Source organism: Miscanthus floridulus, chromosome 9, assembly GCF_019320115.1.
Source record: "Miscanthus floridulus cultivar M001 chromosome 9, ASM1932011v1, whole genome shotgun sequence".
Taxonomy (NCBI): domain Eukaryota; kingdom Viridiplantae; phylum Streptophyta; class Magnoliopsida; order Poales; family Poaceae; genus Miscanthus; species Miscanthus floridulus.
In genome coordinates this window covers 8700327-8772144 of record NC_089588.1, presented here as the reverse complement: position 1 = coordinate 8772144, position 71818 = coordinate 8700327, and the positions used below count along the sequence as shown (strand labels likewise).

Below are 71818 nucleotides of genomic sequence, written 5' to 3'. Positions count from 1 at the left end.
TTGCGGTTGAGGCCGTATAAAACCATATCCAGATCCTCCCGCTGTCGCCGGATTTCGTCCAGCCTGCGGCGGTCGTCGTCGGGGATTATTGGCAACTCGTCGTTGACCCAGTAGATCTCGCCATCAACGTGCATCGGATCGGAAGTAGGGATTGTATCAACCATCTGCAGCCAGTCCCGGCTCCTCCTGCGGCGGCCACTGACGGCCGGAAAGGACATGGCGGCGGGCGGAGAGTAGTAAGATGGATGAACACGGGATGGATCGAACGAGATGATCGAGCAAACCTTACCAGGGACAACAGGGTGCTCTGCCTCGGCTTATATCGTCGGGAGTCAGACATCCAAATTGGAGTCGGCTTCCGATTTCGATTTGGATCTGGGAGTCCCGACGCGCGACCAGGCGCCGCCGCTACGTGTGGAACGGGAGAAGTGGAGGAGTCGGAGGAGGGATGAAGAAAGAAGCTAGGGTTCAGGAAGCCGGGACGACCCAGGTTTTGACCGGCTAAGGGTGTGTCCGATCTAATCAGACGGTCAAGAGAGCTACACGGACGAGTGGGCCAAACAGGCCCAGGCAGGGGGAGATGGAGGGCTGAGCTAAATAAGGCCCGGTCAATATATATTTTTTATAAATATTATTTCAAAATATGAGAACTATGGCAGAATTTTTGGATAGCAAATGACTTCAAATGAAAAAGTCATAGACCACAAATTTGTAAAACTCATTAAGATATACAACTTTTATTTTGGTCATTACTCCATCGGACTTTGTTTGAACAATTCAAATTTTGAATTTAAAAAAATAACAACTTCAAACAATATTTTGAAATAGCAAATGATTCCAGCCGAAAAAGTCATCAAGAATAGAGTTGTATAACTCATCGAGATATACAACTTTTATTATGGTCATTTCTTCATCCAACAATGTGCTAGTATACATTGTTCACAAATCCATAAATCTCTCACATAGTTTATGAAACTATACGAGAGATATGTCAATTTATGAACAATTTTACTACCACTTTGTCGGATGAAGCAATGACCAAAATAAAAGTTATAGATCTTGATGAGTTCAACAACTTTTATGTTCATGACTGAAATCATTTACTGTTTCAAAATGTTGTTTGAAGTTGTCATTTTTGGAAATTCAAATTTTGAATTGATAAAACAAAGTCACAAGAAAAGATGACCAAAATAATAGCCGTAAGAACACAATAAATTGATAGAGCATGATTTTAGAAAATTTTAGGGAAAAATCATCAAATTTGGAGTTAGTATGAGGACGAAAGACTAGTTACAAATTTTAGAGAGAGATTAAAAAGAAAAAATACGCTTGTTCACATAAAGTTAGTATGAGGACGCTTGTTCTATTTTTCTGTGTGTTTTGTAGAAACCCACAGAATAATTGTAATTTTTCTGTGTGTATTGGCACACATAAAAAAATCATGCAATTATTATGTGGTTTTCGTATTTTTCTATCAGTTTTTTTGGAACCCATACTTTAATTACTAATTTTTCTGTGAGTATCGAAAAAAAAAACGCATAGAAAAATTCATCACCCATAGGAGTATTCGAGTTTCCAGCAGTGTACCTTCGCCCTTGAAAGGTGCAATTCTAAGTTTGGTCAAAGTCAAACTAACCTAAGTCTAACCAAGTTTATGGAAAACGGTATCAATTTTTAAGACCTTACATAGATATGTATTATGGAAATATATTTCGTGACATGATATTTCTTTAGTGTATGATAAGCATTAACATTTTTTGTATGAACTTAATTAATCAAACTTAAGATAGTTTAACTGAGCATTATTCTAGAATTATATTATTTCTAGACTGAGGGTTGAGGCAGTCTATTCGAAAGCTTACCTAGCTACAAAGAGAAAGTAGTTGCATCGTACTATGCATGTGTGTTCACGACAGATCGTGCAGCAGATCGTGCAGCAGATCGATCGACTGGAAGGTGGCTGTACACATATCACATGGCACAGCTAACCTGGACCACAAATTAAGCGTGTGTACAAGCAAACAACTCGATCGATTGCGAATGTACGCGCTGTGCTCTGGTCGCTGGCTGCAAGCGGAACGATGCCGACGGCGACCATCGTTCCTGCTCCAGCGGCGGCCGTGCAATGCATGCAGACGCAGACACCGGAGTTGACATCACAACCGCTCGTCACTCGATCTGGCAGCTTCTTGCTTGGTCTCCTCGGTCCTCCCGGTCCGCTAGAAGAGATCATCAGTTTCCAGGAGATTTTAGTCCTTGGGCGCGTGCCAAAACTTTATGGGGGGTGTTTAAAGCGTTTGGTTACACTACTTGGCACACCTAAATTAATTTGGTTCATTCCGGCAAGTGTGGGTAGTGTTTGATTTCGGCCACGAGAGTTTAAAGTTTGGGAAAAAAATGCGGTAAAGGTAATTTTTTTAGTAGTGATGTGGCAAATGCTTGGTTTGTAGCTAATAAACTTGGACGCTATTCGGTCAAGTATACTTGTCATCGTTGATTTTGTACGGCCTTACAATAGCATATCTTTGACTACTATTTTTTGGGTCGGTGGATCCATGTTTCGAGTAGCAGCAGCGAGAGCTCGAGCCCACCCGGCCCGCTCCGGTGGTACACCCGCCTTGTCTGAATGTTACTATCTTCCATTAACAATGCAAATCATCTGTGGCCTCGTTTAGATTGAAAGTTTTTTAAACCTGATAAATAGTACCACTTTCGTTTTATTTGGCAAATATTGTTCAATCGTGGACCAACTAGGCTCAAAAGATTCATCTCGTGATTTCCAACTAAACTGTGTAATTAGTTATTTTTTTACCTACATTTAATACTCCATGCAAGCGGCTAAAAATTGATGTGATAGAGAAAGAGTGAAAAAACTTGGAATTTGAAGGTGATCTAAACAAAGCCTGTATAATGCTAGTTGTTTTCGCCATTCCATCATCTTACGTGTCCATCTAATAGTTTTTTATTGGCTTCTTTGATTACTTTGCCTAATTTCTTCTAGAACCCAACCCACTACAACAAAAACTCTCCCGAGAGAGTACCATTGAGATGGCTTATTAACCCATTACTAACCAAAACATTCTTATGAAACCCTTGGATTTAGATACAAATTAAATACGAGAGATTGGCAAAGAAACCGTGTAGCATGAACCGAGATCTGGTTTTAAAATCATAAATTCCAGTTAAACATGCAATAGCATTAGAGTATCCACAAATATATGATTGTTTTAGTAGAACCGATATAGTTAGGTTTATTTCCATACGACCCTAACTTATCTTATACTCCAAGGCAACTCTTTTTATTATTTCTATATATAATCCGCCTAACGCCTACTATCCACTGTTCTACTGATTCTAATCTTCTATAAGGAGCAACCTCTAAAATGGCTTCTTGATGTTTAGAGCGTGTTTAGTTCCAGGAAGTTGGAATTTTTGGGCTACTGTAGCACTTTCGTTTTTATTTGGCAATTAGTGTTCAAACATGGACTAAGTAGGCTCAAAATGTTTGTCTCGTAATTTCCCACCAAACTGTGCAATTAGTTTTTTTCGTCTACATTTAATGCTCCATGCACGGGCCACAAACATTCGATGTGATAGGTACTGTAGCACTTTTTGGGAGTTTGGGTGGAACTAAACACGCGCTTAGCGCAAGCGTATTACTAAGCATATTCAATGAAGGCCCTAGCTATGCTCCTGTACAAGTGAGAAAAACAGAATCTATGTAAGCAAACATTGATTATTTTTTTTGAGTCTATAAACCTTGATTAAATTGATTCGGCTTAAGTTTTGATCTTCGCTCTATTTTTTTCTCTCCTCCATTCACCCCTAAAACGTGCAATGCACAGTGTTTTCGTGGGCTGGCCAGTTGGGCTGTCTCAATGGGCCTGTTCGTTTGAAGGAATTCTGGAGAAATTTGGAGGGTTTAGAAGAATGCTGGAGAAATTTATGAGAAAAAAACACTGTTTTAAATAAAAAAAAGAATCGAGTCGGATTTAAGGTCATGCGAGCGGAGCCATTTTGTGGAAAGTTTCGGACGGTCCATAAACTTGGGCCCGTTCCAGTTGGGCTTAGTTTGGCTCTTCTTTCCCCCGTCCACCGACTTATTAAACAAAAGAAAAGAAAAGAAAAAAAAAACCTCCCGTGGCCTTCTTCTCCCTCGTGCCCTTCTTCTCTCCTGGCGGCGACGGCTCGGCGAGGCGGCGCGACCCGTTCCCAGGTCTTCGCCGGAGGCGAGCATCCACCAGGTACGCCCCTTCCCTTCCCCTTTCCTCGCCGTTCCTTACTTTCCCTTTCCGCTGTCCGAAACCGAGCATCCCAAACCCTTAGTAAGCTATTTCTATCGAATTGGAATCTGACCCAAATACACGCATATACATATACCCAAGTGCTATTGTGGATCCACCCCAGCTCTTGTCTGACATCACGATTTGTGTACTTTGCAGGTCGACCAGAACGCAGGAGTGGGGAATCGGTGAGCAACTGCAGCCATGTCCGTGGCGGCCGGCGTGAGCGACGCGGCCATCGCGGTGCGCGACAAGCTCCGTGGAAAGATTGGTCAGACCAAGGTCAAACGGTACTGGCCGGGAAAGCCGCCTGAGTGGGCTGACGACGCCGATGAGGACCTCGATCTCAGGACGACACGGGTCGACAAGGCGTTCCCCAAGGACGACGACGGCGATGTCCCCGCGAAGGATGACCGACGGCTTCGCCGTCTCGCGGAGACTCGCGCGGAGAACAAGGAGGAGCTGAGGGCCGATCACCGCCGCATACGGCAGGCGGAGATTGTGTCGACCGCGGAGGAGGAGAACGAGAGGCAGGAGGCTGACGTCGACGAGGAGGATGAGGAGGCACAGGAGGAGAGGAGGAGGAGGATAAGGGAGAGGCAGCTGTTGAGGGAGCAGGAAGAGCTGCTTCCTCAGGAAGAGGAGGAACCGGTGGAGGATGAGGAGTCTGAGGAGGAGTCGGAGTATGAGACGGACTCTGAGGATGAGCAGATGGGCATGGCCATGGTGAAGCCTGTGTTCATACCAAAGTCACAGAGAGACACCATTGCGGAGCGTGAACGGCTGGAGGAGGAGGAGCGGCAGCTCGAGGAGCTGGTCAAGAAGAGGCTGGAGGCTAGGAAGATTGAGACTAGACAGATTGTGGTTGAAGAGATTAGAAAGGAGCAGCACATTGAGAAGGCGCTGAATGAAGAGGCCAACATTGAGGATGTCGATACAGACGATGAGTTGAATGAAGCAGAGGAGTATGAGGCATGGAAAAACAGAGAAATAGCAAGAATTAAGAGGGACAGAGAGGAAAGGGATGCGAGGTTGAAGGAGAAGGAGGAGATCGAGAAGGTCAGGAATATGACCGAGGAGGAGCGTCGGGAATGGGAGCGGAAGAATCCGAAGCCACTTCGTCAGACAACGAAACAGAAGTGGAAATTCATGCAGAAGTATTACCACAAAGGTGCTTTCTTCCAGGAAGGTGCTGATGATGTTATCCAGTCAGCTGGTAAAGATGATATCTACAGCCGTGATGTCTCTGAACCCACTGGTGAAGATAAGATGGATAAGAGCATCCTGCCCAAGGTCATGCAAGTTAAACATTTCGGGCGCAGTGGCAGAACAAAATGGACACATCTTGTTAATGAGGACACTACAGATTGGAATGCACCGTAAGTACATATGTCTATTGCATCGTTATTTACTCTCGTGATATTATTCAGTTGGCTTGTTTAGTATTCTTGCAAGTGCTTTCATTTCTAATTTCCTAGTGAAATTTTGATGGGCTGAAAGCTACTTATTTTGGATGCTTTTAATTAGGAAGTCCAATGGAGGCCCCCTGACATAACTATTGTAGCTTTTGAGACAGAATTTGACTGCAGTTCTTTGATCTGCTAATTCGTCAAAACCTCAAAGCTTAGTACATATCTATCAATTGAATTGCTTCGAACATTTGCTGTATGTTGGTCTTTTATAACAGGAAAACATCTGTACTGAGTCTGGACTAATAATTTCTTAATGATTTTTTCAGATGGTCAACAAATGGGCCTCTGCGAGCAAAGTATAATGCAAAAATGGCTGGCATGAATGCGCCTATTGCTAAACCAAAGGGAAGTAAGAAGCTGAAGGACTGGGATACAAAATGAGATGCCAGGTGAGCTGGCATTGTCTAAGCCTTATTGCCATACAAGCACTACTGCCAACAAGTGCAAACAATGCTTATGCAGATGCTTTCTTTTCATTTTGACTGCATAAACCATGTGACCTTATGTGCTATAATCTGTTAAAGTGTCCCACTGGTATGATGTAATGATCCATGAATGATTATTAATATTGCTTTCTTTGATGTTTTATCAGAAGCGTATCCCATGTGTATTTTTCCTCGAACAGCGCTGGAGAGGTGTCTGTCATTTTCATTAAGAAGAAAGAGTACCTTATCTGAACATTGTTAAAAATGCGGTTGTTACAGTGTTTCCAAATTTCCCAAGCGACTGAAAATGATCAAAGTGTTGTGGTGCTCCTTGTACGAACCCTTCATTTCACCATCCTGAGAAGAAATTAACATCCTGTTGTGGTGAGAGAGTATGCAAACCAAATTTCTGAAAAACAGTGAACCACACTGCCCTTGCGAGTTGTGACCACACATGAAATCAGCATATAGTTAATGGTTTCTGGGGCTTATCACAAAGTGGACGTGCTGCCGGGTGTGGTAGTTCCAGCTTTGATAGCCTCTCAGACGTCCAACAGCAATTAAGGACCTCAAACCAAATGAAAATCTTGCACCTTAAGGGGCCCAAGACTGCCAAATCCTCTTCCATGGAGTGAACCTAATGGTCCCAAAAAAGAATTCATTATAGGCAGATTTGCTAGAGTAGGTACCAGAGCTAGTAAGCTTCCAGATACGCCGATCCTGAACATCCGGTTGAAGGTGAATGTTTTCTGAAATTTCCCGTAAGTGGAGATATTCCACCAGGACAGTGACAGAGAGAGGTCCTTTAATATCGCCCACCCAACACCAGATGTCCAAGGTTCCCTGCACTGTTCTCTTGTTGATAATTATTTGAGGGATCATTGCAAGAAGATTAGGTGCAATCTCAGCCATAGTCTTTCCTTGTATCCATTGATCAAACCAGAATTTGATATTGGAACCATTACCCACTTTTTTTTTGGTCATGGCCATGGCAAATAAAAGCGCGTTTTATAACAAAAACTCGGTTGGTCGGGGAAGATCATCCCCATGGCATTTCATTAAGAGGAACTCAGCCTTCACTTAACCGAGAAACCCTCTCAACCCCTGACAGTGCAGACCCAAATTTTGGATTGCAAGCAAGGGGGAATTTTTGCAGCCCAGCCCCAAAATTCATCCCGTGGGGCATCCAACCCAGGTTGCTGGGATGCTACTAAGGAGTGGCGACCAACTGAGTTTGGGTCCCTTTCAAAAATCTCATCTTGGTGAACCTGAATCTGAAAACCTGTGCATGGTTTGGTTGGGTCTGTTTTTTTCTTCTTTCCAGTCATCCGATACGCATCACCCAGCACATGAGAGACAGATCATGGATTCCCAGCCTGCCGTACTGGGTAGGTCTTTGAACCCTTTGCCATGAAACCAAACAATAGCCACCATTATCCTGTTCTTGACCCTTCCAAAGAAACCCTCTTGTTCTCTTGTCCATTAGAAAAATAAAGATCATTGGAGAGAGTGGATTGCCCTGACGGAGGCCACGCTGGTGAATAATCTCCTTTTCCTGTATCCCCATTTACAAGCATGTGCTAAGGAGGTTGCGCCAGTGTCGTCCAAAACCCAATTTGATCAAGACTTTCAGCATAAATGCCCAGGACACTGAATCAAACACCTTGGAAATGTCCAGTTTGACGAAAACATGAGGTTCCTTTTGTCTATGTAAACATTTCACAGTTGTGCTGGAGTGCTGGATGTCTTTCCACTGATTTGGGATAACATACCGAGGATTGGTTAATTCTGGAGATAACACATATGTCCTCACTCTTTTTATTTTTCGTTTACTTGGGGATTCTGGGAGATAACACATGGAGTCTGCTTGGTGCATCTGGAATGAGAGGAGCGCTTTCATCTTCGAGGGCACTGCTCCTAGTTTGAGATCCTGGAAAGCTGCTCACAAATGGGAAATCTTGTTACACTTGTTCAGAATTTGGAAGGAGCTTCATCAAAACATTTTGGTCTGGCTTAGCAGTCTTTAGGTTTTGGTAGTTTTTTTTTGTTCTATCCAGTAGCTAGGTTTTTTTTTGTCTCTTGTTTTCTTCTTTCTCTTGCGTGTGTTTTTGGGGTTGGCCACCTTGTTGGCCTTGTTCTCTTGTTTGTTTGGCTTCAGGTTTCAAGGTTTCAGTTTTTTTTTAAAGAAACAAAATGTAGATTGAAAAAGTATTTCCCAAGGATTCAACTGACGTTTTATCCAAAAATTCTCTGTCTGCAGAGATGGGGGACTTTGCGGACTGCTTCTGACAAGCTTCACCTTGAAGAATTAAAGGGCGTACCTGGTACGGCGTGTCTTGCTGCGTAGGAAGTACGGAGGCGAGATGAGAGGGCGAGGGTCAGGAGCACGACGGCGTCGGACGGGCGCCGTGTTCTCGCGAGGAAGAGGACTCCAAGATGATGACCCACAGACTTAGGCTGGGTGCCCACGGGAGACGTAAGTCTCAATCCCAGGCTAACCTCTTCCTCCATCCAATGTTTGGCCATATAGGCACTTACAAGCATGCGCTAACAAACGCTAACAACTCCAAAAATTACTCCTGTGATCTAACAAACTAACTGACTCAAATAAACTAAACGCTAACAAACTCCACAATTTATTCCTGTGATCTAACAAACTAACTGACCCGAATAAACTACTTGTGACTCAGCCTTCAGCCGACTCAGCCCCCTGGTGCAGCCGCCTCAGCCACTGCTGTGGCGTCTCTTGCGTTCATAGGTCCGGCCGACCATAACATCTCTCCCCTCCTTCTGAAACAGCTCGTCCTCGAGCTGGAATGAAGGGTGGGCCGCCCGAAACTCATCCACCAGCTCCCATGTGGCGTCGGACACCGGCAAGTCCACCCACTGGACTAGCACGTGCCACGCACCGCGGCGAAGGCTGGCGCGTAGCACACGTTCGGGGCGCAGAAGAGGACGTCCATGGCGAAGCGGTGGCAGTGCTGGTACTGTTGATGGGGGCGGACCACGGAGCGGCTTGAGCACACCGACATGAAACACATCATGAATTTGAGCGCCTTCCGGCAGCTGTAGACGGTACGCCACCGTTCCGATGCGCTCGAGCACCTTGAAAGGCCCCGCATACTTGGGGCCAAGCTTGCCACGGCGACCCGGAACGAGGGACTGGGTAGGTCGGTGGAGAAGACGAAGCCACACCCAGTCCCCAACCGAGAACTCCAGCGCGCGGTGTTTGTTGTCGTAGTGGCGGCGCGCGTACTCCTGTGCCTGAAGAACCCGAGCACGCACCTCGGCTAAGAACTCGTCCCGGTTGGCGAGCATGGCGTCTACGACGTCGGTCTGCGCCTGTCCAGGCGCATAGGGCAGGAGCTCCGGTGGTGGACGGCCGTAGACCACCGTGAACGGCGATGTCTGGAGTGCGGTGTGGTAGGCGGTGTTGTAGCAAAACTCCGCCCACGGTAGCCAGTCAAGCCAGTCGCGTGGTCGGTCTCCAGTGAGGCAGCAGAGGTACATGGCGATGGTCTTGTTCACCGCCTCCGACTGGCCGTCCGTCTGCGGATGGAAAGCCGTGCTCATGTGGAGCTGTACCCCGGCCTGTCGGAATAGATCGCGCCAGACGTTGCCGGTGAAGACGGGATCACGGTCGCTGATGATGGAGTCGGGGAAGCCGTGAAGGCGCACTATGTCGTGGAAGAATGCGCGCGCGACGGAGGACGCCGTGTACGGGTGGCCCAGCGGAATGAAGTGGGTGTACTTCGAGAACCTGTCGACAACGGTGAGGATGACGCTCTTGCCATGGACCCTCGGAAGCGCCTCGACGAAGTCCATGGCAATGTCCGCCTAGACCCGGGACGGAACCGGTAGTGGCTGCAGCAGTCCCGCAGGGTGCAGCGCCTCCGTCTTGTTACGCTGGCATGTCGTGCAGGCGAGAACAAAGTCCCGGACCACACGACGGTCGTGCTCGATGAAGAACTCAGTGCGGAGTCGCTGTAGCGTCTTCTGGATGCCCTCATGTGCCGCTGTATGAGCCAGCTGGAGGACGTCGTCGAGGACGGCCAAGGAGCTGGGCACGAACACACATCCTTTGAAGAGGATGAGGCCGTCCTACACCCACCACTCGGTGCCGTGCGCTCCAGCCGCTACGTCGTCCCAGCGGGAACGTAGCTCGTCCGATGAGCTGAGCTCCCGGCGCAGGTCCTCGAACAGCTGGAACGTGGGCACCGATATGGCTGCCAACGCCGGAGTCTCGGCCGGAAGCGCGGACAGGAGAGGGTCATCACCATCCCGGCGTGAAAGAGCGTCAGCAACGGTGTTGAGGCTGCCAGACCTGTACTCCACCCTGAAATCATACCCAAAGAGTTTGCTAATCCAATGGTGTTGGGATATTGTAGACAAGCGCTGATTGAGTATGAACTTCAGCGCGTAGTGGTCGGTGCGGACGACGAAAGCACGACCCCAAAGGTACGGCCTCCAGTGCTGGACAGCCTGCACTAGGCTGATGAGCTCCCGCTCATACGCCGCGACCTTGAGGTGGCGCGCGGCGAACGGTCTGCTGAAGAACGCGACTGGCCCGGCGCCTTGATGTAGGACTGCACAGAAGCCTGAGCCCGACGCGTCGCAATCGACAGTGAACTCCTTGTTGAAATCCGGCAGGTGCAGCACAGGAACCACAGATAGCGCCTTTTTCAGGCCATCAAACGCCGCTGTTGCAGCCTCCGTCCACCGGAACCCGTCCTTCCGTAGGAGTTGGGTCAGTGGCGCTGCGATGGTGCCGTACTCCTTGATGAAGCGCCGGTAATACCCGGCTAAGCCGAGAAATCCCCGCAGACCCCGGGCTGAGCACGGCTGCGGCCAGGATTGGACAGCTTCCACCTTGGTCTCGTCCATGGCGACGCCCTCCTGCGATATCACATGGCCCAAGTAATGGACCGAAGACGTGGCGAAGGAGCACTTGGAGCGTTTGATGTGCAGCCGGTGCGCGCGTAGAATGTCGAGGACGGTGCGCAGCTGCTGTAGGTGCTCGGTCCACGTGGCGTTGTAGATGAGGATGTTGTCGAAGAACACCAAAACGCAGTGGCGAAGAAACAGCCTGAGGACGAAGTTCATGAGAGCTTGGAACGTCGACGGCGCGTTGGACAGGCCGAAGGACATGACCAGGAACTCGAAGTGGCCATGGTGAGTACGGAACGCCGTCTTGGCGACGTCCTCGGGGTGAACCCGCTGAAAGGTCCTAATATGGCTAGAGGGGGGGTGAATAGCCTATTTAAAAACTACAAATCAACTAGAGCAATTTGATTAGTAAGACAAATAGCGAAATGCAAACTTGCTCTAGCTCTACAAGGATTGCAAGCCACCTATCCAACAATTCTAGTTGCAATGATCTATTGGCACACAATCTACTTGACCACTACTCACTAAGAGCTCTCACAAATGCTACACTAAAGAGCTCCACTAGATATGTTTAAAGCACAAGGCAAGCTCTCAATTCTAATTACACTAAAGAGCTTGCTATATCTAGTTTGCGGAAATGTAAATGAGTAAGTGAGACGATTATACCGCCGGGTCGTGGAGTGAACCAATTACAAGATGAATATATATATAGCCAATCACCGGGAGAATGCAAATGACAAGAGACAACCGATTTTTCTCCCGAGGTTCACGTGCTTGCCAACACGCTAGTCCCCGTTGTGTCGACCAACACTTGGTGGTTCGGCGGCTAAGAGGTGTTTCACAAACCTCGTCCACACTATAGGACACCGCAAGAACCGACCCACAAGTGAGGTAACTCAATGACACGAGCAATTTACTAGAGTTACCTTTCGGCACTCCGCCGGGGAAGGTACAACTCCCCTCACAATCACCGAAGGCGGCCACGAACAATCACCAACTCGTGCCGATCCTTCACCGTTGCTCCAACCGTCTAGGTGGTGGCAACCACCAAGAGAAAACAAGCGAAATCCGCAGCGCAACACGGATACCAAGTGCCTCTAGATGTAATCACTCAAGCAATGCACTTGGATTCTCTTCCAATCTCACAATGATGATGGATCAATGATGGAGATGAGTGGGAGGGCTTTGGCTAAGCTCATAAGGTTGCTATGTAAATGAAAATGTGCAAGAGCGAGCCCTTGAGCCGGCCATGGGGCTATAAATAGAGCCCCAATCAAATAGAGCCGTTATACCCCTTCACTGGGCAAAACGCGCTCTGACCGGACGCTCCGGTCAAACTGACCGGACGCTCCGGTCAAACTGACCGAACGCTGGCCCTCAGCGTCCGGTCGCCCGATGGACGCCACGCATCACCAGTTTCAAACGATGTTCGTCAGATTTCAACGGCTACGAAGCTGACCGGACGCTCCGGCAAAACTGACCGGACGCTGAATCCCCAGCGTTCGGTCGTTTCCAGTAAGCTCCCCGAGGCGTATTTCTTCGACCGGACACATCCGGTCCACCTTGACCGGACACAGACCAGCGTCCGGTGCTCAACCTTAGCCACTGTGCCGTCTGACAGCACAACCGGACGCAGCCTTTCAGCGTCCGGTCGCTGAGTGACCCAGCGTCCGGTCAGTAGACCGACGCCAGCATCATTTCGACCAACTCCATTTCAACTCTAACTTCTTTACCCTTGCTCAAATGTGCCAACCACCAAGAATTTTCATCTAGCGCAATAGAAAATAGGCATTCCATTTTCCCAAAAGCGCCGAATCCCGCCTCGCAAGCACCACCAAGTGTAAATGTGCCAACACCACCAAGTGTACACCACCATGTGTATGTGTGTTAGCTTTTCACAATCATTTCCCAAAGGTGTTAGCACTCCACTAGATCCTAAATGCATATGCAATGAGTTAGAGCATCTAGTGGCACTTTGATAACCGCACTCCGATACGAGTTTCACCCCTCTTAATAGTACGGCTATCAATCCTAAATGTGATCACACTCTCTAAGTGTCTTGATCACCAAAACAAAATAGCTCCTATGATTTATACCTTTGCCTTGAGCTTTTTGTTTTTCTCTTTCTTCTTTCCAAGTCCAAGCACTTGATCATCATCATGCTATCATCATCACCATGCTATGATCTTTATTTGCTTCATCACTTGGAGTGTGCTACCTATCTCATGATCACTTGATAAACTAGGTTATCACTTAGGGTTTCATCAATTCACCAAAACCAAACTAGAGCTTTCACCCGCACTTGGTGATACCCCGAGCGAAGATCGAGCTTTGTGAAAAATTTGGCACCATGGAGCTCATCCAGCAGCTCCTCAACAACCGGAATAGGGAACTTGTCTTTGACTGTTGCTGCGTTCCGAGCGCGGTAGTCGACACAAAACCGCCACGATCCATCCTGTTTCTTGACAAGCAGCACCGGTGTCGAGAACGGTGATGTGCTGGGCCGTATGATGCCTTGCTGGAGCATCTCCTCACATTGCTTCTCCAGCTCATCTTTCTGGAGTTGGGGGTACCGGTAAGGGCGCACCGCGATGGGTTATGTAGCCGGCTTTAGATGGATCCGGTGGTCACACGGGCGGGCTGGTGGCAGCCCCGCCGGCATGGCGAAGACATCGGGGTAGGAGTCCAGCAGGCGCTCAAGCAGGGCCGGTTCCGTGACCTTGGCTGTGAATAGGCGACGAGCTTGGAGGCGGCCAGTGGGGGAAATATCGGTGCGCGTGGACCCGATCCCCTTCCAAAGCACCCGGCGACCATGGTGATTGAACGCCATGCAAAGGTCGTCGAAGTCCTACAGGATGGGCCCAAGGGTGCGCAGCCATGTGGTACCAAGGATCATGTCATAGCAGTCGAGGCCGATGGAGTAGCAGTCGATCGTGAAGAACTCGTCGCCGATCCGGATTGCGACATCCCGCGCGAGACCACTACAGGGCACGCGGTCGCCGTTGGCCACCGTGACGTGGGCGCCCTGGCTGTTGTGGAACTAAAGGCCAGCGCGGCGGGTAGTTGGTAGGCTGATGAAATTATGCGTCGAGCCAGAGTGATCAACGCCGTGAACTCCTGGTCACCCATGCGGACACAGATCTGCATTGTGTCCTCCGTGCGGATGCCGGTGATGGCCGAGAGGGAGATCAGGGGCGCATCAGGGTCGAACACGAGCGGCTCCTCACCCGCGGTCGCTGGACCCGCTGGTATGGCATCGTCGTCGTCCGGCTCCTCAACGATGTAGTCCTCCGCCTCGAGGTAGAAGAGCCGCGCGCACTTGTGGCCGCGGACATAGGCCTCGTCATAGTTGTAACAAAGGCCTTGCTTGTGACGCGCTGCCATCTTGTCAGGGGACAGCCGCTTGAAGGGGCGCGGGGGCGTCGTCGTCGATGACACAGCCGAGGTCGGCGCGCCCTGGGGGGCTGCTGGCGCTGGCAGGGCAGCCTGGGGCCCTGGAATGCGCCGTGGCGGCCGTGGCGGCGGTGCCGGAAGAGCGAGGAGGTTGGCCGCATTCCGACGTTCATAGGCACGCACCAGCCGCACGGCCCGCTGGAGGTCCTGTGGCTCGTGAAGCTCGATGTCGACGCGGAGAGCCTCAGGCAGTCCCCCGGTGAAGAGTTGGGCCTGCTATAGTGGGTCGAGGCGATCGGCATGGGCGAGCCGCGCCTGGAACAACTCCAGGTAAGCCTCGACGGTGGAGTGGAACGGCAACCGGGCCAAGTTCGCCAGGTGATTCGTGTTGATCGGCGGCCCAAATCGCTGGTGACAGAGACGCTTAAACTCGTCCCAGTCAGGCTCGCCAGCATCGTACTCCAGGGTGATGTACAACTGCTGAGCCGTGCCGCTCAAGTGGTAGGAAGCGAGCCAGACACGGTCGGCGTCCGAGGTCTGCTGGGCGCGGAAAAATTGCTCGCACTTGTTGAGCCACCCGAGCGGATCCACCTTGCCGTCAAAGGTGGGAAAGGAGAGTTTGTGGTAGCGTGGCACGGTATGGCCCTGCGGCCCTTGTGGAACATGAAGGTGCGGCGGCGCGCAGTGCATGGTGACAGCCGGCAAAGCTGTGTTCTGTGGTGTATAACAGCTGCCGTGGAGGATGGTGGACATAGATGGCACTGGGGCTGGCAATGGGGGGAATGATATCTGGGTGATAGGAACCCCCATCGATGGCTGTGGAGACAGGGATCCGGCCGCTGTGATTGGGGTGGACGGGGCCGGTGGTGCAGATGCAGTGGACGACGCTGGTGGCGCCTCCAAGGGGATCGGCGCAGAGGCCGACAGCGAAGGGATGCCGCCGTAGCCGGGCAGCCCGTACTGGAATGGCGATGATAATGGCGGTGAGCGGCGCTCGAGTGCCGCCATGCGCAGCGATAGGTTGCCCAGCTGGTGCTGTATCTGGTAGATGGCCACCGTGAGGGTATTGAACGCCTCGGCGGGGGACGTCGGCGGCGTGTACAACTGCTGAGCGACCGAAGTGGTCATGATGGCGTCGGTGGCAACGGGTGTGAATGGGTCGACGGTGATGGCGGGAGCAGATGGGTTGATGGTGGGGGCGGCAGTGGATGGGTGACCGGTGGCGGCGGGTTCAGCGGTGGATGGCGCAACGGGGGCCGAAGACGACATGGTCTCTGATACCAGGTTGTTACGGCGTGTCTTGCTGCGTAGGAAGTATGGAGGCGAGATGAGAGGGCGAGGGTTAGGAGCACGACGGCGTCGGACGGGCGCCGTGTTCTCGCGAGGAAGAGGACTCCAAGATGATGACCCACAGACTTAGGCTGGGTGCCCACGGGAGACGTAAGTCTCAATCCCAGGCTAACCTCTTCCTCCATCCAATGTTTGGCCATATAGGCACTTACAAGCATGCGCTAACAAACGCTAACAACTCCACAAATTACTCCTGTGATCTAACAAACTAACTGACTCAAATAAACTAAACGCTAACAAACTCCACAATTTATTCCTGTGATCTAACAAACTAACTGACCCGAATAAACTACTTGTGACTCAGCCTTGAGCCGACTCAGCCCCTTGGTGCAGCCGCCTCAGCCACTGCTGTGGCGTCTCTTGCGTTCATAGGTCCGGCCGACCATAACAGTACCCAGCGCAGAGAGCTCCCGCTCTGTGCGGGGTCTGGGGAAGGGTGTCAGTGGCAAGCCTTACCCTCGCCTGTGCAATGCGAGGAGACCGCGTCTCGAACCCGGGACCTTCCGGTCACCTTGAAGAATTATCATAAAAAAAACCGGAGATGGCTAGAAGTCTTTAGGAGTAATGATAACAATGACCTAGCAATACCTAGTGTTTTTTGTGTTACGCTGAAGTGGTTTGCATAGTGTTCTCTGCTATGTGAGTAACCTGTGCAATGTGCACTGGCAACCCATGGTTCTTGTAACTGAGTTCTTTACCCTTTTTCTAAAAAGAGAGAGGAGATATTATCTTGAATACACCTTCCCCCGAACAAAGGCTATTTTGGTTTACTGAGACCAAGGTGGACAAAACTTTGGAACCAGCTGATTTGACAATACTGATTTCAAAGTTACTAAGGCGTCGCCTAGGCGTCCGAGCGGTTTTTGAAATGCGGCATCCTGTTCGCCGCAGCCTGCTTGGGTATGGCGTCGCCTCATAGCAGAACTACAGAAGTCGTCTCCTAGGTGTCGGATTTCACTGAGGCGGACGTTGTGGCAATGAAAGCGCGCGGGGAAGAGCGGCGCGATGCGCATGCGGGGCGGGAAAAGAGAAGCTGCGCACGGGGGGGGGGGGGGGGAGAGGAGCTGCGAGCGCGCGGGAAAAGGAGGAGCTGCGCGCGCGGGGAAAAGGAGGAGCTGCACGCGTATATCTGCCGCCAAGACTCCCCATCCGCGCCAGGTAGGGAAAGGGAGGCGAGAGGGAGAGAGAAGAGCGCAGCGGCGCACCTGAAAATTGGGCGGCGCCTGCGACCGCGAGCTGCGACTCCTGCCCCAACCACGTCCGCGACTTCCGCCCCATCCGTGACCGCGGGTATGTCCTCCCGTCTCGGCGTCTCCTTCCTATGGTCTTGCTCCAATCCTCCCCTCATCTTTCCTCTGCCGCATTGCTTTTCCTCCCCCTTCTTCCTCTGCTCTGCTTCTTTGTAGTCGTGATATGCTCCTTCTACTCTGCTTTGGTATGGGTGCATAAGTCCATCTTTGTTTTTACAGCTGATAGCACAATGGCAAGTTCATCTTCCATCACCGGTGATTATGATCCTAAGACTGATCCAGCTTGGAAGGGAAATGTTGAGGATCCAGGATGGAAGTATGCATACTGGCCAAACCTTCAAAGCAAAGATGTGGTAGCATGCTCCCTATGTAGTCTCATTTTATGGAGGCATAAAAAGGGTGAAGAAAAATCTGGCTGTTGGCTTTGGAGACACAAAAGCATGCATCAGAACTACCACTGCAATTAGAATGGAGATGAGAGATTGCTTGAATGGTCATGCTTAGATCATGTTATCTCACTAGAGTCTAATTTGTTATTATTGGGAGAGGAGAGATTTCAGATTTGCTATTTTGTTATGTTATGTTGTGCACTGATGCTCTAGCAGCACTATTTATTATGGTATTATCTGGTATGATTTGCTTCCAAGCTCTAGTGGCATTGTATATTAAGATATGTGTATGGCGTCGCCTCGCCACGCGCCTTAAACGCCTAGGCGTCTGGAAGGGGTAGCTCGCTGCACCTCGCGTTACTGCCTTAATAACTATGACTAATTTGGCAAAGCTGTGAATTAGGCTTATGGTGCGAAAACCCTTGACTTGAACAGCATCTACCTTTTTAGGCAAGAGAGAGAGGTGAAGTCGACCAAATTTAGTGCCACTAGAAGTTGAAAAGACCACAGACCCTCCATTATGTCATACACTCATGCTAAATACTTCTGTGAAGCCTCCACCATGTCATGCACTCATGCTTAATACTCCTATGAAGCCGTTCAGACCCGGGGCTTTATAATGTGGCATCATATCCCTTATCGTCCTCTAGACCTCTTCTTTCTTTAGAAAACAAACCATCTAAAGCTTCAAGATCATGGTGCTGGATATCATGGTTCAAAAAGGCGATACTAGGTGCTCACCTAGGCACGCTTACACGCTAGGCGGAGGGGTGCTGCCTCACCTATGGGTGTAGGCGGAGGATAGGTGCGGCCGGGAGGAGGGCGGGCCGTCGACGTGTCCAGGAGTCGGCAGGCGACGAGCAGAGGCTGGGGCACGGCTGGGAGAAGGCGAGCTGCGAGCACAACTGTGAGGGAGGGCGGGTGTCGATGTTCGGCGGCAGATGCCGGCGCACGGCTGCCGATACGGCAGGCATAGCCAAGAGGAGCCGGCAACGCCGGAGAAGGAGGGCGGCGGTGTGCGTCACCGAAGGAGGGAGGAAGCGCACGTCGGAGGTGGGAGGAGGCGTGCGGTGTCGGAGATGCAGGGAAGGGAGGCGGAGAAAGCGACTCTGGTTTGTGCGGTGGGAGGAGGATGGTTGGATGGATAAGGTAGAAGTGGTGCATAAGGTGGGTTGGGCCTTTTTTGATGGGCCTTTCTTCCAACTTGAGGTCCACATATCTCTTATTTCTTTTTTTACTTAAGGTAATTTGAGGTAATATATGTATGTGTATAAAAATTAAAATGCCTAGGAAAACGCCTTAAAATGCCTAGGCTCACTTAGGCTCTAGGTGGTAGGTCATTGCCTAGATACCGCCTTGCGCCTTTTTGAACCTTGCTGAATATTAAGCTCATTAATTAAGGTCAATGGTGAAATTCCTCTGAACTGGAGTACCCAGCAGTTCAGAATAAAAATTGAATACAGCACACTGCATGTCCTCTTGGCTTATGATGATATGGTCGTCTACTGAGAGTGAGAGCTTGGCAATGAAAATTTTCCTTTTTTTTTCTATAACCAGAGAGATTGCTGATGGAAAAAAGAGAGAGGAGGTATTAGCATCCCCTTCTTTATGAATAGGATTCAGAGATCGTGCCGTCCGGTCCGGAGAGCTACTGAGATTTCAATTTCTTGCGTAAATAATCATTCTTCGTCATTAGATTAGATAGGCAGCAATGTGGATCATAGCTGCTGGCGATGGTCCTTAGCTATCTCAATGCGATGAAGGATCTCCTAAGCCATGGTAAACTGAATTTTGATGTTGGTTGCCCACTCTGCGCTGACCCCAGCTTAGTTTTACAGCATCCTGAAATCTTTTGAAGGCGGGGCAAAAAAACTTTGAAAATGAAAGCGACGTAGGCCCCAAGTACTGACTTTGAGGAGCAGGATGCCCTGAGCGAGCCAAGCCTGGTAGGTCACCATCACCAGGACCCAGGAGGAGGAGGCCTTTTGTTTGCATGCAGCTCGAGAGTCGAGACTGTGATTATAATTGCAGCAAAATATTGTATGTCAATTCAATATCAATAAAATAGTGTATGGCAGAATGAGAATGACAAGCAGATTGTATGCCAAAAGATATTCAGACTTTCAGTATAACGAGAAAATGCCAACCTATTGTCAAACTGTGCAAAAGAGATTGGATAATGACCGGACATTTGTCTGATTCTATCAAATTGCTTCCGGCTGCATAAAATTGTTTGCTTCAAAAGGCTCACCGCCATACCCATTTTAGGTAACTTTTTTCCTTGAGTCAAAATTTGAATTTAGTTCATTATTCCTTTTTTCTTACACAACCCTTTCAAAATATATGCTTAAAGAACCGAATGATATCAAAATCAGATTCGAAATGGATTTTCGAGCCATTGTTCAGATTTGAATGTTACTTCTCATTTCTAGGTCTTGTTTGGTTGCCCCCCACCAATTGCCACGGCTAAAGTTAGGCACGCCACGTAGCTTAGGCGGGTGTTTGGTTCGTAACTGAAGCAAGGCTCGCCACACTCCAGCCACAGTACTTGCCACAGTTTTCTAGGTCAATTGTGCGGCGTGCTTTTCCTCCGCCTCCGCCTCCGCCTCCGCCACAGCGTCATCCCTTCTCCTGCTATGCGGCCACCCTGCCATCACCGCTCGTCCCTTCACCATGAGCCTGTCCGCGGCGGCCACAGGCTGCACGGGGCCCAGCACACCACGGCACCGCGCCCAGCCACACTTGGCAGATCGGAGTTGAAGATGACTGCAGGGCGCGGCCGCTGCTCGTCCGTGTCCCTTCCGGCGCCGACCACATCCCAAGTGGTGGGGTAGAACTGGACTCCTACCTGAGCTGTGTGAGCTCTGGTGACCGACGATGGCGGATGGAAGGCCATGGAGAGCGCGCACAGCGGCAGCAGCTTGGACGACGGCCATGGATGGCGCATGCAGTTGAGGCGTTTGGAAGAGGAGAGAGAGAATAGGAGGTGCCGTGTGCCATGACAGTGTGGTGGAGGGGTGGGTGAACGGATAAGGTTGAGTAAAGAATATTACTTGAGAATATCCTTTGTAAACATGAAGGTTAACCGGTCGTTTTAGGAATACAATAGAAAATACTAGTATAATATAGTTTTGATTATCTATCATTATTTTGTTTTGATTAGTATAATATAGTTTTCTAATTATCTATATTAGTCTTTATTTTCATGTTTATTTTTTGGATCATTAGAAACACCATACAAATTTGTGATCTAAACCATATGTGGCAATTTTGTCAAATTCCTGTGGCAACCATCCAAACAACAACCACATAATTTTGCGGCAGTTTAGTTAAGAACCAAATGCTTTCATTTTGCCACAGAATGTGGCAAGCCACAGTGTGGCAAATACTTAACCTTAGGCGTGGCAAAATGTGTCCGACAACCAAACAGGCCCCTAATACGAAGACATCCTTCATGTAACATTACGCTCATTTTCCTTTCGACTTGTATATACTATCCAATGCTCATCTTTTGTCTCATGAAGTCAAATTTTTGTTCAAATTCGGCCATATCTCCACGCTCAAACATGCGGGCACTAAAATCATATATATATATATATATAGAGAGAGAGAGAGAGAGAGAGAGAGTGTGTACTTGCGTTCATTGTTCTCTTCATTCTTCTCCATTTTATTTTTATGTTTTTCTTCTCCTTAGGGGCCGCAACAGCCTTACGGACCCTCCCTTCACAGGCTGCTTCCCTGGGTTGATGGAGTGAAGTCTCTGGTTTCACAAGCTCGCCGTCGGATGCGCGATGGAGAGTCCTGCGGCTCCGACCTCTCACCTCACGCACTGCCGCCGCAGTGGCAGATAACCGGAATCCATCGCGTCCGAACGGCCGGACGTAAGACGTCCGCCGAACAGTGCGGGAGCGCTCCTGCGCGCCAAGCTTTCCCGTGCTTCCGCCCGCCTCAACCTAGTAGGACTTCTATTGGGCCGGATGCAATTGCAGCTGTGTGTAGTTATATCCAATAGGCTCTTCAATGTGAGCAGCCCACATGCTGCACGTGCCAGCACGGCGCACAACGATGAGTACATGTGCAGATTCCTTGTTTAGTCTTTTTCCCTTCTTTTCTTTTTTTTCTTCTTTTTCTGTGGTATTTTTTCTTTTCTTTATTTTGTTCTTCTTTTCTTTTCTTACTCTTTTTTATTATTTCCTTTTTTAGCTTCATTTTATTTTTTCTTTTTGTTTTATGTGATTTTTATTATTTTTATTTTATTTTTTATACTTTTTATCTTTCTTTTATTTCTTTTTATTTTTCTATTTTATTTTATTTTCTTTATTTTTCTATTCTTTTTCTTTTCATGCTTCAATTATTATTTTTATTTCTATTTTTAATTTTTTTTATCTAAACTATTAGTATTCTTTTTCTTTTTTATATTTTATCTTTCTTTTTATTTTTTACTTTTATTGTACTTAATTATTTTTGTTTGTTTTTTTTACTTTTTTATGTTTTATTATTTTTTCATTCTTTTTTCTTTTATCTTTTGCCTTTATGTTTTCTCTAAATTTTTTATTTTCTCTTTTCTATTTTATTGTAATTAATTAATTTTTTTATGTTTACTTTTTTTATTCTATGAGATGCTATGATGTTTATCTGATGTTCTATGATATATTGCTGTGATGTTCACGCATTATACATATGATGTTCTATAGTATATTTTCTGATGTTTCTGTAGTGTATATGTGATGTTCTATGATGTATACTGTGATGTTCTATGATGCATGTTGTAATGTTCTTGTAGTATACATCTGTTGTTCTATGATATATGTTGTAATGTTCACATAGTATATATTTGATGTTCTATGATGTATTTTGTGGTGTTCACGTAATATACATGGTATGTTCATGTAGTATTCTGTATACATGTAATGTTCTATATTATTTTTGTGTTGTTCATGTAGTATACATGTGATTTTCTATGATGTTTTTGTGATATTCTAAGATTTTATTTAGTGATGTTCACGTAGTATATATATGATGTTTTATGATGTATTTAGTGATGTTCACTTAGTATACATGTGATGTTCAATAATATATTTTATGATGTTTGAAAAGCATTCATGTGATGCTCTTTTAAATTTTTCCTTATGCTTTGCCCTATATTTTATTATTATTTATTTATGTTATGTATTTCTTTCTTTATTTTTATGTATACTAGCAAACATGCCCATGCGTTGTAATGGGAGAAAATCAAAATTTGTATCTCCACTTAGTTACTAAAGATATGTACATTTTTCATTTAATCCGTCAGCGATGAAGCAATAATTAAATTAGAACTTTGACCTTCTATAAAACAGCAATTTAGAATAATGCCAGCCAAATTAGCAAATTCATTCTGTCGTACAAAATATGTAGATATATACAAACATATTTAATTATCCATGAAAGAGCGAAAACGTTAAGTGGAAAAACAGAATCCTTGCAAGCAGCCTGCCTCGCTCGCTAGGGCTCTGCCCCTGGCCACCGTGTTCGCTTCGCCGTCGCTGTCGACGGCGGCAACCACCTTGCCGGCGTTCGCCACCTCCTCCCCACCCCCTTCTCCTTCTCCCATCGCCTCCCCACCTAGATAGGTCATCGATGGCCACCTCGTCACCCCGCTGCCACCGCCTCCCGCGGAGTCGCATTTGCCGACGGCATAACCCCCCGCTACCACCTCTCGGTTATATTGGACAATAGACTGTCCAAGATTTATTTCTGTACATGATTGAATTAATTAGACCATTCGCATCTAGGTTATAATAAGAATATAATTTTTATTATTAATCAAATTACATCACTAACTTAGTAGTAGGAATATTTGATTATTAAGGATTAGGGAAGGACGAAGGATCGAAAGACCCATAATATTGTGTTTATTATTTATTTTTATGTTTATAAGAAAAATCACGAGAGAATCGGGAAAACAAAAATGGCATGCAAAATAGTTTAGATCAATAACTTACTAGTAGGAATATTTGATTATTAAGGATTAGGGAAGGATGAAGGGTCGAAACAACCATAATATCGTGTTTATTATTTATTTTTATGTTTATAAGAAAAATCACGAGAGTATCAGGAAAACAAAAATGACATGCAAAATAGTAAGGGAAAGCTCATGAGAAAAATAAACTTGATAGTTTAGGAATTTTTTTGTGCAGGAATATGGGCTCTTAGATTAAATATAGACCATATATGACCCAATATATTTTGGAATCGGACTCAGTATCGCGCTAGAGAAGACGTATTCTAACTCGTATGAGCATGGATTATATACATAGGTCCGGACGGATGAAACCCTCCATTGTTTGGTAGTTAGAGGGAGACGAGCAAAAAAAATAGACAGACCAAAAAATAGGTGGAGAGAAATTTTGCCTCTTTATTATTAGGTATAGATTATAATACCAATTTCATGAACCTAAAATTAGAATATTGTTCTTCTATACTAAAAACATTTTTCCTATGAAGACGAAATATTGTTTTATGAACCTAGAACATCGTCTTTGCTCAATAAAAAAAATGCTCTATCTTCATAAGATAAATGTTCGTTAATAAAATTTTATGTAAATATATTCATGTGAGATTTTTTTAAGGATTTATTGCAAGAAACCTAATGGTGTAATTCGAACTTAATTTAGATGTTTGGTTTAGTAGTTATGACTTTTTTTTTAAAAAAAAATTACTGTATGCGTGAGGTGAGAGGGATGTGGGTGAGGTGGGCCATGCGTGCTTATTAGCTTCTTTCAGCCTGTTCGGCTGGGATTATATGGTCGTAAACGATCGTGGATTATAAGCTAAAACAATATTTTTCTCTTACACCAAACTAGCCAACAGTAAATAATCCACGATCGTTTACGACGAGCGAACATGCCGTTTGATGAAATCTAGCAAGTCCATGTGCACGTACATATCTTTTGAGCTGGTTTACACACCTGTACGTGTACACAAGTATGTACGCCGCGGCAGTACGTGTGTTACACCTGGGCCGAGAATAATCATTGATACGCAAGTCCACGAGATTTTTCGTGCACATGCACAGCCGCGAAATTATTTCTGCCGGCCGCCCGGACTCTACGGAAAGCTGCGGGCGGATAGGAAAAAATGGGCGCGAGGATTATCGTCCGCCCACCGGACCTTAGCAGCCCCCGCAGATAACCGTCACCTCGGCCATGGCCCATAGATATGTGGGCTAACTGGGTTGTACATTTGTAGATGGCCCATACACAGAATGGGCCACTAGCTTTTCTATTATACGTTCTCATGTGTATCTGGTAGGATGTATTTTTAGGGGGGAAAACATCCTCTTGATCTTTCTGCGGTCCGATTTATATCTTCTCAAGCTGAAAAAAGATGTTTTGCCTTCTTTAAATATTATAAAATGATTGTTTTTCCACCTTAGGTGGTTTTCAAAGCAGTTTAATTTGACGTTGGGGTGTTTCCAGCCACAAGAGGTAAATCGGACTATGTTCAGAAAGTCGAAATAAGTTTAAATATCTAACACAAAAGATAGTCTAATTACAAATATAAATTATAAATATCTTCCATTACATATTTGGTCTTATTTTGTACCATCGTTGCGCAATTGTACTCGGACCGGAGCCACTATCCAACGACCAGTGGCGGACCCAAGATTTCAAAGTTGGGTATGCCCATAGGAAGATTTTTGCAATTGACAATTTGACATTTGACAGAACATAGCAAAGACAAAAGGGCAAAGCGGGATTTGATTACCTCTGATTCTCTGAAAGGAACAAATCAAATCGGCGATGGCGAGGACGAGCTCGAGCTGCCGGAGTTGGTTAGGATGGATGGAGCCATGGAGGCCGTCGGCCTCGGCCGAGGCGGCGAGCGGGCGAGGCCAGCCATCGGTGACGCGCCGAGGCGACCGAGGGCAGGCCGGCAGGGGCAGGGGCGCGGGTCCGGCAAAGCCACGCCGCCGCGACGGCCGGGGTCCGTGGCAGGGGCGCAGCCGCAGCTGCCGCGCAGGGCGGGGCGTGGGGGATGGGGGCGGCGCGACGCTGCCAGCGGGCTGCCCTAGGGTTCCGCTCGGCGCTCGGATTCGGCGATTCGCTCGCTCCGTCTCCCATCTTCATGTCTGGAGGAGTCGAGATGAGGTGAAGCCACGAGGGGAACTTGGGGAGTGGGCCATGGGGAGTAGAAAACGCCAAATGGGCCGTTGGGTGTGGGCTGGCCTGTGGGCTGCTTTGCGTTTGGAATCAAATAAGAAGCAGAGAATAACATAGAGTATCAATTTGAGACTTTAACTGTATTATACATGTATATACATCTACAAACTACTATTTTTTCCCAAAATGTTGGGTATGCCTGGGAATACCTAGGCACAACAGTGGGTCCGCCAGTGCCAACGACCACCGCGCGAGTTGCTGGTCGTCGTCTTCGCACACAATATGGTCGCCGCCATTGCACGCGCTACACCCACCTATAGATGGCCATGCAGCCCGCGGCCCGATGGTTTGGCCCGAGCATGGTGTTTTGGCCCGGCATGAGCACGACATGACCCGATGATAGGTGGGCCCAGACCGGCTCGGCCCGATCCTTAGTGTCGTGCCTGGGCTGCTTCCCAGGCACACCGAGCAGCCTGTACCGGCCCGGTGGTTGGTGCAGCCGCGCAGCATGCTAAAGGGATCCCGCATGCCACTCCCCACTAACCCTAACTTTCCCCTCTCGGCCCTGGTGCAGCTTCCCTCCCCGCGCCGCACTCGCGGAGTAGCATGTCGCAGTCTCCATACTCCCTTCTTCCGACCTTCCCTTCTCTCTCACCACGGGGTGCGCCAACGCCGCGCGGGGGCTCCTCACCACCACGTGGTCGTGCCCTGGAGGTGCTGCTGCCAGCCGGGGCTCCTCACCTCGTGCTTAAGGTCGCTCCCTGGAAGCGTCGCTGCCTGACGGGGGCTCCTCACCTCCGCGCGGAGGCCGTGCGGCTTTGTGCGTTGATGGCGTTATGGCGGGCGTCCTCACCATCACCGGAGCAGGCTGGGCGCGCGACCTCCTGCGTCGATGGCTCCCCTCACTACTACACAAATCCTTTCTGAGGCGGGCGTTTTTTATTAACGGAGGCCGACATTGCAACCGTCTCCGTCGAAAGGTCATGGTTAATCGTGGATTAACGGAGGCGGTTACTTTGCCCACCTAGGTTAATCAATAAACGGAACCGAGGCGAACTTCTTAAAATGCGACTTTGGAGAATTGAACCCATGACCTGGCGTTCAACACCACTGCACCGCACACTCATTCACATCTATATATAATACGCTACCTTTTTATACCAATATTTCGTAATTTTATCTTAGATATTTACTACTAATGAACTTAAATGAAAAAACTTTTAACTATAAAGTTTTAAATCTTGTGAAGTCTTACAACTTTAGTATAGGATGTATCTCCATCAGAGATAGTTTGAAAAATTCAAAACATTGAGTCTCAAAACATGTGAATTTCAAAAACATATTTGAGACTCTAGGTGACTTTAAATCAAAAACTTGTCAATATCAAATATGTAGATCAGGTCGGCCACTGGAACTTTGGTATTAGCTATGTAAACATTTTGAGATTGTTTAGAAATTCAAAATTTTAAATTTCAAAATCTATAACCTTGGAACACATATTAGGGACTCTAAACATCTTCAAATTAAAAACTTTTCGACTACAAAGTTGTAGATTCTATTGAGAAATATAACTTTTGTATAGACCATGTCAACATCCAAGATCGTTTGATAATTTTAAATTTTAAATTTTAAAATCTGTGCACTTATAACAATATTTTGGGACCCTAAACGGTTTCAATTCAAAAACTTTTTAGCTGTAAAGTTGTAAATCTGGTGGAAAGCTATAATTTTAATATAAAGTTTGTTTTCATCCGAGTACATATGAAAAAATTATGAATTATTTTTTGTTGTAATCTTTAACCGAGGCAGCATAAATCAATTTACAGAGACGAGCGTTTATAACGACCGCCTTCGAAAATAGTTGATTAATCGAGGCGATTGGCTTACGCTGCCCTACTCGGTTAATTCATTAACTGAGACGGTTTCATGGATTAACCGAGACAGCTGGCTTACAGTGTCCACCTCAGTTAATAATTAACCGAGACGGTCGCTAGATCAGCTGTCCGGCCACCCAATAGCGGGCAACCAACCTGCCCGCCACTGAGCCCTATTTACAAACGCTTCCCAAAAAAATTTGTGCAGTAGTGCCTTCTCCGCTCTACATCTCTTGTCGCTTTTCTCGTGAGCAAGCACGACGACTGCAAGGGGCGCCGGCCACTTTCTTCCCGGCTAGCTGTCACTTCCCTTCTCTATTTGCAGATTTGCTGTGCAGTGAGCCACGGGCTGGTCCGGCTGCCGTTTTTGCTGTGCTTCTCAGGTTGGCCCGGCCCAAAAAAATAGCCCGATGTGCCAGGCCTAGGCCATCGATTAGGCACGATGCCCGTCTCGGCACGACCCCAGCGGCACGCTGAGCCGTGTCTTGTCCTGACACGAGGCCGGTGGCCCAAATGGACATCTAGTCACCCACTGTACTACACTAGGGTTCTGTCGTCTAGTAGACTTCTAATTAGAATCGAGAATACTAACATGCGGAGAAGCCAATCAATCGACTAGGTTAGAAAAGGAACGGAACGCATCACGTGGCCCACCGCCAGTCGTAGCAGGCCAGCATTGACGTATATATAATATATAATATATATATATATACTTAGACCATATCCAAGAATTCCCAATAAAACCTATCAATCTAGGATTTTTTCCTAAAAAAAATCAATCTAGGATTCTTTGCAACAATGAAAAAAACACATATCCAACAGTTCCCAATGCCACCTCCCAATATTTCCGCGCTTCAAAAATAGATCGATCGTGCGGATATATCTGCGCATCTCTCACATGCGTATCCATCGTTCAATCTAAATGTGGAAGTGCGTGTAAAAGAATAAAGAGTAGGAAATGGTTTCTGATACAAATGTATAAGAGAGAAGAAATATATAAAAGTGGTTAGGATAATTTAGAAATAGTATAGAATTTCTGATATAAAATTGTCTTATATATTTTAGAAGTGAATTATTAAAAACGGTTGAAAATTATCTTATTTATTTCTTCTAATAATTTTTGACGAGTTGAATAATCATATGGTATTAAAAAAATGTTAGGAACTCTTGGAGGCGCTCTTGCTAGTTTACGGTCTTCTCTACATTTTTGGAAATTACTTTTTGTTTTGTTTTGTGTGTGTGGATATGAAGTATATCGTATGGAGAGAAAAATTGATAGATTTTTAGATAGAAGATTGCGACGTCTTTGCCCTTCTTGGCGGGTACTAGCTAGTTGCATTGTGCGGCGTCCAAGGACACGACAGGATTACGACTAGACAACGACGATTGCGACTAGACAACGTCTTTGCCCTTCTTTGATTAGAGTTTTGAGGCACAACCACACATTTTTCAAACATGCCTGGCTAGGCAAAAGACGTTAACTTTTCACGAGCAACTCCTTTTGCCGAACAACTTATTACTCAAGCTCCCAACCAAACAAGGCTTCATTCGCTCGAGCTTATAAGTCAGAATCAGCTCTACTTTTTTAGTCATAGAACAGTGATTCTCTCTCACAACAAATTAGTCCTACAAATCAGCCGCAGCAGCAATAAGTCCCGCCAAACAGAGCCCAAGACCAAAATATACAAACAGTAGGAATACACAGTAGTCACGTATAATGCAAACATGTAAACAGTGTTTGTGCTGCATCGGCCGTCGCTCCTCACCTCCTTTTCTTCTATATATAGGCTCCACTCCAGTACTCCACCGGTCCACTCCATGAGCTTTCCATAGTTTCACATCAACAAGAACCGGCTCGGATCGTACACTGCCGGCCGGCGGAGGAGGCAACCGCAACGCCGGCGGCGGCAGCAACGCCACGCCCATGCATGCACGTGGTGATGCTCCCGTGGTTCGCCTTCGGCCACATCGTCCCGTTCGCGCAGATGGCGCGGAGGCTGCTGGCCACCTCTGCAGCCCCCGTCCGCGTCACGTTCCTCACGGCCGCTGGGAACGTCCCGCGTGTTGAGGCCATGCTATCCTCGATCTCGTCCGTTGGCGGCGGGGTGGCCGTCGTGCCGCTGCGCGTGCCCCGCGTGCCGGGGCTTCCCGAGGGCACGGCCAGCACCGCGGACCTCTCGCCTGAGGGCGCCGAGCTGCTCAAGGCCTCGCTAGACGCCGCCCGGCCCTAGGTGGTCGCGTGTTAGCACCCAAGGTGCCGAAGGTAACAGAATACAAGAAGAACATATTCGGGAGTAAGCTACTAGGAATGATTAAAATTGAAATTGAGTTTTTTACATCTCTGTTCATCCCCTTCTCTCTCAATCCTCTTACTACTTATACATTGTATCCTAGTTGATCCAAGATGGGCCGGTCACCCGCGAGCTGGGCTTCGTGATTCTCTTGGGCCTGACTGGAAGTGGGCCGGAAGGTGAGCTTGAAGTGCTGTCATCTTGATCAGGTGCCGCCGGGCCAGAGCAACTTACATTCCTCGGGTCTTCAGAGCCGGCATGTCCCCAGGCCGGCGCACGCGGAAACTGCTGGCGCAAGGTGACCAGCGGCTCCTAGGTAGCCAACTCCGGTGGAGTATGGGACCACTGAATGAGACCTTGCTCCATGGGATGATCTCCCGAAGTCCAGCGACGCTGAAGAACACACAGTGGCACTTGGAAGGTTTGCAAGTCAGAAGGCAAGACAGAAGATACCTGTTGAGTTCTAGGCGACAGCTTCAACTGGGACACATGCAACACCGGGTGTATCGAGGAGGATGGTGGTAACTCCAATTTGTAGGCTACGGAACCAATCTTCTCGAGAATGTTGAAAGGCCCAAAGAAATGAAATGACAGCTTGTGGTTTGATCTGCGGAACAGAGAAGATTGGACATATGGCTGGAGCTTCAAGAACACTTTGTCACCGACTGAGAACACCCGCTCTGATCGACCCTTGTCAGCTTGACGCTTCATGCGTTCCTGAGCACGCAGCAAGTGCTGCTGGATAAGCTCCTACATATGCCTACGACCAGCCAGCCAAGATGCTAGATCTAGAATAGGAGCCACCGATTCCACATCCAGTCCCATGTGTCGAGGTGGAACGCCATACGGGACCTCGAAGGGGGACTTGCCCAATGCGGAATGGAATGATGTATTATACCAATACTCCGCAAGGGACATCCAACGTTGCCACTATGAAGGGCAAGAATGAGCAAAACAGCGGAGGAAGGTTTCGAGGCATTGATTTACCCGTTCGGTTTGGCCATCGGTCTGTGGGTGATAAGATGAGCTTAGGCGGAGAGAAGTACCAGCTGCCTTAAATAGAGCCTGCCAAAACTGACTGGTGAAAATTTTGTCACGATCAGAGATGATAGAAGTGGGCAGACCATGTAGGTGATAAACATTGTTAAGGAACAGCTGAGCCACCGTCTTGGCCGTGAAGGGGTGCTTCAAGGCGATGAAATGAGCGAATTTAGAAAACTTGTCAACAACGACTAAGATTGCATTGGCAACTCCTGATGATGGAAGGCCCTCAATAAAATCCATGGAAATGATCTCCCAAGAGGTCTGAGGAACTGGCAGAGGCTGCAGTAGTCCTGGGTAACGAGCACGGTCCGGTTTAGCCTGCAAGCAAACTAAACAGGACTGCACCAGGTGCCAGGCATCGGCTTTCATGCCCTTCCAGAAGAAGAGATGCTTCAGTCTAGAGTAGGTAGCTGGTGCACCGGAATGACCCCCCATCGGACTATCATGAAAGGCTACCAAGACTTGTTGTTGGATAGCTTTACTAGATCCCAGCCAAATACGCCCTTTGTAGCGAATCACACCTTGAACCAGAGAGTATGGGGGACACAGACTCCGGGTTGATAGCTAATTGAGACAACAGCTTGGTAGCCTCCACATCAGCTTGATAGCTAAGCACCACTGCCTCTAACCACTGATGGGTGATAGAAGATATAGCCATGAGTTGCTCAAGATGGCGACGCCGAGACAAGGCATCAGCTGTAACACCCCAGGTGTTTGCCACCAGTTAAGCAATGGGTTTGAGCTAAAACATGGTATATTAAGTGATGATGAAGATGTCAAGGTCAAACCTATAGAAACGAGCCCCAACCTAAACTTGGAGATTGCACCTTTGCTCGCCTATAGACCCCTTTTCAAGATATATGCTTGGGTGGTGTTATTGGAATATCTTCGTGTGTCTCACATCAATAACCACCTATATTGATCCCTGGAAAAGTTTCGTGAAGTTTGGAATCAAGAAGTCACATGAAATGACGAGTTATGTCGTTGCTTGAATTATTTATAAAGTAAAGGGAATTCTCGATCATCAACCAAACCTTGCAACCTTGCCCAAATGACTCTAGATTAACTCTACAACAAAAGTCATGAAAGGTTCATGTTGGGCAAATGCCAAGAAAATGCTCCAATGGATCAAAAAGTATAATTTAAGCTTCATCGCGATCCTACTTTGGTCAAAGTAGAACAACAGGTTCTATACCAGTTTTGAGGTTGGACCTTAAATGAAAGTTGTAGTCCATATCATGTAGAACAAACTTTGTTTTTGGACCAAGAGCTAGATCAACTTGGAAATAAGTCAAACAGAGGCTCGAAGTTGGAACCTGCTGCTGATTTCAGCACTTAGAAATATTCTAAGTCTGAAATTCATCGACATCGGCATTGACGTCTCGCGTTCTCCAAATTTCGTTAAGTAACTTGACTTGACCCCAAAATAAAAGTTGGAGCTTACACGATGGGGAAGAACATACAAGAAGATGGCACCAGTTGCATTTCATTTCGACCATCAATTTTGGATGTTTGCTTGTCGCTGTCAAATCACTGACACTATCAAGTTTAGTACTAATTATATGCTAATCCAGCAGCCTAATGGCCGAGCACCCTTAATCAAAGTCGAAGAGCATTCTGAGGACAACAACTTTTCTATAGGCGCCAAGGTCCGAATCTGCACCGAATATGCCGAAAACGGACTCCAAGTCGGGCACAGCAACGCGCGCCACGTACTCGATGAAATGACTTCGTGGCGGCCATGCACCAGAGCGCGCCCCACCATTGCCGAGCTTTGCTGCCGCGTGCATCCTCGCCCCTGCGTCCCTGTCCCTCCATAACCGAGCGCCTGTGTGTCTCCACTCCTTGCTCACTCGCTTCCGCCCTCCCTGGCGTTTTTCCTTCGCGCTCACGCAAGCCAGAGCGCGGCCGCCATGATTGCCGCCGTCGAGCTCCCGTGCCACCACTGCTCCCTCGCCTACAGCCCTCTTGCGCCTGCACCGAGCGTCGCTACGCATCCGTCGCATCACGACGCCCCTCCTGCGCCCCTTTTTCGGTCACCGCGGCCGCCGGAGCGCCGTCGCCGCCAGTTCCGGCGAGCTCGAGCCACTGGCTTCTGTGGCCAGCCGTCCTTGGGCCACCGCAAGCCGAGCTGTGGGCTCCTAGTTGTGCGTACGCTCTCGCTGGTGCTCCACGCCGCTGCCAGCCACCGCCCGCCAACGCCGGCCAGCTCCTCCGCCGTCGCCACCGGAGCTGCGCCCCTGCACGCCGCGCACGCACGTGGCCAGGCCACCGTGGGCCACCTCGGGCCGAGCCGAGGCCTCCAGCGGGTGCGTAAGGACCCCCTAGTGCTCCCCCGCCCCTCAGCCGCCGACGACGTGCCTTCTCCGGCCGGATTCCGCGAGCTCCGACGACCTCCCCTGCTGGAAATCCCGTCAGGGGCGTCATGCTAGAATTCGACGAAGTTCAGGGGCCTAACTGCGAAGTCAGTGACTCATGTGAATAGTACCGTAAGGACTGGTTTGTAATTATTTTTCAGGAAATTTGGAAATTCATAGTAATTCATAGGAAATTCGTAAAATAGCAAATGAGGACTTTTTGGAATCCTTGTGAAATTTTCTATGCAGTGGATCTATAATATGGCATGTTTTAGTTTAAATACTTTGCGGTAAAAATAGAATTGTGTAGTAAGGTTGTAATGCTAGTTGAATTTGTTATTTTTCATAACTGTAGATCTAGGGCTCCAAATGGAGTGAAATTTTTGTGGCATGCTACTCATATGATAGTTGATGTGTGATAAAAATTTCATGAGTATTGGAAGAAGTATGAGTGAGTTATTGGTTTATCTTGCTCTCACATGAATTCTTGCTTTAGCAACTTGTCTTTTTCGTAGAGGTTGCTATACATATCCAAATGGAGTGAAATTTATACAGTAGACTATTAAGAGGATATGTGAGCCACTGTAATTTTTGTAGAAGTTATTGTGCACTTTTGGTATATGTTCATTAAGTCACCTTATTATCTAAAATAAATTAAGAAATGCATTAAAAGAATTTATTTGGTCATGGACACTAGGTTTTCTGGTGTTCTTTAGTCATGTATGACATGTTGGTAAAGTTGGTTTTGCCTAATTATGTATTTGCAACATAAGTTAATAATTATTTTCTTGCCAATGTGGTTTATGGATAGATCTGGGAACTTAGCAAAGTTCTTCATGATAATGTGCTTTATTGTGAAACTTGTTTATACAAAAGTTGTAGATAATTCATGTATCTAGCTTCTATTAAAATTTGGTGTCATTTGGCCAAGTAGTTTAAGAGTTATAGCTGTTTAAAGTTGGGTTTCAGAAATGGCTGCTTTCTGTCAATTTTGGACCAGTTTCTGTAAATGGATATATTTGACTTAGTTAACTTGAGAATCATGCTGAGATGATTAAAGATGAAATGTAGATAATTTCCTAAGCTTTCCAGAATGTCTTGTTTCATATCATTTGGATTTATAAAACTCCAGATATGATTGATTTATGAAGCTGCTGTTTGCAAGTCCAGAGATTGGCATATTCCGGTTATAGTTGTTGCTTCACCTTGACTTGCTTTGCATGTTGCTAAGTGTGGTTCACGTCCTTGGTAATTAAGTTAAATACACCTGAGATCTTGTGAGACTTATGTGCCATGTATAATATTCTTTGTTATCTTAGCATGATAGATTGTGTGATGTTAAGTTAAGCATCGCAAAGTACTTAAGTGTGTTTAGTGTAAACGATGCTTGTCTTGCTTGCTATTTGTGATGCGTCTCATGGTACTATTCTTCATATTCATGTACTTGCATCTTGCATCTCATCTAGGTACGCTAGATGCACCACGTGAAGAACGAGATGTTGGAGCCAAACCCGAAGATGGTGTTGGTGGATCTATCCCAAAGATGGAAGGACTAAGCAAGTGCTAGGACTTGAGATGTCACCAGGATGGTGCAAGCTAACTGAACTGACTTGTGTCGGATCCCAGGCAAGCCCCGGAGCATTATAAGTCTCCTACTTTATAAAAGCAATTCTTTCTATATATATGAGTTTATATATATTGTTGCATTAAGTTGTAGGAGTTGATTGAAACCGTTGATGCATTTATTACTATCCTTGCCTACCTTACTACCATGTTACCCTGTTAGGTCAGGATCGAATAACTGCTTAGCCTTGCTTAGACCGGTAGCGATCGGTGATATCCGGTCACCTACATTATAGGTGGTTACTGGAAGAATTTAGCTATGGAAAGAATGATATCCTGGAATTAACCATATGTGATGGATAATTGGAGACCGGACGGAAAAAAGTTGGAGGCAACCAGACAGGGTTCTGGGGTGCTGTTAGTTTCCGTCTGTGTCGATTAAGGACCGATCGTTGTTGGCCCTCGAGTCATGTTGAACGCATGCCTTACATTTAGCTGGCCGGATAAAGTACCTTCCGACCGCGAAGCTGGGAGATTTTTCGGGCCGAGTAGATTGCCCGCAGCGCACTGTGCCGGAGCAGGTGTGGTAGGACACGGGGGCGAGATGATAAGACCAAAGTGCAGTCGGTCGGCCCCCGGGTACATGTGGTTCCTGGCAAACTCGAGATTCCTGGAAAGTTGACTCGGTGATCAATATCTCACTTTAGCGGGTGAGTGAGGTTTGTGTAAGGAATAAATCACCAGCTGGTTAGGAATCGATTCGAATCGCCATCGCTCCTGGATAGTGAGCACTTGACTCGAGTTACTTCATCGTAGTAATTATTATGGAACAATGATGGTTATTTGGATGATATGGGATATGCTAAATCTAAATTGGTAACTGGATGTTATTGGTTAATCAAGTGATTGCTATAGTACAGGTGCTTACCTAGATGGATAGGTCATAATAAAGATGATGCAAAGTACTTAAAAATGGTTTCTTCATGATAGCTTATGCTTTTCGCAAACAAGTCAGCTAGCCCCCTAAAGAAAGCCATGCATAATCCTTGGTGTCACTTTATTTCTGGTTTACGACGGGTAAGTCTGGCTGAGTACATTCGAGTACTCAGGGTTTATCCCACCTTGTTGCAGGTGATGTTCTTGACCTGTTGATGATGGTGGCTAACCACCGGTGGCTCGGTGATTCTATACTTACTTCTCATCTATATGCTTTTGTCGGATGATGTCACTTATGCTAGCACTATATTTGGAACTTATATTAATGTAATCATTTGAAAGCTATGTTGTTTTCACTAAGCGGTTTTGAAACCCAAACTTGTACTATTATTTGTTAACCCCTTTGTAATATTATTTCCGCTGCAACTCGATGTATGTGATGTGTATTTGCTTAATCACGCGATCTTGGTTGTGATGTTGATTTACCGAGGTCTTTCGGGACACTCGGCGGACTACCGGGTTTATATGAGTGAAAGTATGGGTGTGTCAACGTGTTAGCGGGGACAACCGTACTTGATCTTGTATAAATTGGGCGGTTCTGTCACAGCTGGTATCAGAGCGAGATTAAGCATAATACTGTCAGGTACATAGTTTTACAAGCTAAGTTTTGGTTTTAAAAAGTCTATTTTAACTAAAACTTTAGCTACAGGCAAATTTGTCAAAACTTATTTATAAAACTATGCTAGCGACATCTTCCTTTATGCCTAGTTAAGGACTATTAGGTGGCTATCTAAGTACTAACTTTGGGGGATGTACCTTATTGCAATTTTTACTTTCGTCGTCCATACGGCGTGCTATTGTATGGATGTCATTCACTTGAATGGTAATGTATGGATCAATTGCCTCTACGTCCAGGTAAGTGTGAGTTGTGAGAGCATGACCGTCCAACTATCGGTCTAGGGGAGAGTTAGCTGTGGTTACTAGAATATTTACATGTTACACACATGTATATATGAAGGTACTTAATTGTGGGTATATCTATCGGGTAGCTATGGATACCGAAGTATATATATCTGGGGATGTATATATGGAAAGTATCTTAGTTTACTGCTTTTTATGTGCTTATTTATCTCTTATGGGAATGGTCTGCAATGAATTTGTCTGCAGGTATGCTAACCACGAATGCGTAGCTTGAATGTAGCTGACGACTAGCTATATATCGAGAGAGTACGTGTTATGCCACCGACATAAAACGTGATTGTCGCCTTAGGCTGGCAATTTCGTGAGGACGAATAGGACGAGCATGCATCATGGTTGTGCTAGTACATAAATATGCTTCCCTTCCTTTGTTCTAAGTACTAAGTAACTTGTGGTCGATGTATTGCACTATCTTCCTTGTGTGAAGTTAAACAAGAATGCCTTGTTCCATGTTGCTTGAATAGGAAGTGCTTGAGAAAAGTGTGTGCTTAGCCTTGCTAGAAATAATTGTGGTTACATGCTTAACCTATAATGTCCTCTAGTTTAGCCAAGTGGTGGGTATGTATGCTTGTTATCTAATTAGTGCCATAGTTATCACCCTTTTTGTCCTCGGTAAGCATACGAGTGTTGAAGAGCGCTATCCTAGAACCACGTCCGAGTTTTGGTAATCACTTGGTGGACACAAGACGTACATGGAAATTTGGCAAGAAGTCCCCTGCTCAGTTGTCTTTGGCAATTAAGCTATGCTCTCTTGCGTTGTGTTTTGATTTTCGGATCCCCTGCTTGTTGACTCCTAACCTTGTGACTACCTTTGTTTGCTACCCCTCCTTCGCATAGTGCTTGCTCCTATGCAACCCAATTTATGCCAATTGAGATTTCTTGTGGGCTGTATGTTCAGTAATGGTGCCACGATTAGCGATCTACGGTGCCGCGACGAAACCGAGAGCCTCCTGTGGGTGCACACACAAGGCTGTGCTGCTCGGCACGCGCTGGTATCGAGGTTTCTAGTCATGATCCATTATAGAACTACACCGATATGATATTCTCACTTGAGCTCCTCCTTGGTTATCTCTCCTTATCATGTCAAGAGATCTATATGTCGAACTAGATGCAATAGGACTCCCTTGTGAAGTCATCCAACGGTTAACCTTTGAAGAGCAGGTCACTAACAGGAACATAAACAGACTGCAAGAGGTGGCAGACAAGTGACTCTACTTGACGATCCCTATAATGATGTCGGTCATCTAATGAGCAACTTATGTCATTTTCATTGGATCAGAAAGGTGCACCACGCTTAAGGTTGAACAAGTTATCAGTCGGATGATAAATGGACCAGGAGATTATGTGCTGTAATAGGTCACCTGGTATATATGAGATTCCTATCCAAGTTCTCAATCTTTAGGTGCATAAGGATGACGTAGACAAACCGACCTCCTTTGGTGTGACCCCTTTCTGCTGACTTCAATGGCGACCATCGGTAGGCTTCGACCAAAATTTTTATTGTCAAGAGTAAAGATTTGGAACCTTTTTAGTGTTGAGGGACAACTGATTTGTTACCAGTAGGAAAGTTAGTCTTCAGTTAGGTAACGACTATTTGGTAACTATGAAGGTCAGATCTCACAGAACAATGTTGATCAAGGAAACAACAAACCTGGCCCCGCAATGCAAGTGCTACTTCTTCTCCAAATGTGCTATCAAGTCAATTCCATCTTGGACAATCACGTATATAGTACAAGACGTGGTATCGGCTAGGTAGGAGCTAGTGAAAGCACGTCCCTGATTTTAGTTAGCATCTTTATGCCCCAAGGTGCCAATTACACATGTGTCCGGGTTCTATTGGACCAAGTGCCAGAGAATATTCAGGAATGGTTCCTTGTCAATGTAGAAATGCCCTACATGTGGAATAATGTTTTGTGCCCTGCGAAAACGTCCCACCAGTTAAATGCTTGTGCATAGTCAAGTTGGTGTCTAGAACGATGGTTGAAGTGTTACCAGAGAAGCATGTAAGGAAAACTCTAGCCTCCATCCTCAGCTAGAGAAAGACTGCAGCTGCTATGAGAAAGGTTAGAGAGTGCAAAACACACACATCAACGTGTGGGGCGAAGAAAAGAGAGGACACAAAATCTGTCCAGATTTTGTGGCACTAAACCGGTTATCTTCAAGCCGACGGTTAGTGACTCAAACGAAGTTGGATTGACCCCAAACTTGGTGATCTCATTCCTTGCTTAAGGCCCTTCAATGTCTTAAGTTGGTTTGAGTATTGGCTGAGTAAAACATCGGATTAGAGAGATATCTTGTCGGCTTGGTTTGCTGCCATTTTCAAACACAGCAGTTTTGGTAGATGAATTGTTTGGATGGTCAAACGGTGCCCATTTGAGTTGAATTTTGGTGAGTAGTTAGAAGACCCATGGATCTACATCACCACAAAAATTTGTGCATATTGGAGCAGTAGTTTGTGAGATATGAATAGAAAACAAAAGGGTACAGAATCTGCAATTTCGCTGTGACTGCGATCATCATTTGCATTAAACGGTTGTGTTTGTAATTCATGCCAAGAAATTACAACTTGTAGGTGTATTGCTGATTAGACAACCCTCCATACCCTTGAGAAGACTAATTGCACCCCTATGTGCCTTGCCTTTGCCCTCTTAGATCAGCAATGCGTGAGCAGTCAAGGTGTTCTAGAAGTCAAAATCGTGCCCTTGCAATTCGAAAGCAATTGGAAAGATGTCAAACCGTAGATTTTTGGATTATGGTTTTTGAGATATTGATTGGCCTTGGAATGGAAGTCTCGAAGACAAATGTAGTAAGAAGGCTGGTTTTGCTACGATGCAAGTCAACCCAACTTGCTGTGCAACTGCACCACGAAGGCAAATTGTGCTCAACCTGCTTGGTAGTGAACTAGTCCCTAGTTTTGTGATTACTTGCAACTTGTGTTGTCCTCCAAGCATCGCTAACATCCTTCTATGTCAATGGTTCTCCAATGCTGACATGCCTTTGGTACCTTATATGTGTTTTTACCCCAAGAGGTTGCATCAGATTCCACCCAGATCACTGTTGCAACTTGGATCCCAAGGCTCCCTAAGGAATGATCATCGATAACATTGAGCCGACAGAGTCAGCTATTATGTTTACCACTCACTCAGCAGACTCAGACCATACAATATTGTTATCAGAGAAAGAGAACTGCACACATGAACCATTGCAACGAGTATCCTTCAGAAGATTATCCTCTAGTGTAAAGTCCATATGGTCTGTGCTATATCCACTTGGAAAGTAGATGCTGCAAGTATTTAGTCTACGTTTGTATCGCTCTTCGTACATCGAGGACGAAGTACATAGGACATTGCTATCTTGGATTCCTCCCAAAGTAACAATACTTCATGAAGGCCAACGAAGGAAATTCTTCAGTCAAAACTGACTACAAAGGACAAGTATCAGAAAGTGTCTTGACCAAATTAGCCTCCCTTATGCTTGAAGTGATGTAGCCTAAATCCGTCGCTGATATCGGAAACTGGTAGCATGTCTCTCTTCCATAAAAGTCTTTCGTCCTGAATCTCGGGACGCGATTCTTTTAAGGGGGGAGGGCTGTAACACCCCAGGTGTTTGCCACCAGTTAAGCAATGGGTTTGAGCTAAAACATGGTATATTAAGTGATGATGAAGATGTCAAGGTCAAACCTATAGAAACGAGCCCCAACCTAAACTTGGAGATTGCACCTTTGCTCGCCTATAGACCCCTTTTCAAGATATATGCTTGGGTGGTGTTATTGGAATATCTTCGTGTGTCTCACATCAATAACCACCTATATTGATCCCTGGAAAAGTTTCGTGAAGTTTGGAATCAAGAAGTCACATGAAATGACGAGTTATGTCGTTGCTTGAATTATTTATAAAGTAAAGGGAATTCTCGATCATCAACCAAACCTTGCAACCTTGCCCAAATGACTCTAGATTAACTCTACAACAAAAGTCATGAAAGGTTCATGTTGGGCAAATGCCAAGAAAATGCTCCAATGGATCAAAAAGTATAATTTAAGCTTCATCGCGATCCTACTTTGGTCAAAGTAGAACAACAGGTTCTATACCAGTTTTGAGGTTGGACCTTAAATGAAAGTTGTAGTCCATATCATGTAGAACAAACTTTGTTTTTGGACCAAGAGCTAGATCAACTTGGAAATAAGTCAAACAGAGGCTCGAAGTTGGAACCTGCTGCTGATTTCAGCACTTAGAAATATTCTAAGTCTGAAATTCATCGACATCGGCATTGACGTCTCGCGTTCTCCAAATTTCGTTAAGTAACTTGACTTGACCCCAAAATAAAAGTTGGAGCTTACACGATGGGGAAGAACATACAAGAAGATGGCACCAGTTGCATTTCATTTCGACCATCAATTTTGGATGTTTGCTTGTCGCTGTCAAATCACTGACACTATCAAGTTTAGTACTAATTATATGCTAATCCAGCAGCCTAATGGCCGAGCACCCTTAATCAAAGTCGAAGAGCATTCTGAGGACAACAACTTTTCTATAGGCGCCAAGGTCCGAATCTGCACCGAATATGCCGAAAACGGACTCCAAGTCGGGCACAGCAACGCGCGCCACGTACTCGATGAAATGACTTCGTGGCGGCCATGCACCAGAGCGCGCCCCACCATTGCCGAGCTTTGCTGCCGCGTGCATCCTCGCCCCTGCGTCCCTGTCCCTCCATAACCGAGCGCCTGTGTGTCTCCACTCCTTGCTCACTCGCTTCCGCCCTCCCTGGCGTTTTTCCTTCGCGCTCACGCAAGCCAGAGCGCGGCCGCCATGATTGCCGCCGTCGAGCTCCCGTGCCACCACTGCTCCCTCGCCTACAGCCCTCTTGCGCCTGCACCGAGCGTCGCTACGCATCCGTCGCATCACGACGCCCCTCCTGCGCCCCTTTTTCGGTCACCGCGGCCGCCGGAGCGCCGTCGCCGCCAGTTCCGGCGAGCTCGAGCCACTGGCTTCTGTGGCCAGCCGTCCTTGGGCCACCGCAAGCCGAGCTGTGGGCTCCTAGTTGTGCGTACGCTCTCGCTGGTGCTCCACGCCGCTGCCAGCCACCGCCCGCCAACGCCGGCCAGCTCCTCCGCCGTCGCCACCGGAGCTGCGCCCCTGCACGCCGCGCACGCACGTGGCCAGGCCACCGTGGGCCACCTCGGGCCGAGCCGAGGCCTCCAGCGGGTGCGTAAGGACCCCCTAGTGCTCCCCCGCCCCTCAGCCGCCGACGACGTGCCTTCTCCGGCCGGATTCCGCGAGCTCCGACGACCTCCCCTGCTGGAAATCCCGTCAGGGGCGTCATGCTAGAATTCGACGAAGTTCAGGGGCCTAACTGCGAAGTCAGTGACTCATGTGAATAGTACCGTAAGGACTGGTTTGTAATTATTTTTCAGGAAATTTGGAAATTCATAGTAATTCATAGGAAATTCGTAAAATAGCAAATGAGGACTTTTTGGAATCCTTGTGAAATTTTCTATGCAGTGGATCTATAATATGGCATGTTTTAGTTTAAATACTTTGCGGTAAAAATAGAATTGTGTAGTAAGGTTGTAATGCTAGTTGAATTTGTTATTTTTCATAACTGTAGATCTAGGGCTCCAAATGGAGTGAAATTTTTGTGGCATGCTACTCATATGATAGTTGATGTGTGATAAAAATTTCATGAGTATTGGAAGAAGTATGAGTGAGTTATTGGTTTATCTTGCTCTCACATGAATTCTTGCTTTAGCAACTTGTCTTTTTCGTAGAGGTTGCTATACATATCCAAATGGAGTGAAATTTATACAGTAGACTATTAAGAGGATATGTGAGCCACTGTAATTTTTGTAGAAGTTATTGTGCACTTTTGGTATATGTTCATTAAGTCACCTTATTATCTAAAATAAATTAAGAAATGCATTAAAAGAATTTATTTGGTCATGGACACTAGGTTTTCTGGTGTTCTTTAGTCATGTATGACATGTTGGTAAAGTTGGTTTTGCCTAATTATGTATTTGCAACATAAGTTAATAATTATTTTCTTGCCAATGTGGTTTATGGATAGATCTGGGAACTTAGCAAAGTTCTTCATGATAATGTGCTTTATTGTGAAACTTGTTTATACAAAAGTTGTAGATAATTCATGTATCTAGCTTCTATTAAAATTTGGTGTCATTTGGCCAAGTAGTTTAAGAGTTATAGCTGTTTAAAGTTGGGTTTCAGAAATGGCTGCTTTCTGTCAATTTTGGACCAGTTTCTGTAAATGGATATATTTGACTTAGTTAACTTGAGAATCATGCTGAGATGATTAAAGATGAAATGTAGATAATTTCCTAAGCTTTCCAGAATGTCTTGTTTCATATCATTTGGATTTATAAAACTCCAGATATGATTGATTTATGAAGCTGCTGTTTGCAAGTCCAGAGATTGGCATATTCCGGTTATAGTTGTTGCTTCACCTTGACTTGCTTTGCATGTTGCTAAGTGTGGTTCACGTCCTTGGTAATTAAGTTAAATACACCTGAGATCTTGTGAGACTTATGTGCCATGTATAATATTCTTTGTTATCTTAGCATGATAGATTGTGTGATGTTAAGTTAAGCATCGCAAAGTACTTAAGTGTGTTTAGTGTAAACGATGCTTGTCTTGCTTGCTATTTGTGATGCGTCTCATGGTACTATTCTTCATATTCATGTACTTGCATCTTGCATCTCATCTAGGTACGCTAGATGCACCACGTGAAGAACGAGATGTTGGAGCCAAACCCGAAGATGGTGTTGGTGGATCTATCCCAAAGATGGAAGGACTAAGCAAGTGCTAGGACTTGAGATGTCACCAGGATGGTGCAAGCTAACTGAACTGACTTGTGTCGGATCCCAGGCAAGCCCCGGAGCATTATAAGTCTCCTACTTTATAAAAGCAATTCTTTCTATATATATGAGTTTATATATATTGTTGCATTAAGTTGTAGGAGTTGATTGAAACCGTTGATGCATTTATTACTATCCTTGCCTACCTTACTACCATGTTACCCTGTTAGGTCAGGATCGAATAACTGCTTAGCCTTGCTTAGACCGGTAGCGATCGGTGATATCCGGTCACCTACATTATAGGTGGTTACTGGAAGAATTTAGCTATGGAAAGAATGATATCCTGGAATTAACCATATGTGATGGATAATTGGAGACCGGACGGAAAAAAGTTGGAGGCAACCAGACAGGGTTCTGGGGTGCTGTTAGTTTCCGTCTGTGTCGATTAAGGACCGATCGTTGTTGGCCCTCGAGTCATGTTGAACGCATGCCTTACATTTAGCTGGCCGGATAAAGTACCTTCCGACCGCGAAGCTGGGAGATTTTTCGGGCCGAGTAGATTGCCCGCAGCGCACTGTGCCGGAGCAGGTGTGGTAGGACACGGGGGCGAGATGATAAGACCAAAGTGCAGTCGGTCGGCCCCCGGGTACATGTGGTTCCTGGCAAACTCGAGATTCCTGGAAAGTTGACTCGGTGATCAATATCTCACTTTAGCGGGTGAGTGAGGTTTGTGTAAGGAATAAATCACCAGCTGGTTAGGAATCGATTCGAATCGCCATCGCTCCTGGATAGTGAGCACTTGACTCGAGTTACTTCATCGTAGTAATTATTATGGAACAATGATGGTTATTTGGATGATATGGGATATGCTAAATCTAAATTGGTAACTGGATGTTATTGGTTAATCAAGTGATTGCTATAGTACAGGTGCTTACCTAGATGGATAGGTCATAATAAAGATGATGCAAAGTACTTAAAAATGGTTTCTTCATGATAGCTTATGCTTTTCGCAAACAAGTCAGCTAGCCCCCTAAAGAAAGCCATGCATAATCCTTGGTGTCACTTTATTTCTGGTTTACGACGGGTAAGTCTGGCTGAGTACATTCGAGTACTCAGGGTTTATCCCACCTTGTTGCAGGTGATGTTCTTGACCTGTTGATGATGGTGGCTAACCACCGGTGGCTCGGTGATTCTATACTTACTTCTCATCTATATGCTTTTGTCGGATGATGTCACTTATGCTAGCACTATATTTGGAACTTATATTAATGTAATCATTTGAAAGCTATGTTGTTTTCACTAAGCGGTTTTGAAACCCAAACTTGTACTATTATTTGTTAACCCCTTTGTAATATTATTTCCGCTGCAACTCGATGTATGTGATGTGTATTTGCTTAATCACGCGATCTTGGTTGTGATGTTGATTTACCGAGGTCTTTCGGGACACTCGGCGGACTACCGGGTTTATATGAGTGAAAGTATGGGTGTGTCAACGTGTTAGCGGGGACAACCGTACTTGATCTTGTATAAATTGGGCGGTTCTGTCACATCAGCAGCCCCATTCTTAGTGCCCTTCTTGTAGAGGATCTTGTACTGGAGGCCCATGAGGCGAGCAAACACCTTCTGCTGCCATGCGGTATGAAGGCATTGATCATTGAGGTGTGTTAAACTTTGATGATCGGTGTGAATATAAAACTCGGCCTTGAGTAGGTAATGGCGCCACTGATCCACTGCCAACAAAATTGCCAAATATTCCTTCTCGTAGACAGTGAGGCCTTGATTCCTCTTGCTAAGTGGTTTGCTAATGAAGGTAATTGGATGACCATCCTGCTGTAGCACAGCTCCAATTCCAGAACCCGAAGCATTAGTCTCGATGTGGAAAGGCTTGTTAAAATCTGGAAGAGCTAATACTAGTGCTGAACAGAGAGTAGCTTTGAGCAGATCAAAAGCTTCAGCATGAGCAGGAGTCCACACAAAGATTTTATCCTTCTTGAGCAATTCAGTGAGGGGCTTAGCAAGAATACCAAAATGTTTGATGAATTTGCGGTAATAGCCTGCCAGGCCGAGAAATCCATGTAGCTCCCTGATGTTGGAGGGTACTGGCCAATCAACAACAGTGCGGATCTTCGCAGGATCAGTAGACATGCCAGCTGCACTATCGTGTGGCCGAGGTAAGAGATGGACTGTCGAGCAAAGCTGCATTTGGACTGTTTGAGCTTCCACTGGTCATGGCGTAGCCAGTCAAAGACTTGTTGTAGATGGAATATATGAGCCTCAAAGGAAGGATTGAACACTAGTATGTCATCAAAAAAGACAATGACGAACTTGCGTAGTCCTGGAGCAAGGGTAGCGTTCATGGTGCCCTGGAATGTTCCTGGTGCTCCTATGAGTCCAAAGGCCATCACTCGGAACTCATACTGGCCTAGGTGGGTTTGGAAGGCCGTTTTAAACTCTTCTCCTTCACGCAACAGAATCTGATGGAAGCCAGCCCGAAGGTCCAGGGTAGAAAACCAGCAGGCATTGGCAAGTTCATCCATTAGTTGGTCGAAGACCGGGACAGGAAACTTGGACTTCAAGGTCAAAGCATTGAGGTAACGAAAATCAACACAAAAGCGATAGCCAATTTCCTTTTTACGGACCAGGAGCACCGAAGAAGAAAAGGAGCTATGACTGTGCCGAATCAACCCTTTGTGATAACATTTCTTGGACTTGTTTCTCAATCTCGTCCTTAAGCTTGGGTGGGTACCGATACGGTCTCACCATGACAGGAGCTGCTCCAGGAATTAGAGGAATCTCATGATCACAGGCTCGGGAAGGTGGCAAGGAAGTGGGTGGCTCGAACAAATCAGAATAAGTATCCAACATCGACTGTATCTCAACCGGCAACGGCTACAAATCCCGTTCAGCACTCTCAGCAGCATCTAGTGAAGCAATGTGGAGCAATAGTTGATGAGGAAATGCAGTTGGAAGCCCCTGCAACACAGTGATCTGCCCCTTGTATGGTAGCGCCATCCACTTTTCCTACCAATGAATCTGCATGGGACTGTGAGCTGCTAACCAATCCATACCAATCACCACCTCAAAGGTACCCAGTGGTAGCACCCTGAAGTCAGACTAAAACGAGCAAGCACCCACTGACCAAGGCACTTGAAGCAGAACTGCTGAGGTGGTGAGCTGAGTTCCACCAGCGACCAATATAGAGCTACAGACTAGGACTGAAACCACACCGAACAAGTGAGGAACCAATGCTTGATTCACAAAGGATGAGGAGCTACCTGAGTCGACCAGGATCTGCACTGGTATTGACTGTAACAAACCGGCGAAGCAAATCGAGCGAGTAGCTGTCACACCGGAAAAGGCAGACTTGGAGAGGGCTAAGCAACACTTCTCCGAAGGTGGAAATTTCTCAACAGAGTCAGCCAACGAATCTTCTGAAGAAAATGACTCCCAGAGAGCGTTGACTGCATGTAGGACCTCTGGAGCACAGACATGGTCCTTACTCCACTTGGCGTTGCATTTGAAACAAAGTCCCAGAGCCCGCCGATATGCCTTGACAGCTGCCATAGTTTGATGGGTGGTCTGAACATTCGCCCCAACCGGAGCAGCAACAACTGGGGCCACCGCCTTGTCAGCCCGCGGTGGAGGCGGGGGCAGCGGCAGAGGAGATGCTGTAGCCGCTGGTAGTCTGGGCCGAACAGCAGCTGACCAATCACCTCCACGCTGGACTCGCAGATTAGGAGCCGTGGCCACCTCTTCCTGCAGATTAGGAGCCGTGGCCAGGCTGGACTGCATCGAAAGTTTGGGGACGCTGAACAAGAATAACTGCTCGAATGTCAGAGCGAAGTCCATCAATGAAACGCTAAGTATAGAATAGTGGGTCAGCATGAGGTGAATAGGAAATAAGCTGATCAACTAACTGAGAAAATGCAGTGACATAAGCTGAGACCGAAGTATGCTGACAGATACTGAACATTTGACGCAGGAGATGCTCATGCTGATCATGATCGAATCGTTCGTGAAGCATTTGACAGAAGGATTCCCAAGTGGCCGAGGGGAGCTGGGGAGCGATAGATTGGTACCAAATCGCTGCTGGACCCTCCATGTAGTGTTCAACTAAACCAATCCAGATAGAGGGATCTACAACATAGGTGAGGAAATACTTTTCACAGAGGGAACACCAATGTTTCGGATTGACCCCATCGAACGTTGGAAACGGAAGTTTCAGAAGCCGGCCCGTCAGCTGGTTGGGGCGGTGGAACTCAGGGTAAGGAGGATAATGCTGGGGATGGAGTGGTCTGTGCTCAAAATTGGAATGGGATAATGGAGGGGGGTGAAATAGATGTGAAGGTGGATGGTGAACGGGATCAGGCGCTGGACGCGGATGAAAGGCGGCAGGCGGTGGACGAAAATCAGGTACAGAATGATGAGAGTGATTTTCAGGAATCATACCATTGGCCGGGACATGGGTCCAAGTCGTAACGACTCCGGACCCAGCATCCCGTGGAGTGAGGTCGACGCGGTGCCCGCTGGGCGGTGTGGCGTGCAGACCGGTTGCTTGAGCCAACGCAGTCGCCGCCGGTGGTGAATGCAGTGCGACCGGCCGGTGAGATGAATCGTCGAACACCTGGCGGTCAAGTGTCTTCACCAACTTCTGGACGTCCTTGCGGATGTCACCTAGGACGGCATCCACGCCTGGGCGCCGCACTTCTGGATCCGCCGAGACCTTCTCGAGCGCGACCGCCCGTGGATCGAACTCCGACTTGACTGGCACGTCGGTGCGAGGCTCCAGAGTGGTGTGGCGGTGGCCGGAACCGACAACGAAGGAGGCTTCGAGGGAGGCGAGGCGCTGCTCGACGGACGCAGACACCGGATCCGGAAGCCGCGACTCGATCCCCTCCAAGCGCTTCTCGAGTCCGATAGCTTGGGTGGAGATGGAGGTTTCCAGGGTGGCAAAATGGGAGTCGACGGAGCCGGTGCGGTCAGCGAAGGCGCGGTCGCGGTCGTCGAGACAGTGGTCGAACTCGTCGAAGCGGGCGTTGAGTGCGTCGAGGATTTGCTTCAAGGATGGCTCCATGGCGCCGCGAGCACGATTGAGCCGGGTGTAGTGGTGGTGCTGAGTTGGGGGCGGCGGAAGAGGGGGTGGCGGTGGTGCGGACTTGGCCAGGATTGGAACGAGACGTCTGATACCAGGTGTTAGCACCCAAGGTGCCAAACATAACAGAATACAGGAAGAACAGATTTGGGAGTAAGCTACTAGGAATAATTAAAACTGAAATTGAGTTTTTTACATCTCTGTTCATCCCCTTCTCTCTCAATCCTCTTACTACTTATACATTGTATCCTAGTTGATCCAAGATGAACCGGTCATCTGCGAGCTGGGCTTCGTGATTCTCTTGGGCCTGACTGGAAGTGGGCCGGAAGGCGAGCTTGAAGTGCTGTCATCTTGATCAGGTGCCGCCGGGCCAGAGCAGCTTACACCGCGCTGCTGGCTGAGCTCTGCCCGGACGCCGTGCTGCTCGACTTCGCCACCCCCTGGGCGCTGGGCGTCAAGTCGCTCCACTTCAGCGTCTTCTCCGCCGTCGCGAGCGCATACCTCATGTCCGGCCCCGCAGGCTTTCCCGGCGTCTCCTCCCCGCTCACCGCGTACCAGGCAGCCGACTTCGCCAACGTGTTTGCTAGCTTCGACGGCCAGCCCTCCGCCTACGACCGTGTGGTGGGCTGCATGCGGCCCTGCGACGGCATCGTGCACAAGACATGCGCCGAGATGGAGGGCGCCTACATCGACTACTTCGCCGCCCAGATCCGGAAGCCCGTGCTCGTGGTAGGGCCGCTGGTGCCGGACCCGCCGCGGGGGGAGCTGCTGGACGAGCGCTGGGCCACCTGGCTGTCGGCGTTCCCGGACGGCGCCGTCGTCTTCGCCTCGTTCGGCAGCGAGACGTTCCTGCCACCCGCCGCGGCGACGGAGCTCCTCTTGGGCCTCGAGGCCACCGGCCGCCCGTTCCTCGCCGTGCTCAACTCCCCGAACGGCGAGGCGGTCGTCCCGCCGCCGGGCTTCGCGGAGAGGGTGTCGGGGAGAGGACTGGTGCACACCGGGTGGGTGCAGCAGCAGCACATCCTGCGCCACCGGAGCGTGGGGTGCTACGTCACTCACGCCGGGTTCAGCTCCGTCGTGGAGGGGCTCGTCGCCGGCTGCCGCCTCGTGCTGCTGCCCATGAAGGGCGACCAGTTCCCCAACCCGGCGCTGTTCGCGCGCGACCTCCGCGTGGGCGTCGAGGTGGCGCGTCGCGACGAGGACGGCTGGTTCGGGCGCCAGGACGTGTGCGACGCAGTCGCCACGGCGGTGGCGGACGGAGGGGAAGGGGACGCTAGGAAGTGGGCCGACTTCTTGACGGACGAAGCCGTGCAGGGAAGGTTCGCCGACGAGTTCGTCCGCATCTCAGGAAGCTCGTCAGCACGGCCTCCGGTTGATTTAGCGCTCGACCTTCTGTTCATTTGCTGTACACTTCTATGTCCTTATTCTCTTGTCGAACGCGCTGTCAACTGCGATCACTGTTGTGCACTTGTACGTTATCTTATTTTTTTTTTCCTTTTCCAAGTTTCATATGTATCTTTCTTGATATTTAGTCACATCCACGTTCGTAAATTAATCCTACAAATTAGTACGGAGTAGAAAAATAAACAAAATAAGCCTACAAATTAGTACGCTGTGAACTGTGATCACTGTTGTGCACTTGTACGTTATTTTTTTTTTCTTTTCCAAGTTTCATATTTACCTTTCTTGATATTTAATCAATAAAATAAACATCTACGTTCGTAAATTAATCCTAATCCTACAAATTAGTACAAAAATATAAACAAAATAATCCTATAAAAAATCTTGCTAGAAAGGTTTTTTTTCTATCGGTCATCACTTGTGACATGTCTAAATTACAACCTGTGCTTTTAGGGGAAAAATGGTCGAAATCACAAGTCTCTACATTTCGAATCTAGATTTCAAGCTCGGGTATCTGATTAAGCCGCATCACTCGTTAATGTTGGATGCAGCTACAAAACTCTGGCAGTGCAGACCCAAATCTAAGGCTGCCAGCAAGGGGGATTTTTGCAGCCCAGCCCCGAAATTCATCCCCGTGGGGGATTGAACCCTGGTTGCTGGGGCGCCAACCAACTGAGTTTGAGTCCCTTTCGCACAGCTCATCTCGGTGAACCTGAATCTGAAAACCTTTGTGCATGGTCTGGTTGGGTCTGTTTTTTTTTTTCTTTTTCTTGCAGCACCCAGCACATTAGGGACAGATCATGGATGCCAAGCCTGCCGTACTGGATGGGTCTTTGAACCCTTTGCCATGAAACCAAACAATTGCCACCATTGGACCTGTTCTTGACCCTTCCAAATAAACCCTCTTCTTCTCTTGTCCATTTAGAAAAATAAAGATCATTGGAGAGAGTGGATTGCCCTGACAGAGGCCACGCTGGTGAATAATCTCCTCTCCTGGTTCCCTGTTTACAAGCATCTGCAAAGGAGGTTGCACCAGCGTCGTCCAAAACCCAATTTGATCAAGACTTTCAGCATAAATGCCCAGGACACTGAAGAATCAAACACCTTGGAAATGTGCAGTTTGAGGAAGACATGAGGTTCCTTTTTGTCTATGCAAACAATTCACGGTTGTGCTGGAATGCTGGATATCTTTCAAAGAAGCGCTGATTTGGGATAAGATACCAGGGATTGGTTAATTCTGGGAGATAACACTTATGTCCTCACTCTTGTTATTTTTTTCTTTTATCTTTTACTTGGGGGATCTGGAGGACAAGAAACAAAATGTAGATTGAAAATGTATTTCTCAAGGATTGAACTGACGTTTATCCAAAAATTCTCTTTTTGCAGAGATGGTGGGACTTTGCGGAATGCTTCTGACAAGCTTCACCTTGAAGAATTATCATAAAAAAGATCTGGAGACGGCTGGAAGTCTTTAGGAGTAAATGATAACAATGACCAAGAGTCCAAGGCCTAGAGTCTTTTGTAGCTCTTTTTTGTGTCACGGTGGAGTGGTTTGCGTAGTGCTCTCTGCTCTGTGAGTAACCTGTGCTGTAATGTGCGCTGGCCGCTGGCAACCCATCGTTCTTGTCATTCACTCTTATTGGCTTTACCTTTTTTTTTTTTTTTGGAAAAAGTCTACTGGACCCTCAACTATCATACTTGATCTACTTCACCCCCTCAACTATGAAACCGTTTGTTTTACCCCCAGAACTATCTAAAACCGTCTGTTTTACCCCCCGGGGCGGTTTTCAGCGGCGGTTTTGCTACAGTAACAGCGGGTTTGCTACAGTGACGCTGGGTTTGCTACAGTACCCGTGGTTTTGAATTTTCCTTTTTTATTTATTTTCGGTGAATTTTTGAAAAATCATAGTAAATCATAGAAAAATCATAAAATAAAAAATCTAATTTTATTGGACTCCACATGAGTAGATCTACATAGTGAATATATAATACGGTATACTTTAGTACAAAATTTTTACTGTAGCCTTAGATTAATTGAAAAATCCAATTTTGTCTGTAATTAATTAGAATTTATCTATAACTAAGTTATACATAGTCCAATGAGTACGAAATTTTTACTATAGTTCAAGCATACAATAATTAGTGTACCATAAAAATTTCACCATAATTGGACCATAGAAGCTGCAGCTATGAATTATTCTAATTAATTACAGACAAAATTAGATTTTCCAATTAATCTAAGGCTACAGTAAAAATTTTGTACTAAAGTATACCGTATTATATATTCACTATGTAGATCTACTCATCTGGAGTCCAATAAAATTAGATTTTTTATTTTATGATTTTTCTATGATTTACTATGATTTTTCAAAAATTCACCGAAAATAAATAAAAAAAGAAAATTCAAAACCACGGGTACTGTAGCAAACCACCGCTCTGTTACTGTAGCAAAACCGCCTCTGAAAACCGCCCCAGGGGGTAAAACAGACGGTTTTAGATAGTTCAGGGGGTAAAACAGACGGTTTCATAGTTGAGGGGGTGAAGTAGACTAAGTATGATAGTTGGGGAGGGTCAAGTAGACTTTTTCCTTTTTTTTTCTAAAAAAAGATGAGGAGATATTATCTTGAATACACCTTCCCCGAACAAATTAAAGGCTATTTGGTTTACTGAGACCAAGGCGGAAAAGTTTGGAACCAGCTGGTTTGACCCACTGATTTGGCAAAGCTGTGAATTAGGCTAGCTTATAGTTCGAATTCCTTAGATTTGAAGAGCATCTAGAACAAATTGATAAGTTACTAAAAAATAAAAAGTTAAACATGGCGCAGAGTTGGGAACCTACGACTTTGGATAGTAATCAAGGCAATCTTCACTGCGCCGTTGTCGCCCTCCAAACAGAGGCCCTTCAGGCGCTCTTCGCTTTAGATTTCGATACGGTGGCCATAGAGCTAAACCTCACTGGCTTGGAGCACGATGCTTTTTAGCCACTGAGTCCAGGGCCTGCTGTGTTTGCCCCTATGCTTGATCCTCTTCACGGTCGCTACGTAGTTTCTTTTGTAATCACAACTGTGTGAGCTTTATTGGTGTTTGACTCGGTAATCACAAACTACCGTCCCAGCTTTAATTTGTAAAACTCTTTTTCTGCTTAATGAATACTGTGCCAATGGCACGTTCGAGAAAAAAATCAATTATGATTGATTTCTTTAATTCAAACAAAATAACAAGTCCTTTTCTCTTCTAGTCTCAAAAAGCCCAACCAATTTCTCTCCGAAAGCCCACCAACACGGCATTGTGGCCTTTTCTCCCTTCCTGTGCCGAATCTGGCCCAACCAGGCTTTTTTCTCTCTCCTTTCTTGCACCTAATCTGACCCAACTGGGCTCCCTCCCACTCACCTTTCTTTCTGTGGTTACAACCCAACTAGCTGATGACTCTATTTTATTTAGGAAAAAATCGAGAGAGAAAAGAACCATTGCGGAAGATATTTCAAGGTTTGAACACATGCCCATAATCATAGAACAAACAAGGTCATCACAACACTAGGCCATCAACATATTGTTTTAAGTTATTCCACATCATAAAATATGTATACATATTATGTTTTGTACTAAAGAGAGACACAAATAGTACTCTGCATCATGTAGACTTTACATTTTTACATAAAAATCAAGGTAGCCAAGATTCCATATGTTTGTCCATCTAATACATGTTTTGGTTAAATTTTTTACAATAATATGTGTTTCTGGATTTTAAGTGCATTTCTGCCAATTTATCAAAATTACTTAAAATTTGAACTACATGTGATGTGAAAAGAATCATTAAATGGAAAATAAATATATAATGAGTATTGTAGTGTAAGTTCGTTTCAGTAACGGCCCATCCAAATAGATTTTTGGGTCAGGCCTGGAAAACTTTTGGACTGATATTTTACACTGGTTCTAATGAAAAGCCACCTTCCAAATAGGCTAGGTTTGTGATGGAGGGTAAATAAAGATTAGAGTTGAGTAAGGCATGCCTGATCATGAACATGGGTACAAATTAAAGTCCTGTGCTAATCTGAAGGTGTTGGTCAGGTAGCAATTCATACCAAGGTTCAAAATCTCCGGCTATAGCTGCCGCTATAGCCGGAGATCGCGGCTGTACAAGGTTGCCGCTAGGATATTTCACTTTTAGCGCTAACGAATCAGAGGCGCTAATAGCCAGATATAGCGCGCGAAAGCTGCTAAATAAGGTGTGATTTCACGCCGCTAAATCGTCGTCGCACCTCACTATCCTTTGCCGGTCATCTGTCGGAGCAGAACCAGGAACTGGCGCCTGGCGGGGACCTTCCCGCTGTTCGCCGCAGCTTCTAGAACCCCTCCATCCTAGGGCCGCACGAAGTCCACAGCAGCAGCAACGAAGCACCAGCAACGCCGCCTGCTGCTAGCTCCCTGCCTCTAAGCCGAGGTCACGCGTCCGCCGGCCGCCGGCCGCCGCCCTGCCTCCACTCGTAGGAACTCCATCCAGGTTAGAAAATTGGTCACCAAGATGCACTGCCGTGGGATGCCGGGAGGGCAGAGGTCTCCGCGTGCTTGTGGCATGGTGCGTGAGATGGGAATGAGCGGCCAGCCGGCCATGGGTTGCGACTTGCAGAGGAGATGAGGGACTAGCTGAGTGGATAAGATTGACTTGTTTCATGGGAGGGGATAAGGTATTATTTATATGAAAAAGAATTGTGAAAATGAGAAAAAAAAGAAAAGCAGGGTAGCACCATAGCGGCTATCTAGCGGGCGATTAGCGGCTATAGCTGTTAGGCGACGGTGCCGCTAAACCCTTTAGCCGGAGATTTTAAACATTGGTTCATACGGGCAGGGTGATCAAGGTTGGTGCTGCGTCAGCAGCCTCTGCTGGCAGAGTTTTTTTTTAAACCGACAAGTATAAGTTGGCTCAGGGTAGAAAATTGATGTTCCTGCCATATCATTGAGCATCATGCAGTTTGCATCGGTAGTTGCTTCTCTCCTCATGAAAGGTGTTCAGTTGATCACACTGAGGATAATGGTTGAACAATGATGGTCCGTTATAATGATTTTGCAATGCACTTACACGATAAGTAAATGACATATACTTTTTGTATGACCTCCAGCAAAGATTTCATGCCTAAAGGTCTATGTCCTCCATGAAAGATTTCATGCTTAAAGGTCATATAAATATATATACAGTCCCCTAATTTTGTTTGGTTGTCCATATGTCTCACTCGGAGAGTTAGCTACATTAGTCATAAACTTGCACTTTATAGGGCCACTTTGCATTGTGAGAGGTATTTGAGGAAACCAAAGCAGCAGCACAACAGTCCTGATATCTTGCTTAACTAGTGGGGTGATGTACTCGTCTCCATCTTAAGCAAAGAATAGAGACAACCATAAACACAAAGCCACCAGCAATCGCATGCCACGGCGGGCGGCGGTGCCCTCGCCGACGGCGGTGTGGGTGTCATCGTCGGTGGCTTGGCGTCCTGCCACTGCCACCGGAAGCGTCGTCGGGACGACGAGGAGTTCAAGGCTGCTGAAAGTATGCATGTTGATCGGAGTCGGATCAGACGAGGGACGAAGAACAGTTGCAGTTACAGGCAGCGGATCGGAGTGGGACTGAACGAGGAGGGCTGAGCCGATCGAGCAAGTAACTGATCGATGAATGCAACTCGTTGCAATGGCAGGAATGAGGATTAAACTCTTCTATTCATAAACTCGTCATCGGCTTGTCCGAGATGAAATGCCATCTCATCAATCCAAAGCGCATGACCGTTCCAGCACGGCCGCCCCACGCAGTCTCCATTGTCGGGCACCGAGCCGCCGGAGCTGGGAGAGACACAACCATATTTCACAACACCCTGCTACCTTGCCGGGTGCCGTTCCGCCGGTGTTGGGAGAGACTATAGACAACCATTAACAGTCAACAACAACAGCGCCGGCACGGCCGCCCCATGCGATCTCCATTGCTGGGCACCGAGCTTCCGGAACTGGGAGAGACTAGAGACAACATACTCCGTATTTCACACCGGTGGTCAAAGGCTTCTAGAAAAGAAAACGCAGTCCACTAAATTTGGGCGTGATTGGGGATTCAGATTCAGGACTTGACTCTGTCAGGTCACGCCGTGACTTTCCTTCTATCACCCACGTCCAATTCCGATCTGAGGACCCATAGCGCGTTCGCCTGCCGCGCCGCCGGGAGGACCTAAAAGAGGGAGGGAGATGGGTCGGGGCCGCTGGCTGCCGCCAAATCGCAGGGGGATCGGAGTAGCCGCTGCTGGGATGTGGTCTGGTACTCTGGTCAAGGAACGGGCTGCAGGGCAACGACTGCACCGAGACGCGGTCGGGCTGCCGCCGGCTGACACTGCAGCGACACCGTGAAGGAGAGACATGCACCTATGTGTGATGCCAACAAGCTAGAGCTGCGATGCTAGTCATTTGATCTTTTCTTTACATGCGTGTTCCTACTTCCTAGCAAGTAATACACCATCAATTTGATTCCATTTTGCAGCTTTGCGGGTGCTCGATCCCCGGTGACCCTTGTGTTCCTGACTTCCTGGTAAGTTGCATCCCCTTGGAAACACACTTTGCAGCTTCTAAATCAAATACTACTGGCTTGTGAACCAAATACTCCTGAACGTAGTGGTAGTTCATAAAAAAAATGTTGGGCAACCATTAAAAATGACTTCTATGAACTTTGCTGGGCTTTTCATAGCTACAATGTCTGCCTCCAGAGTATTAACTCCTCCTTTATCACTCTTGTTCCAAAGATTGATAGCCCCACTTGTATATCTGATTACAGACCCATATCCCTTCTTAATTGCTCAATAAAAATCATTACCAAAATCCTTGCCAACAGGCTCCAGGCTATCATTCCTTCTCTTATTCACAAAAACCAATATGGCTTCATCAAAAACAGAACAATCTAGGATTGCCTTGCTTGGTCCTTTGAATACCTGCACCTATGTCACCATTCTAAGAAGGAAATCATCATTCTCAAGCTAGACTTTGAGAAAGCTTTTGATAAAATTGAGCACCAAACTATTCTAAAACTTATGGAAGCAAAGGGTTTTGGACCAATTTGGCTTGGATGGATAAAAAACATTCTCTCCTCTAGGACCTCCAATGTGCTACTCAATGGGGTGCCAAGAAAAACCATTCATTGTTAGAGAGGGGTCAGACAAGGGGATCCCCTCTCCCCTCTCCCCTCTCCTGTTTGTCTTGGCAGCTGATTTTCTCCAGACCATACTGAACAAAGCAAGACAAAGAGGCCTTCTCAACCTTCCAATCCCTCTTAATACCTCTTTGGACTTCCTTGTGATTCAGTATGCTGATGACACCCTTATTGTCCTTGAAAGTGACACAAGACAGTTGTTTTTTTTTCCTGAAATCTGTGTTACATTCCTTCTCTGAATCCACTGGGTTAAAAGTGAACTTCAATAAATCTATGATGGTTCCAATTAACATTTCTCCATAAAAGTTTGACCATCTAGCCAATACCTTCGGTTGCTCTAAGGGATCCTTCCCTTTCACTTATCTTGGCCTTCCCCTGGGGATCACTAAACCTAGAATTGATGATTTCCTCCCCCTTGTTTCTAAGTGTGAAAGAAGATTAGCCTGCACTTCTACTTTCCTCTCCCAGGCTGGGAAACTTGAGCTCACAAATACTGTGCTTTCAGCTCTTCCCACTTTCCACATTTGTACTCTATCCCTTCCTAAAGGAGTAATTAAACATATTGATAAATTTAGGAAACACTGCCTTTGGAGAGGGGCTGACATAAATTCTAAAACAACCTCCAAAGGCAGCATGGGAAATGGTGTGTGTACCAAAGGAGGAGGGAGGCCTAGGTGTTATTGACTTAAAGAAACACAATGAAGCTCTACTAATGAAAAATCTAGATAAATTCTTTAACAAGAAGGACTTGCCCTGGGTTTCTTTGGTTTGGAAGAAGCATTACAGCAATGTGGTAAGTTACCCAATGCCGCTAAAAAAGGCTCATTCTGGTGGAGAGACATCCTCAAGCTTCTGCAAACATTCAAATCCTTCTCCATCATTCACATTAAAAATGGAAGCACTTGTCTATTTTGGGAAGATAAATGGATCCAGCAGACTTTGGAAAATGATTACCCTGAACTTCACTCCTTTGCAAAAATCAAAGTTATCTCAGTCAGGGAATTTTATGCTTAGCAGCATCTTCCAGACCTTTTCAATCTACCCTTGTCCATTGAAGCATATTCCTAACTGCAAGCCGTGCAATCTTTCCTTGAGCACTTTCCTTTAACTGATGGAGATGACAAATGGTCATCCAATTGGGGGGAATTTTCAGCAGCTAGAACCTACAGCTTTCTAATTGGACATAGAGATGTCCACCAAGCATACAGATGGCTCTGGAATTGTTTTTGTCAACCAAAACATAAGGTTTTCTTCTGGTTACTCCTAAATGACAGGCTTAGCACAAGAAATATACTAAGAAGGAAGAATATGCATCTTGATTCATTCAACTGCGTACTGTGTAGCCTTTCAGTCGAAGAAACCTATCAACACCTTTTCATTGATTGTCCTTTTGCTAAGGATTGCTGGAGCATGTTGGGTATCAGTTTTCAGAATGGAGTGGACATCTTTGAATGCATATTACAACTCAGAGATAAATCTCATCCAGTCTTCTTCATGATGGTTGCAATTTTAATGTGCTAGGCAATTTGGTCTGTCAGAAACGACTTCATCTTCAAAAATGAACAGCCCGAGATACAAGCAGCAAAGAGAATATTCAAAAAAGAGTTATCACTTCTGAGTTTAAGGGCAAAAGTCAAAAGTTCCAATCACTTTTGACTTATGGATCCTTGTAATCTTTTTACTCTCCCTTGTTTTTTTTTTCATTTCCTTCTTTGTTTCTTAACTGCTTGTATAGTAACTCTTTCGCTTTTTTTTACTCAATAAATTTCTGTAGGGGTCCACACCCCTCCAGTTTCGTAAAAAAAAAACTTTGAGTTTAGTTGGGGTCATCAGGTCAGGTCAGGTAGAAATCTTGTATATTAGCCTTGTCAAGACTGTCTTACTTGCCTCTCTGAGAACTCCTGTTGCATGTTTGCCATCTCGGAAATAATTACTCTCCATTAAAATCGGCATAGTGTTCAGCAGCATGTACGAGTGGTATAGCTATTGGACTCGCTTTCCGTGACTCCACCCCTTTTCAGGTAGTTTGGTGCATCGCTATTCTTCCTGTTTTGATCGCAAATGAGCCTGAAACTTCCATCGATTGGTTGAAGAAAGCCTTTATAGTGGCATACATAGGAGTTGTGCGAAAGGATGGAGAAGAAATTCTGAAAAATTAGTAAAATTGTTTTTGCATGCTTCCACAATTGCACACCAGGCGAAATGTGACTGTTTTGCTCTTTTTAGGGAGCTTTCGCCTTTAGGGAGCACGTTGTCTATGACTGAACCCCAGAAACATATTTCCTGAGTAAGCCATTCTGTGTATCTATTTTTCTAAATGCTCTTGGAGTCTGTCTATTTCGGTGTTTCCATGATTAATTTGACCTATTGATCTGTACTGCTATTATTTCGCGTGTTATTGTAATGAGTTCCAAATAATAAAGCTTGCCAATTAAACTGGATTGCTTTCTCTTATACTTTCACCTATTGATCTATACTGATATTATTTAGCTTCACTACCTCAGTTCTTCACATCACTGTCAGTTCAAGAAACTCCTTCACTGCCTGATTTTGAACCGACAATGGCATACCAGCAGTGATGGAAGTTGACATCACTGTCGGTTAGCCAAAACCGACAGTGATCTATAGGCAAGAGTATCAGTTCCTGGCGGCACCCGACAGTGTCTAGTTAAACCAACACTCACTACGCCAGAATCAATTTGTGCTGGCACAGGGAAATTAGCGTGCTGGCGGGCGCGATTGGCACCCGCCAGCACAGAGAATCGTCGGAGTGGCCAATGTACCGGCGGACAACGCAAGCACCCGCCAGCACAGGTCACCCCATCTCTGCTGGCGGGTGACATAACCACCCTCCAGCACAGAGAGCCACTGTGCTGTGCAGAGATGGGTGCCACCTATGCTGTCGTTTGGCTTATGTCGCCCACCAGCACAGAGAGCCACTGCGCTGTCGGATCCGAAGGGCTGAACAACGTATGCCGAGGCCTCAGCGTCGGAGCTAAAGCCGGAAATGCTGGGAGAACTCTCAGGAAGAGCTGGATCAACACGAGGGGAAGCGGGCATGTCACCCTTGGGCAAAGGAGAGGAAACTGTCCCCTCGACCTCAGAAGCCATCTCGACCTAAATCTGCTGAGTGACAGTGCGAAGAGCGGCATCCGGCTCGTCAAGCCCCTCGGACCGAGGTGTCACAAAGGACGGAAGAGGAGAACTGGACCTCGGCGCTGGGAGATCAGAAGGCTGCGGCGGTGTCTCCTCTGATAGAAGTGGAGCTGTAGAGAACGGAGCAGGCACCTGAGTCGACATCGGACTCGTGAACTCACCCTGCCGTGGCTGCTCGGGAGAACAAGCCGGTGACTGTGTAAGCTGAGGCTCGGTCGTCTGTGGTAGTGACAACATCCCTGTCTGCAGAAGAGGTGAGACTAGGTCAGTGGCCAAGGAAGTCTACACGAAACCAACAATCGGAGGAGCAGGAGCTGTGGGTTCGTGCTGGATCTGCTGAGTGGTAGGAAGTGGGGGTGGCTCTAGCCCGGTGTGACGATACAGCTGTCCTAGGCATCCAGAGAGAAAAGAGAACATCTGACCGGTAAGCATCTGCTGCTGTAGGATCTGCTGCCTCTGAGCCTCCTGCTGTTGTCTCATACCCTCAAGAATGACCTGCTGGGTCTCAAGCTGAAGGGACATATGAGACTGCATCTGTACCATCCTCTCCTCAGCCCGCACCATCCTCTCCTCACTCGCCCGCTGCACGGCTGTCATAGACTGGAGTATAGCTGTGAGCGTGTCGGGCTGAGTGACCTGAGCAGCTGTCACTGTGGGAACTGTCGGCTCTGGCGCTGGCTCATGCTGTCCTGGAAGAGAAGAACCACCCGCCTCATCATCATGAGCACGACGAACTCTGAAGGACTGTAGTCATCGTCCTCATCGGAGTCCTCAGAATCTGTGGCAAGGTAGTGTGGAAGAGGAGCCTCAGCGGCTGCAAGTATCTCATCCTCTCGCTCGGCCTCATCCATGGCTGCCTGTGCAATAGCTCTCTCCTCAAGCTCAACATGTGCACGCCGAACCCCTCTAGCTCCTCTCCTAGCATCATTAGGCATTGTGGGCCTATAGAACTTGAAGCACGTCTTGCAGCTCTCATAAATGGATATGTGCAGCCGACCTCCCAAGCAAGCCAACAACCAACTAATCCAATGAGCATATGGCTGCTGACGGTTCATGCCCATCCCATGCATAATAGCATCCTCCACCTCGGACACCAAAAGATCAACGATGTCAAACGGCCTGTGTCTCATGATGTGTACGAGAAGCCACTGCTGCAGTCCGGTGATCGACTCGGCATTCCCAACTCTGAAGAGTAAAGACCTCCTGAGAGCGTTGTGAACCACATACGCCTCAGAAGTCAAGCGAGGGTCAATGTGAACTGTAGCATAGAAGATTCGGACCCAATCTGGAACATATCGGGACCTCTCACTGAGTAGGCCCTGTTCGGCTGGACTTATTGCTGCTATGGCTGATTCGTAGGACTGATTTGTTGTGAGAGAAAAACATTATTCCCATAGCTAAAAAGTAGGGATGATTCTGGCTGATAAGCTCAAGCGAACAGGGCCTAGAACTGTCAAGCCGGGGATGTACTCAAAGTGTGGAAGTATGGGAGTACCACCTGCGGCTGCCCTGAGAGCTGTCCACTGTAGCATCCTGTGCGTGCTAAGCTGAGAACCACCTCGAGTGTAAGAGGTGAAGAAGCTCTCCTGTAGCAGAGTCCAAAAGCGAGGATCCACATTGTGGTCACGCCTACGCGTGAACCACTCATCGAGAGTCACATTCCTCAACTTCTTCGCCTTAGGCCCTGGCAAGGTCCTCAAATCACGAAGATGGACTCCAAAAACCTCAGCCCGGGTGCCCCTGATCCTGCCTCCCTCCTCATCTGTATCACTGCGTGCTCTCTCCGAAGGATGGGAGAAGCACGCTGCTGTGCTGGCCTCTGAACGCTTCCTCCGCGGGTCCGAGGACGGGAACGCTGCGCGGAAGAAGGTGTAGCTGTCTCTGTCTGACGAGTACGGCCTGACCTCCTCAAAGGCTGCTCTGTCGGCTGCTCCCCCCGAGCCTGTGCATTGCCCTGAACTGGCTCCCCAATACCAGCCTGTTCGCTTGTTGGTTTCAGCCAGCCCAAACCAGCCAGCCAACAGTATTTTCCTCTCACAACAAACCAGCACCAGCCAGCTCAAACCAGCCCAGAAACCAACCATCGAACAAGCCGTACGAATGCCCCTCTGTGGCTGCCCCTCAGTATCCGGCACGCTCGATGCACGCTCCCAATCCTTGTCGGACTTGCTCTTCTTCTTAGGCACAACCTTTTCCTTACCCTTCCTCTTCTCGCCTGCCATCTGCAAGAGATATGGTGGAAGATTATAGAATGGCGAGAGAGAGATATACAAGAGTAAAATGTAACTTAAGCATAGCAAAGGGGAGAATTAGATGGGGCCTCACCACTGCACAAGGATTTCGGGTAGGAAGTGGACTCTTTGGCCTTAAAGACGGCGGTGAGCGGCAGGAGGAGCGGCGGCGGCGGCGGTGGAACCCTAGGCGGTGAGGCGCACGGCACAGAGATGGCCGGAGGCGTCGTGGCGCATGGGAGCGGAGGCGCACGGTGAAAACGGCGGGCGGGGCGTGGTAAAAGGCTAGGTTAATTAAAAAGCGGCCCGTCGTAAAAGGACGCCGTGGAGATGCGCGTGGTAAAAAAGGCACCGGATGTTCCAATGGGAGTTGATAACAAGGTGAACAGCGCACGGGAAGGTCCGACGCTATGATGTTTAGATGCGCTGGACAAATTTTTCAAGGGTCCAAAAATTACTGAGATTTTCTTCACCACCGGATGTTCCCCTGCTGGAACCTAAGAGGCTTCGGAACATCCGGTGGTGACAAAATTGCTGCGCCCAACTAATTTCTCTTCCTTGATCTTATTATAACCTATGTTTGTCATTTTATTGTAATTACATCCTAGGTTTAACTGCTATGTTTTTCATTTTAATAACATGGAAATCTTATCATATAGGTTGTTAAAGATGGATCAAAGAGCATGGATGTATGGCACACGGAGGCATTCGCCTACTTTCATGTCAGAGGTAGAGAAGTTTGTGGAGGCTGCGAAGAAGCACGCTCGCATTTGCAAGACAAAGCAAATTCGTTGTCCATGTTGTGACTGTAGCAACAAAATTTTATGGGAGGATACTAATGTCATCAAGAGGCATTTGATACAGGAGGTTTTGTGCATGACTACACAATTTGGTCCCACCATGGAGAGGCAGGAGCTACTTCCAACAACACATACATCAATACTGGCTGTGATGAAGTGGGTGGTGATGATGCAAGTGACAATGATCATGTTATGATGGATGATGATTACGATCTTGGAGATCAAAATGGTGATCAAACATATGTGCATGTGGAACCAAAAGTGGATGAGGAACGTGATGCTGATATGGAGGACATGTTGCGCCATATTGAACCGGAAGTTTTGCTAGGGACTGCTAAAGGGTTAGAGAATTTCGAGACCCTAAAGAAGGCAGCAAAGGACCATATGTATGAGGGATGTGGGAAGGAGTGGATAGTGCTGTGTTTCGTCCTTCATCTTCTCATCCTGAAGGCTAAATTCGGTTGGTCAGACAATAGTTTCAATGATCTCCTTACTCTGCTTGGCAATTTGCTACCGAAGCCGAACTTTGTGCCAAATAACACATACGAAGCAAAGAAGATTATCAATCCATTGAAGATGTGTGTGCAGAGAATACACGCCTGCAGGAACCACTGCATACTGTACCACGGTGAGCACGCGGCATTGGAAAGGTGTCCAAATTGCGATGCTAGCCGTTACAAAAGTAATGCCGATTTCTATGGGGACCATGCCGGTTCCTCAATCGGGGATAAGAGGAAGAAGGGTGCAAAGAAAGGTGCTGGTGCTCAAGTGGAGGATGAGTCCTGTATGGGTACTGACACGACGACTCAGCGTAGAGTCCCTGCCTTGGTGATGTGGTACTTGCCGGTGGTGGACTGTCTGAAGCGTTTGTTCTCAAACCCAAACACTGCTGAACAGATGACTTGGCACGCTGATCGCCCAGTAAAGGATGACGGAAAGCTTCGACATCCATCCGATGCTCGCCAGTGGAGGACCTTCGATGCCAATCATCTAGAGTTTTTAGATGAAAAAGGAATGTACGGTTCGCGTTGAGTACAGACGGTGGTCTACTGTGCTGGCGATTGGTTATGTCGCCCGCCAGCACAGTGGACCACTGTACTGGCATGCGAGCACCCGCCAGCACAGACCGCCATTTGTGCTGGCTCAAAGTTGTTGGCGGGTGCGGAACCCGCCAGTAGAGTGGTGTTTTACCCGCCAGTAAAAACGTTTTCTATCGTAGTGACTATCGGTTTGTGGCCCCAACCGACAGTGATGGTCAAAACAACGCTGTCGGCTAGTGGCTCAAGCCAGCAGTGTTGAGTAAGCCTACACTGTCGGCTGCTATCTCAAGCCAGCAGTGTTGAGCAAGCCAACACTGTTGGTTGATGGCTCAAGCCAGCTGTGTTGGTCGAGCCATCACTGCCGGCTAGTGGTTCAAGCCAGCTGTGTTGGTGAAGGCAACACTACTGGCTGGTAGGTCAAGCCGGCGGTGATGGCTTCAACAACACTGTCGGTTAGTATGTCAAGCCGACAGTGATGTCTTGAGCAACACTGCCAGCTCGTGGCTCAAGCCGGCAGTGCCCTCTTTACCATCACTGCCGGTTTTGTGCTAACCAGCAGTGATCCCTATTTCGCATTTTATTGTTTTATAATTTATTTTTTTTTCGTGGAATCGGGTTTCGCTTTATATTCGCTACGTAGACGACATGTCCATCAACATCAAACATTACAAATGTTACGGTTACAGTTCAATTGTACTTATCAAGATCTCGATTCCTCAAAATAAAAAAGAAATTACAGTAGTCTAGCGAGCCGCTCTGTCCCATAGTGGTCCTTGTACTTCATGGGCTGTGCAATGAAGAATGTTCCGTTATATTCCAATACCTCAGCTAGGATGAAGGCTGCTAGCTCCAATGACAATGCTAAGATCTCCATGTCTAACAACCTTTGGTGTTTAAATTTTTTGCGCTGCCATTCAAAAAAGATGATATCGAAAGGCACAAATGTAAGGGATAACAATAGATCATTTTGTTGAATTAACAAATATAAATGAAATGAGAATTATACACACCAAAGCATCTGCATGCTCCGATTTCACACCGAGGTAGCGAAGCATTGCCCACATTACGTAGAACCCGCATTTATTATTTCCCGCCGGCTAGTTTAGGGTCTCCAATTGCATTGGTGCAACCTGGAATGGGACCTTCGTCCCACCGATCATTCTTCCTTGGACACTATGCCACATCATAAAGTGTGAAAAAAGGGCAACATTAGAAATATGTTAGTTTTAACAGTTCATCCTTTTTACTTTGAATACTTCACATCATTTATTTATCATGCAAAAGTACATGTATAATAATAAACTCAAGAAAAAGGTTGTGTAAAGAACAAATGATGGATTACTTATTTAAATGAACAACATCTCAACACCTTGGTACAACATGATGATCTCACAATTTTGTGAAAGTAGACATATTACAAATTAACTTAAGGACATCACACTGAAAACCCTTGCTACTAGATAGTGTGCACCGCCTCTTATTAGTTAATCCTTCTGCAGTTCTTCCTGATCTGCCCATTAGAGCCTGTTAACGGTGTGATGTCACCCATCTTTATCATGCCTGTCACAAAATCTGAGAAGAATGTGCTCTGGCTACTGATGTATGATTGAACTTGCGCATCGGTGGCTCCGCCATTGAAGAGCTCCTGGTCGGAGTGTAGAAGCCCCTCCTTGCACACAAGGTTCTTGTAGTAGTTGTTCTCAAAGACGGTTGGGGTTTGAAGGTCCAGAGGCGCCAAATTGTTGTCACCTGAACCTGAGGTTCTAGGGCAGCCTGATTGCCTTTTTCTTGCGAAGGTGCCATCGATGTTAGTGTCATTGTATACGTGGGCTCTGAAGTTGGTGCAACGTGCTTGGCCAATGGTGTGAGCTCCTGGCAAAAGAGGCATTACACAAACAAAAATGCTTAATGATTTAGATTACTATATAGAGAGAACCCTGCATGATCGAAAGTTACAAATGGGGTGATTGAGAAAATGAATTATGTACCGCTTAAATTAGCACATAACTTTTGGAAGCATCTTCTTGTTTTTTTATTCAAAAAAAGCATACAGGCTGTTCTTGATTGTCTAAATTTCTAAAAAAGAAGATAAAGGTATCTGATTCTAGGAATGAAGCGAAACAAAAGGAACCACATGTATGGTTTGTACCTAACTTGTATCTTGGTATGTACATAATGTGCAAGTACTTTATGCATGTTTTAGTATTTCGTCGAATTAAGATATTAGGTGGAAGACTGACCTTTCAGCCATCGAAAGTGGCTATCTAGTTAGAGGCAGGATTAGCAAAAAGTTAAAGCTTTGGGCAAAGAATTTTCTACAAGAAACCCCTGCCGACAATATGTGGTAATGTCACCTCTTTTACATTTTTCTAACTGCGCAGATATAACTGTTTCGGCCCAACTTTCATATGATAAATTTTTTAAAACATATGTAATTTGTCTAGTAGTAATATGAACACACATGGGCCAACACTAATTATTTATGTAGTCTTTCTAACTAACTGCCAAAATTAGGCTATTCATGCATGTCACAGCTTGATATGTGACGACGAAGAGAGTTAAGCTTCCAAGTCAAAACGGAACTAGTATCAAATTCCGGTGGTGATAGTACATATATATACCAGCTGCATCTTCCACCAAACAAAGCTACATTATTTAGTAATAAATAGATCGAGTGTATGTGGAAAGGCTTTTGCTATATTCTAACTGGAAAGTTTTCAAAAAAAAAAATTCTAACTGGAATATAGTAATTCCATATATATATATATGCGTTTGAGAGAGAATATTTTTTGAGAATATTACACACGCACCAGAGAGCGCGACCATGTCTTTTTGGGAGAGGCCCTGCGCGGCGAAGAGCGAGGTGAGGTTGGCGAGGCCCGACGTCGGCGGCGGGATGTTGTTGTTGGCGCCCCTGAAGCTCGCCGTCGTCGAGTCGCGCCGCCCGACCTTCACGTCCCAGCTCGGACCACCCAGCTGCATATCACCGTCAGCATCCATCAATTGACACAGTCTCACAGTTCATCATCTATTGCCATGCACTGATGCGCTACTACACTCACGATGACGACGCTGTCCCTTGCAGCGATGGCGAGGATGTCGGCGCAGGAGACGACGCCAGGGCAGACCTTCTCGACGGCGGACTTGACGGCGTCGATGACCTCGAAGCCTCGCACGGAGCCGTTGTTGGGCGTCGCCATCTTCTCGCCCTGGAAGCTGGCCGTGTCATCCAGCAGCAGCGACGCGTCGCAGCCCTACATCCACGGTGACCAAATTAGGTTAGTCATGCATGATATGATGAGATGCATGGTGGAGGGAATGGTGGCGGTGGTAATAACTTGGACGAAGCAGTCGTGGAAAAAGAGGCGGACGATGGAGGCGCCCATGCGCTGCTCGGTGGTGATGGCGGACTGGATCGCCGACTTGACGGCATCGTACACGCCGGGGCACGAGGAGGAGTAGAAGCTGGTTGACAGCTGCGCCGACGAGGTGCCGGCCGCCATTAGCACTAGGAGCAAGAGCAGAGCGACGCCGCTGGCGCTGCTGCTGCATTTTGTTGCAGCTGATGCTGGAGCCATGATTGATATCAATCAATGGGTGGTATATATTCCTATCCCAAGTGCTGCTGCTGCACAGACTGCAGTGTGTGTCTTGGCTGTAGAATGAGATGGCTAGCTGGGGAGCATGCATGGGTATTTATAGCCCAAGCAAGCCCTGGGCAGCAGCTGGTTTGGTTTTGTAGCATCAGCAACTTGTATGTCTAATATTGAAGCTAGGAGCAGTCTAGCACGGGCATGAATATGCATAAAAAAATTAACTAACATATGATTAGCTAGCTAGGTTACATCATGTATGGAGTATGGACTTATGGTACGACGACTTCACCTGCTTTGTTGGACGTACTTTGAGTGGAAAAGCAACCGATGATCCTCCGCCAATCAAGCTGGTTAGTTATATGCTGACTGCCCAACAGGAAATTAGGAACCAGCCAGGTGTGTGCCGTAGGTGTGTACGTACCTTACCTCAGAGCGCGCATGTATGTATTCTGGGACTGTATTGTGCACTCGAGAGTTTGGTAGTAGCAACAACCAGGAACCTAGGATGACGACAACTCATGCAGAGTCGTTGAAGCCTGCATTGCCAAGCATCTCGATGCTGTGTAGTTTAGGACAGCATGCACAGAATGCATGGGAACGTTTTGAGCATGTTAATACACCTAGCAAAGCAGAAAAGAGCAACACGGTTTCTTAAAGGTACCCTACAGATGACCCCTTTTCTAATCTTGGGACGGTTCAGCGAAGCTACCCTTTCTTCATCAGTCTCTGAGAAGGCTAGTAGTTAGCTGCGTGTGGTACCTAGTCATGCATGTTGCCCCATATATAATCCGGCCTCCCAGTAAATTTTTTTGCTTATCAGATTAAAATCTTTGTCAGCAGCTGCTGATAGTACGTTGCGTGATGCGTGTGATGGGCACACGGATTCTCTATTCTGCAGACTGCAGAACTGCTGGCAAGAAAGACCCGGAACCATCATTCAGAGGCCAGCGCTGCTAGTACTGCCCATGCATGCATATGGGTCATCGTGGAATAAAGGACATGCATGTATGCCGGCGAGGAATGGTCAAACTTGTATGCATGCATGGCTTCCAGTACCACACTGTACACTGTAGCAGTGACGGTTATTTATTTAAGCCTGTACAAATTAACCATGCTTTCAACACAACATTACATATAATAATAGTATTATCTATTTGTTCAAAAGTCCTTAATCCAGGACATTTTGTTGGAGCAGTAGTCAAGTGTCTTCGAGCGAGATGCATGAGGGACATTTTGCTTCAGAGTTAAGTGGCTGTGAATAGGGCAACAATGTACTACACTCTCACGCTCACGATCAGAGCAGTTGCCTTGACAATGCAGCATGTTACCTGGACGACGACATGTTACCTGGACGAGGACTTAGTGTGTTTTTAGCATGGCAATTTCGCAATAATTAAATAAATCCCTAAATTTTTTTAATTACATATGGGAAGCATGCAGTTCACACACCGTCTAACAACAACCCACACACCATTTGCTAGCATGGTACGATTAGCAAATGATTCATTTCATTTTGAGTTGCATGCAGACAACGATTAGAAGTTCATGATAAATTACTATGCATGTGTTCAGTTGGGACGTTTTAAAACTATATGGAGACTATTTTCATAATAGTATAATTCTTTACACTTTATAAATTATACACTATAACAAAAATTAGTAGTCATTTGAGGACCGTGACAAGTATGACGATATGTAATGTTGATAGGTGCGGTGGTAAAACTGTGTCTAAGGCTTTGACAATTCCAAAGTTGTTAATCTGTTATGTTTGTGCCGGAAGGAGGCAGCTCAGTTTCACGCTAAGATGCTTTTGGGAATCATAATTGTAGCTGCATGCTTTGCCTGCACATGGTACTAGAATAGTTGAAACTTGAAAGGGATGTGACATTTTTTCAAAGTGTTATGTTGGATGATACCAACCTAGCTATAGACCAAAAAAGTTGAATGCACATTCTCTCATAATTATTTTAGCTGAAAGGCTTGGAGTGGACATGCTTTCATTTCCATTTTCTCATCAGGCGAAATTATATTGTTAAACAGACGAAATGTCGCTGATCTGCAGAGATTTGGTGTTGATCATCAATTAGTTCGTGGGTAGAGGCATCAGACCGCGCAACACACATGTCATTGTAGCTAGCAGGTGACCAGCTTACTACCCTTCTCCGATCCTTCTGTTATCGCAATGCATTACACGGGAAGGAAGAGTCTCTGCAAGCTAAGATTGCTGATGAACATACCACCGTCGGCTGCTATCTACGTCAAGAGAAAGAAAATGTGCAAGAAAAGAACATGGGATGGATGGAGCTGCTCCGTAGGCAGATATCAATTTAGGCTGAGTGGGTTTGGTGTGGCTAATTACTTGTGTTTGCTTTGTCAAATGCAAAGCATGTTGCCAGCTAAAAAACAATGGACAGTTGACATATATGCACGGGATGGCCAAGCAAGTTCATAGTGATATGAATATTGAGCTATTTTCTATAAATAAAACTAGATTAACATCTATAAGTTGTTATAAATTGATGCGTTATTTTTTCTATAAACAAAGTTATATTGCAAAGGTTTGACTCAAGAAAAATCTAAAATGAACTATAATTTAGAACGGGAAAAGTAGCTAGTATGGCGTATGATGCCTATTGCTTGCCCTACATAAACTTAATTTACAGTAGAAGTTCAATTTAGGCACTTCTAAGAGCATTAAATAAAGTAGGTGGGTCGCCCCCGAACAACTATACATGAGAAAACACGAGCCTACGAAGGAGCTGTTTCTTTGACAAGAGATAGCAGGAGCACCTTCATTAAGATGGACTGGAGAGAATTGTATCAGATTGGAGAGATACCGAACCCAAGGACAAGGAGATGATGACCTTTTCTCACCAAATGATGACTCCATTGTTGGCTTGTAGCAGCAGAGAAGAATCAACCAACAAAGCCAATAACAACACAGGGCATTCATTAAAAAAAAAAGAAAATAACAACACAGGGCAGAGGAAAAAACAAACATCCCATCTCGCATGCCTAGCACTAGACTACTAACTAGCTGAAGCTAACCTCTGACTGATCCATTCATCTACTTCTATCTGATTGAAGGAACTAAACGGGCAGCAAGCTAATTATCCACTATATGTCAATGTCGTAAATAAATAATGAATAAATTAATTATAAGAAGGGCTATGCGAATTTATTTATTTGTGTAGCCGTCGAACTGGAATGAAAAAGATGCATATATGGCTAAGGGGCCAACACTAGCTAGTAGCTAGACGAGCGAGTCAACTGATCTAGGTCCCATTTAGGAGTGTCATATATATACACAAGCCACACAAGAAAAGGTGGATGTGTATGTTTGACCCTAATTCAGTAGGGTAAAATTAAAGGCGTCATCTATCCACCTCTACAGATTATGTCATTATGATTCCAGGTTCTAGATAGTGTTCACATGTGTGGAAAATTCAAGTAATCTGTGATTACATCTGAAAATCTTTTTGACTAGTTTGTCTTCGGTCCAAACTTTCGCTGAAGACCTCATTGCATGCAAATGATATATTACCTTACCACACACTGCTGGAAAATTGGACTGGCGGGCTAGTTTGTTGTTTGGCTTCTTTTGAATAAATTTCCTGTAGGGGCTTTTAGCCCCTCCAGTTCCATAAAAAAAAGGACTGTCGGCGGTCGTCGTGTGTGGTTTGCGCCCATACAAATACAGCTGCTTGAATTTGACACACACCTTTGGGCGTGGCCAGCCGCTGAATTACTAGCGCATATGCAGTTTCACCTCTCCTTTTTTTTTTAGTTTTTAGGTTGAACTCAAACTTCACCTGTCCCATTTTTTTCTTCTGAACGAACACCTCTATAACGACAAACTAATGAAAGAGATGATATATGGTAAAAAA

At 46.5% G+C, this 71818-nt stretch overlaps 2 protein-coding genes and 1 pseudogene across 3 annotated transcripts; 2 read left to right on the top strand and 1 right to left on the bottom strand.

Moving 5' to 3' along the window:
* Positions 1-4127: 4127 nt before the first annotated feature.
* Positions 4128-8574, top strand: LOC136483365 (uncharacterized). 2 transcript variants are annotated; one of them, XM_066480393.1, is made up of 4 exons: positions 4128-4244; positions 4443-5662; positions 6022-6144; positions 8441-8574. In XM_066480393.1, exons 2-3 carry the CDS (start codon positions 4488-4490, stop codon positions 6134-6136), a joined length of 1290 nt encoding a protein of 429 aa, XP_066336490.1. In that variant the 5' UTR covers positions 4128-4244; positions 4443-4487; the 3' UTR covers positions 6137-6144; positions 8441-8574. The 2 variants fall into 2 exon arrangements, with proteins under 2 accessions (XP_066336490.1, XP_066336489.1); XM_066480392.1 differs by lacking the exon at positions 8441-8574 and having other exon boundaries at positions 6022-6658.
* Positions 8575-29395: 20821 nt separating this feature from the next.
* Positions 29396-49909, top strand: LOC136479179 (anthocyanidin-3-O-glucoside rhamnosyltransferase-like; annotated as a pseudogene).
* Positions 49910-65648: 15739 nt separating this feature from the next.
* On the bottom strand, positions 65649-68007 carry LOC136481297 (peroxidase 4-like). Its single transcript, XM_066478658.1, has 4 exons — positions 67674-68007; positions 67398-67589; positions 67146-67311; positions 65649-66207 (listed from the first exon to the last, which is right to left on the bottom strand). Exons 1-4 carry the CDS (start codon positions 67911-67913, stop codon positions 65816-65818), a joined length of 990 nt encoding a protein of 329 aa, XP_066334755.1. The 5' UTR covers positions 67914-68007; the 3' UTR covers positions 65649-65815.
* Between the last annotated feature and the right edge of the window lie 3811 nt (positions 68008-71818).

Excerpts from the sequence above, each read along its gene's own strand:
- LOC136483365 (XM_066480393.1), top strand. The coding sequence starts at position 4,488 with ATGTCCGTGGCGGCCGGCGTGAGCGACGCGGCCATCGCGGTGCGCGAC. Across the intron at positions 5,663-6,021 it reads ACTACAGATTGGAATGCACC|ATGGTCAACAAATGGGCCTC; the intron begins GTAAGTACATAT and ends TGATTTTTTCAG.
- LOC136481297 (XM_066478658.1), bottom strand. The coding sequence starts at position 67,913 with ATGGCTCCAGCATCAGCTGCAACAAAATGCAGCAGCAGCGCCAGCGGC. Across the intron at positions 67,312-67,397 it reads CAAGGGACAGCGTCGTCATC|CTGGGTGGTCCGAGCTGGGA; the intron begins GTGAGTGTAGTA and ends GGTGATATGCAG. Across the intron at positions 66,208-67,145 it reads AGACATGGTCGCGCTCTCTG|GAGCTCACACCATTGGCCAA; the intron begins GTGCGTGTGTAA and ends CTCTTTTGCCAG.